The 72,089-nt window shown below is 36.2% G+C and overlaps 1 pseudogene; it reads right to left on the reverse strand.

Moving 5' to 3' along the window:
* Positions 1–14,972: 14,972 nt before the first annotated feature.
* Positions 14,973–35,508, reverse strand: LOC115511277 (annotated as a pseudogene).
* Positions 35,509–72,089: the final 36,581 nt, after the last annotated feature.

Genomic DNA, 72,089 nt, shown 5'->3' on the forward strand with positions numbered 1-72,089 from the left:
GAGAGAGAGAATCTGAAGCAGGCTCATGCTGTCAGCACGGAGCCTGGTGTGGAGCTCTATCTCATGAACTGCGAGCTCATGACCTGAGCTGAAATCAAGAGTCAGATAGATGCTTCACCGACTGAGCCACCCAGGCACACCATAGCATCTTTCTAAGATTTCCAAAGGCTTATTAATATAATAATAAAATTGGGAATATATATGGGAATTTCTCAAGAAAACTGAAAAGAATTTTGGTAGAACAGTTATAATGACAAATAAATGGCTAACACATTCTTCAGAATATTCAGTATACTCAAAATAATATTTATTCCAAACTTGAGACACAGTTTGGTTTGTCTTGGCAAATGTGACAGTCAGGCAAGTTGCAAGAATACTGTGGAAAATAAAGATAAAAATGAAAAAAGTACAAATTTTATGTTATTTAAAATTTTTGTAACGTACAACATTACTTTTTCATTAAAAACAAAAGTCTTATTTATGATTCAATACTATTGGCAAAGTTTAATTTTTACTTGAAGTTTAAATGTCAAAATGAACTTTCCTTTAAATTGTTCTGTTTTTCAATCTGCAGGTTCTTTTTCTCCTGAATGAATAGTTGTGATTGCAAATTCAATTCATATAAAAAAAATCTAGTACTTAAAAAAATAGGAAACAACCAGGACATTTGATAACAAATTATTTGCTGTATTGTGTTTAAAAAGAACAACTACTCAGTACCTTGACGGAAAAGTACTTAATGGACAATGTGCCCCAACAGGGACTAAAAACACAAACTATAAAGCCGGAAGAAAATTTGTAATTTTAGATAATGTGACAGAAATAGCATCACTTGAAAGAAATTCTTTTTACCTAATCAGAGTTAACCTTCTACAAACTGTTTTTTTTTTTTTTTTTACTTCTTCAGAGAAAATCTAATTTCAACATAGGCTCTGACTTTAATTTGACTTATAAATTATTTATCTAGATCAGTTAATGAAAAAGTTTAAGCATCTTTAAAGAAAAGACAGTAATTTTGAAGTAAGATTATGTTATTTTAAAACATAATGTTTAAAGAAAATAATCTTATGCAAGCTATTTAATGCTTCTGTGAACAATATCAGAAACTAATTGCTCTGCATTTATTACCACCCCTTGATGACACCCCACATCATTTTTAGTAATGTTAATCAGAAAATTTAACAATGATTGATGGTTATATAAACTCATATATTTAAAATATTTCACAATAAATGCATCTTTTGATAGATCAGACTCCTAGGGAGCTATCTTACTCTTTATAATGCCTTATCAATATAAAAATTTTGAAACTTCAAATCACATGTTTAATACTTAAAAACAGTAGTAGATTGGTACCCAGGGAGAGTGTATGCCTTAGTTATAGGTATAATCATATAATAAGTAATGTATAAAAAATAACTTCAAGAACAGGGATTAGGGACGCCTGGGTGGCTCCGTCCCTTAAGCGTCCGACTTCAGCTCAGGTCACCATCTCACGGTCCGTGAGTTCGATCCCCACATCGGGCTCTGGGCTGATGGCTCAGAGCCTGGAGCCTGCTTCCGATTCTGTGTCTCCCTCTCTCTCTGCCCCTCCCCCGTTCATGCTCTGTCTCTCTCTGTCTCAAAGATAAATAAACGTTAAAAAAATTAAAAAAAAAAAAAAGACAAGGATTAAACTAATGAAACCAGATGAATTAGAAGTTGTATGATACAGATAGAGCTTTGGTATAGACAATTAATTGGGTTGATGGCTGGAAGAAGGAAATAAAATAAATGTGCACACATTGTGTCTACTTGTTTCAGGCATTTTATTAGGCACCTTCTATTTTCAAAAATAGTAACAGTGATAAAGTAGATATTCATTTTATAGCTGAGCAAACAAACCGGGGTTAAGTGACATTCCTTACCTAAGGTCACACATTTTCTAAGTTTTAGATCCAAAGGTACTCGTAGTATCTTGGTTGAAATACTCCTATGAACTTTATTTGGGAATTCAGAGAAACTTATCATTTATACAAACTCACTTGTGTGATTTCAAAACTTAGTATAACTGACAGCATCATGTGAGCAAAGCAGCAATGAGATGTGAACTATCATAATGTTTCTGGGTAATGGGGATGGTGGCGGAAGGTTGGGTTATGAGGTAGAAATGGAGTTAACCTAAAATGTAGCCCGTAATTAACTTAAAAACCTTAAATACCAATGTAAGAAACTTGGACTTGATGCTACACTCAGTGGGGAACCATCAGAGATTTTGATCAGATGGTAACCAAATCAAAATTATGGTCTAGGTGTGTGCATTTCTTTAACTTGTTCTAGAAAGAACATAACATAGCATCGTTTCTAAAAACCGTTCAGCTGAAATGCGTTATGCTGAAGTTATTTTTCCCCAAATTTATTGAGTTATAATTGACAAAATTTGTATATATTTAAAGTATAGAGATTGATGAATTTGATATGTGCACACGCTGTGAAATGATTACCACAATCAAGTCAATTACAACATCCATTACCATCACCTCACATAGTATTTTTTTAGTGAGAAAGCTTAAGATCTACTCTCTTAGCACATTTAAAATATGCCATACAGTATTATTAACTATATTCATCATGATATAAATTAGATCATCAGAATTTGTTCACCTTAAAACTAAAGTTTTTACCCTTTGACCAGTGTCTCCCCATTTCCTCCATCCACCAACCCTTGGCAACCACCACACTTCTTTCTATTTCAATGAATTTGACACATACTGCAGTTATTCTAATTCAGAAGTAGTTTAATTTAATTTAAAATTAAAATATTCAATTTAAAATTAAAGTATAAGATAGCTTCATAACATTTGTAATCCTATCAAATATTTCTGTACTTTATTTTCTTTTGAAACTGAATTCCAACATTTCTTTTTAATGATTAAACTTAAAATCTTCCCTACAAGGAACAGTTATCAGTCCCAAGGGGAGAAATTAGAAGAATGTAGGTGGATAATTTTGGTTGTTTGTTGGTTTAATGTTTATTATTTATTTTGAGAGAGAGTGTGCAGGGAAGGGGCAGAGAGAGGGAGAGAGAGAATCCCAAGCAGTCTGCATGCTGCCAACACAGAGGCCAATGAGGGGCTCAGACTCACAAATGGTGAGATCATGACCTGAGCCAAAATCAAGAGTTGGATGCTTAACCACCTGAGCCACCCAGATACCCCTATAGGTGGACAATTGTATGGAGAAGTCAGAGTTTATGGTAAAATGTATTAGAAAACATATCATGGGTTGAGTTTTGAGGTGGAAAAAAAACATGGAGGTTTTCTTCAAGAGATTTACAGAATGCCTTCCGCATGTCAGAAACTCTTAGAGGTTCTGGGTTACATACAACATCAGGTAAGGCAGCCTGGCCCTCAGTGACCTTTTATTTTAGCAAGAGGAGACATTCAATAAACAGGTAAGGAAATAACAAAACTCTGACAAATACAATAAAATGGGTGAAAGAGAATAGGAAGTTTGGGGGGCTGTGTATGAGGGGTGTACTACATGTAGAGCATTTGAGCAGAGACCTTCAAGGTGTGAGAAAGTGAACTGAAAGCTTATCTAAAGCCCAGAGTTTCAGGCAAAGGAAAGACCTAGTGGAAATGACTGAGCCAAAAACATGCTTGGATTGTTTCACACATCCAAGTATAGTTGGTGTGTATGACAGAGTAGAGTTTGGGACAAGAGAGAGGGACAGCAGATGAGTTAACAAGAAGGTAGGTGGGGGAGACCAGAACATGTAGGGTCTTATAAGACATTGTTTGCATTTTGGTATTTATTCTGAGAAAGGAATTAATTAAAGGAATTTTATATGAGTGACAAGATTTTATTTACATTGGTGAAAGGACCATTAGGGGAGCAGCGTAGGGAGCAAGGGCAAAAACAAGGATGCCAGTTATAAATTATTGCAGTAATCCAGATAAGAGGCAGTGATGGCTTGGAGTAAGCTTGTAGCAGTAGAAATTCTGAGGGTAAAATTCCAGATCTGTTTTGAAGCTCAGGCCAATAGAATTTACTAATAGATTGGGTATGATGTATGAAAGAAATACTCCAAATGAGGTAGAGTGGATGAGCGAGAGCTGTTGGAAGAGGTAAGGAATCAAAAGCTTAGTTTTATTTATGTTAAGTTTGAGATGAATATTAGATATTGAGCTATAGATGTTGACTAAATAATTATATATGAAAAGTCTAGAATTCAGAGGAGTAGTCAGCTTCAGAGATATACACTGGAGAATCATAAGTGTATAAATAATACTACGTGATTAAATAGGGTCTCCTATGGAATAAGTGTAGGTGAAGGAGAAGTCTGAGGCCTAAATCCTGGGGCTTTCCAACATTTACAGGTTATTGGGAAAGGAAAATAGCAGTAATGGAGGGAGGAGGAGAATTGAAGAGATTGATATCTTGAAAATCAAGTGAGGAAAGATGTTAGGATGGAATAAATAATCAACTCTTGAGAAGTTAAACCACTGAATTTTAGCAGGGTTGACCTTGACAATACCTGTTTCTTGGAGTGGTATGGGAGAAGGTTTAATTATACTGGCCTAAAGAGTAAATGAAGGATAACAAGTAGAGATGATATTTTCAATGAGTCTTATTACATAAGGATGCAAAGAAACGGGGCTTTTAATGGAGCAGAATGTGTGCACCAATACATATTTTAATATGGCATATGTCTTACTGGGTTTTTACTCTAATTAAAATGATCCAACAAGGATGAAAAATTGATAACACAGCAGAGGAGGGTAAACTGACTAGACAAGAGAAGGTTAAATAATGTATAGGAATATTAATATTTTGTCCATAATAACAGAGATAGAGGTAGGTTGGTAGATGTGATCCTAGGGGTGTATGTGGAAGTCCTCTTTGAATACTTCGATTGAGGTTCATACTGTATCCTGATTGTCCTTAAAAATATTGAAAAATATTATCCTTAAAAGATACTGAAACCCATCGCTCTAATTGTTCTTTGTGAAAAATGGCATGGTTTTTAGTTTACTGAAGAACTTTCAGGTCCTTTTACTTTCAAGCCATCACTTTTTTAAAAGACATGATTTTAAATAATTAATATTTGTCAGCTTAATAGAAGGGTTGATAAATATAGACATTATTTTAATGAATCCCTCTTTTCTGACTTGTTTTCAGTTTTTGTGAATGATATCGTTAATTTTCTCATGTTCTCTTTCTATTTTCTAACTGGAGCGTACTAACTTTCCTATAAATATAACTATTATTAGGAAAATAAAATGGGAAATGTAATTTCTTGGCTGACATCACTTTATGACACTTACTTGAGACTTCAGACAGACTTTGTTCTTGTACAAATCACCTCTTCAAAACTGTGCTCAACTTTAGGAAATGCATTTTACTGCTCATAAAAAAAATGAGAAGAGCCAACTTTATTCTGGAATAGTAGTCCACCTAAAAACATATTCTCAGGAAGACATTCACAACCATATGTCCAATACTAAAGGGCTTTATTTTAATTTTCAAGAGAGGTCATCTAAAGGAGCCGGCAGGATCTCCAATGACTGGTTTACTTCTTGGTAAAATTGAGTAATTTCAAATCCTGTTTATAATGCACTGTTTGGCTGTAATTATTCTCCCAACTCTAAATCTACTGGGTTTTGGGGAAAACAACCAACAAAACACTTGACATTTGCATTTGTGTGGGAAAATTGAGAGCACAAAAGAAAATACTTTAGTCAAATAAGACCTAGTATTCCAGTTACAACTCTATCCTTTGGCATGGGGTCAACTAACTCTGAGATGCTATTCAAGCGATAGGACAAAACTTCCTCCACAGAGAAGAGTGAGGACCAACACCAGAAAGGATTATATCACTGAGCATCTTTAAATCATTTCATTTTTATACATTTTATGATGGTTTTGAAAGAGCAGAGTTATACTTTAATGATTTTTTTGAACCACTTGGTGTTTAGGTATTTGGTAATGTTCCCTACCTTCTGCAGATCCACTGTTATCTTAGGAAAATGACATGAAACCACCATCTAAAATAAGATGTATTCAGAACCACTGAATCTTGAAAAGAAAATCAAATTTGTAAGAAATGGCAAGAATTTTAACATCTCAATATTGATTTTATTACATATATACATACATATATATGTACACACACACACACACACACATATATATATATATGTATGTATGTATATATTTTTTTGAGAGAGAGAGTGCAAACAGAGGAGAGGAGCAGAGGGAGAAGGAGAGAGAATCTCAAGCGTGGAGCCCAATGAGGGGCTCTATCCCACAACCTGAGCCAAAATCAAGATTCGGATGCTTAACTGACTGAGCCACCCAGGCTCCCCGAAATATTGATTTCAGATAGATAAGTATTATTATTTACACGTCTATAATTTATTAGACAACAAGGCAATGTGATTTCACAAATTTACTGAATCATTATTCAGACAATTTAAAAAAAAGCTTTTCGGAGCAGGGAGCAGAGAATAGATGTAATACATCTATTACATTATTATAGCCACTTTTTAAAAGTATACTATTGATTGAGAAGAGAATACAAGGAAAACAGTGACAAGGATTGCAGTAAGAGTGAGCATATTTTATGCAATTCATTTTTAAAAATTTTCAGATTAATGTAGAAAATTTGCCTGTGTAACACTGGAAGAACTTCTGTTCTTTATATTAATACTTACAAGTGAACCTTTGCTTTCATTTATCTGAAATGATTCCTGGAAAATATAGTTATGGATATAGACATAGATATTTTTCCATTTGTAAAAAATGTTGTAATTTAAAAATCCTTTGGATATTTGTATACTTATAAATTAAACATCCATGGAAACAAGAAGGAAAACTTTATTCAGTTGACCATAGCATTGATAAATTCATTTATGCTCAACATTTTACATTTTGATCTTCTAAATTTTAGATCCTAGGTATATGTCTTCTCTAATCATAAAACAATCGGTAGAAAACCAATAGTGAATTCCTATAAAAGCCTACTCAAAGACCATCCTAAAGAGTTGGTAGTCTTCTAAAATCACTCAAACTGGTTTATTATTATCATTGCTATTTTCTTTGAGATTCATAATCTATGAGTGGAAGACAACAGAAATACAAAAGGAAGTTATCTCTTGTTCTGAGCTCCCACCGAGTGTATGTATTATTTTCTTCTGGGGAAAAAAATTTTGGTGTGTGTTTTTTTTTAAATGATGAGAAAAATAAAGGTGAGCCTTCAAATAAGATCATCCCAGAAATAATGAGTTTAGGTTTTAACATATGGAGAATTTTTGTATCTCTTTCAGTATAATGCGCCGAAGTATTACCGATTAAAATAAGACCATGCAAGGAAAAATTTCATGAAAATATTTTGTTTAGTCAGATTCTTGGCTATACCTATATATATATATATATATATATATATATACACACATATATATATGTATATATATATATACTTATGTAGAAAGGGCTGTTACATAGGTATTAATATTTCCATGTGTATTTTCTTTTAGACAAGAAAGGGGAGAAATAATTAAAATTGTTAAAAATAAAAGAGAATCAGCTGTCAGAAGAGGATATGGGGTAACTGGCTATGGGGAGAAACTAGTAAATTCCTTTAGAGCAGAATTTGAAAGCAAATACAGAAGGAAGACCACTGTCTGAAGGATATCAGGATTTACCAAATGCCTTCTTTTCTAGTTGGATTTCCTATCCATGTTGAGTTGGAAATAGAGATGTTTTCTTCAGTCTTCTAATATTCATGTGAAGCGAGGTAAGTGAATTAAAGCCTAATTTTTGTTTATATTTATTTGAATTACTCTGTTCAACATAATTTTAAAATGATATAATGTTTAAATTATATGTACTTGTGTAGTATGAATACTGAAAATTATGACAAAGAAAAAGACAAAAGTCTGGAAACATAGTATAGAATTATACTAATTAATTTTCATCATTTTCCAATGAAACTACATTTAGTTTTAGTTTTTTGGCCATATTTACCACAGAATACTTCCTGTGTAGTATTTTCACTGAGGGAATAATTAGGCCTTAGCAAACGAATAAGGTTTTTTGAATGTCAAAATGTGAGTTTCCCTGAGCCTTTTTTATTTCCATACAACCGAATTATTTTCTTCCTTTTTCAAATTTTCTTCCTTAATTTTCTTTAAAAAATTTTTTTTCCAACGTTTATTTTTAAGAGAGAGGGAGAGAGAGCGCGTGTGCGCGAGTGAGCAGGGGAGGGGCAGAGAGAGAGGAAGACACAGTCCAAAACAGGCTCCAGGCTGTCAGCACAGAGCCCAACATGGGGCTCAGACCCATGAACCCTGAGATCATGCTCTGAGCTGAAGTCAGATGTTTAACCGACTGAGCCACCCAGACGCCCCTAAATTTTCTTTTCTTAAAAAAATCATCTGAATGAAAGGTCTGAATTTGAATAACCTGTGATTCTATTAAAGAGCATAAATTACCTCTGAGACTATTTATAATATATATTGTTTGTTATGTTATTTATATAGCATAAACAACAATATAGAAATATTCAAATAACTGTTTGAAAAATGTCTTCTCTGATCCTTCCATATGCTCTATGTCACTCGTCCAACCTTTAGCATGACCTTGGTTGCTGGGTTAATTATTTTATCCTTAACCAAGCGTAATTTTTATTATGTCATATATTTATAATATATATCATATTTATTGATATCTCTCCATAAAACACTTCTGGAAAATAAAGGGAATGAAAGGCTTTGTGGTGAGTGTAATCAAGGAGATGTAAAAATATTGAGGTCATGAAGAGAAATGTGAAATGCTACATTGATCCATTTTTGAGCATGTCTGGGCCAACCAAAGAACAGTCTACTCCCAAGATGACCATACAATGATGCCTCTGCCAGGAGTCAGACAGGTGAAACTAATTATAGTAGGTGATATCATTAGGAAACACAATTACAACTATAAAATTAACCTCAATAGTGCATCTTAAAGTTTCTGGTTTTGTAATACAAGTACACGTGCAGAAAGATTGAGCTCCCTGAAAGGGAATTGCATGTTTCACTTAGTTTTTAATTTCTTGAAGCCTGATAAGTTGCGTCAGATGTTGACTAAATATTTATGGTACAATAGGTTGATGTTTTATCAGAAGAACTATAGGAGTCCATTATGAAATATTCCACAACCAAGAGGGAAATCAACCAAATTGACTTTAAATATTTGGCTGAAAGTTACATCTGAAATATTGTTTTGGAAAATTACATACTGAGACAAATATAGGCACAGTGACTGGTTCTCATTATTCTGTACTAACTGTCCTCTCTCTACATATCAAATGTTGGATGATTTCAATTTTTAATTCACACCAAAAAAATATAATCCAACCAAAATAACATTGTCTCTTCCTTTAAAATGCTGTGTTTTATCTTTAAGCTTCTGACACGGTTTCTCTTCCCATTTAATATGAATTTGAAAAGAAAAAGGGCAGCTTTTATATGTTCAGTGTAAGAGATGGAAAACTAAAATACAAGACTTCAAGACTGTAGTGTATGGAAAGGAAAAAATGATTATTACTCTAAGTGGCTGTTCCTTCCTCCTCTGATTTTTTTGTAAATGATGCAAAGCATTATCTTTTAGTTCTACTTTATAATAACAAAAGAATATTGGGTTAAATGGGGTGAATGTTGCTTCTCAATGGAAAAAAAAACACGTTTCACTGCAGTCAGTACACAATGCATTTTTTTAAGTGTTCGTGTTATGTTCCTAAGGGGATTTAGAATGACCAATATGAAGTAATTATTTGAAACGGAGCACGCTTGCCTGAGAATCCATCTCACAGAAATAAGAAGATATTTTTAACATAACTTCTACTATTTTTAACAGATTGTCACATTCGGGTCACAAAAATAATTATAGCATATGGTGCTTTATAGAAAGCTAAAGTCTCTTCAAGTATTGGAAGAGGCTTTCTAATACTTCTTCAGTTGTTTCTAACCATCTCTATTTTTATAGGAAAAGCCTAGAACTCTGAGGGTAGCCATATTTCTTATGTTTTAAGAGTGAATGTTTCATAAGTGATCAGAGTAATAAAACTTCAAATTATGGATTCTTGGGGAGATTTTACGTGAAACAGAAATGTAAAATGTTTTATAATAATCATAATATCTAGTATAAATTGAATGTCATGTGTGAGGAACACTTTCATATCACTTAAGTTCCATGGGCTAGACACACCTACATTTTACAGATGAAAAGATTAGGGCATTGACAGGTAAGTAGCTGTCCGTGGTCTCACAGATACTAAATGGTGAAGTTAGAATTTAGATTTATTGTTTGGGGTTGCATGCAGAGTTCACATGCTTACTGATTATACTGTATCACCTCACCCAACTCAATGTTTGAAACACAGAAGGATACTTTAGAGCCCACCCCCAACCTGTCCTCCAGAGATTTTTAAGCTTTGTTACTGTGGAAGCATAAAAGATTTCCTGAGAGCAAGAAAAGGAAACTTGGATTTATAGTGAAGACTTCCAAAATTACAAATACCAGCCTGAAGTCAAGGTACATCTTTAAAGGTTAAAAGTAGCGAAAGTTTGGGGCACCTGGGTGGCTCAGTTGGTCGAGAGTCCGACTTCAGCCCAGGTCATGATCCCGCGCTTCATGGGTTCGGGCTCTGTGCTGACAGCTCAGAGCCTGGAGCCTGCTCCGTATTCTGTGTCTCCCTCTCTCTACCCCTCCCCTGCTTGCACTCTGTCTCTCTATCTCCCCAAAATAAATAAACATCAATTTAAAAAAAAAAAAAAGTAGCTAAAGGTTAAGAAGAATAGGAGCCAAATAGGCTCTGTGGCATTTGAAAATAGAATATAAAGCAAAAGACGTTGGTACAACTGGGACTGTCCTGATTAAGGGCAGTTTTCTTCTGGTCACTTTATGTACCACTTTAAGTCAAGGATTGCTAAGATAAAAAATGTGCATATATGAAAAGTAGAAATGGTTGGAATCTGGTTTTAAATACATTTAAATGAAATAATACTGAGGGTTTTATCTTCTGTCTTCGTTATATTTTCCATTTTAAGCACAATTAAATGAAGAGAAGGGGCTGTTTCTCATAGGCAGAAATTGGCACATACATTCTATTATTTAAAAAAGAATTCTGTATTCTGAGGGCTAGAATTTAAATACCAGCATGTAGAGAATTGGAAGTCAATTTCATAAAGACTTTTGCAACCTCATATGCAGTGAAGTTAGAACTGATTATAATTTTAAAAGGTAAGGCTTGGGGTACAGGGGTGGCTCAGTGGGTTGAGCATCTGACTTTGGTTCAGGTCATGATCTTGTGGTTCATGAGTTCAAGCCCCACATCGGGCTTGCTGTTGTCACCCTGTCAGTGCATAGCCCCCTTCTGATCCTCTGTCTCCCTCTCTCTCAAAAATAAATTAAACATTTTTTTAAAAAAGGTAAGGTTTAATGTTTGTTGCCTTCTAATTACAGAAGTAGAATTTTTCATTCAAAACATTTCATCATGGATTTTTGCTCCCTAGAGGGTCCGAAATTGGTAGAATATATAATTTCTAAATTTTGGAAAGAGATTTGTCATGGTTTTTAGTGAGTTCCTCCATTTTTCTGCCCTTGAGGACCATCAAGTATAAACTCTCATAATAAAGTGGTATAAACCTGGCATGAAGATGAGACCTCCAGATAGACTCAGATATAGAATTAAAAGTAGAAACTTTCATATGAACACTCAGTCAGAAGTATGAGTTCCTGTTTTGCCCTGGGGTTTTCTGCTTTACCCATTCATCACCCTCAAGTTTTACAGAGTTCTGTGTTTTGAAGGAAGGAAGGAAGGAAGGAAGGAAGGAAGGAAGGAAGGAAGGAAGGAAGAAAGGAAGGAAGGAAGAAGGGAGGAGAGGAGAAGAGAAGGTAGGGGTGTGGAGAAGAAGGAAGGAGAGAAGGGGAGAGGGAAGGAGAGGAGAGGAGAGGAGAGGAGAGGAGAGGAGAGGAGAGGAGAGGAGAGGAGAAAATCAATGCTTTCTTAAAACTGTCTACCCAAAGAGGGCATTTTTATTTGTAGGGAATTTAGAGATTATTTCCACTCAAGATGGAAGTTTTGGATATTTATTAACCTCTTTGTTAGTCTTGTCAAATGAAGAATTGTGGGATTAAATTAAATTAGTATGACTTCCATGTTCCCATCTGATACAGTAAGAAACAAAGTGAGGGATTATTTTGGAAAATTCTTTCATCTATATAAATGTTAAAAAAAACCCAAATTAGTGGAAATTGCTTATTAGATCATTTCATGTCTATGTTTCCATACCTGGTAAATAATAAAAAATACGATGATTTAAATTACTCTTTTTGCAAAAATTAGGAGAAAAATAGATTTATACTTAACTGAAAATTTGAATTCAACCAATATTTTTTAAAGCAAATGTGGTTGTTTTTTGACCACTCTCTACATGCCAGCACTCACCTCTTCACTGATTTCACGGAACCTAAGGCGTCACAATTTTTCTGTGACTATTCCCAGGTGGGGAAACAAAAACTGCACTGCAGAAGCATGGCTACAAGCCTGGCTGTGAATTAAATTAATTGCAAAGTAAGTGTTCTGTTCTGTGTTCCAATATGTTGCTGATTTTATTAAACTGCAGTTAAGGAGTGTTTACTTAAATCTATATAGGACAACCTCAATTTTATATTCTCTCAAATACCATATATACCGAGAATATATTGAAGAGCACTTATTTGATCTTGAAGTAGAAAAATGCAAGTTAACTCAACTTGATCAACATTTATTTACCTTGATATAGAGTGGATATATATTTTAAATGAGAAAAGTGTCCAAAACTGAATTGTTTACCAAACGCAGAGAGAATCCAAGTCCTAGTTTTGGCTATAATTATAGGAAAATTTTAATGCACAGATTCACACACAGACACACACACAGGCTGTTTTGAACAGTTCCAGCGTGCATGAGTTTCAGTTATGGCGACTTAGTTAAATAACAGCACCCCCCAGAAACACAGTTCAAATTTTAATTACAGTTTATTAACTGTGAATAATTGCATAAAGTACCAGTGATACTACTAGTTCATTGGCCCACAAATCACTGCATAAATAACAGAAGTGCATCATGATCGACGACCAGTCCTCTCATTTGTTTCAAAGTCTGCCCATGAGTAGTCACTGCTCACCTGTTAGTTCATAACCCGGTAGCAGGTCCCAGAGTAAAGGATGCCAGTAAAATATTCCACGTTAAAGGAACTCTCAAAGATATTTCAGACATTGAAAGCACAAAACTAAAATGTTGGAAGGTAATCTAAATTTAGAAAGAAGTATGATAGTTTGCTAAGGCATAGAAAAGGTCTCTGCTTCATATAAATTATACAACAAGAACAGTAAGGTAAGCACCGTTCAAATGTCCCTTGGTAAGTTTTTTACAAAAGAAATAAAATATTTTAATTTCTCAGTGGTTCTAGTATTACAAATTGCAGTGTACTAAATAAATATTAATTTTACTGTTTTTCATCCTTTGGTACATTTATAATAGACAGTAAGAGGGCTTTGAATGCCTTGACAAAAACTTTAAAGATCATGGAACAATCAACATTTTTCTTATCAATTATTAATATTACACAGGTTCAGGCTTCACAGTCATTTATACATAACTGCACTACCATACAACGTAAGAACTACATATATGATGAGATTAAAGGGTTTTGTTTTTTTTTTTACATTTTTATTTATTTTTGAGAGACAGAGAGAGCACAAGTGGGAGAAGGGCAGAGAGAGAATGAGACACAGAGTCCGAAGCAGGCACCAGGCTCTGAGCTGTCAGCACAGAGCCCGACGCGGGGCTCGAACTCATGAACTGTGAGATCATGACCGGAGTGGAAGTTGGTCGCTCAACTGACTGAGCCACTCAGGTGCCCCGATGAGATTAAAGTTTTAACCTCCAATTTGAAATAGATGTGTATGTCTTCCTCTGGGAGTAATTTCGTTATTAGAGGCCTTAACTGATCAGTAATAAAGAGAAAAATATTTCTGGTGAGAGCTTATGTTTTCTTCCTCAATTGATCCTGTCTGAATTCTGAGTAAGAAAGCTGTCAGTAACAGGAGGAAAGTGCTTTCTCAAGGACAGTATTGAGAAAGGAATAATCTTCCCTGCTAGCTAATGACTCAGCAAGATTAAAATGACAGGTTTCTGTAGACCCTCTCTGTTAACACAGCAGGTACTGGTCCTTTTGTTTTTCTTCTTGACAATTGTTTAAACCTTCATTAATAGGTGCTTGGCGTGTGTGTTGACTTTTTTTGAAAAAATCAAGTTGTAAACTTTGATTACAAATTAAAAATGATCTTCTTAAAAATCTCAACTTGACCAAATGTGAAACAATTTAAAAACCTTAAAAAAAATTTTTTTTTACATTTATTTATTTTTGAGAGACAGAGAGAGACAGAGCACAAGTGGGGGAGGGGCAGAGAGAGAAGGAGACACAGAAACAGAAGCAGGCTCCTGTTGACTCTGAGCTGACAGCACAGAGCCCGACACGGGGCTCGAACTCACAAGCCGTGAGATCGTGACCTGAGCCAAAGTCGGACGCTTAACCGACTGAGCCACCCAGGTGCCCCTAAAAACCTTGAAAAGGCCTATTGAGAAAAACCAGGCTTAAAGAAGCAAAACAAGACAAAAACAAACAAACATGTTTGTTATTACCAAAAAGGGGCGTCTTTAGGTAAAAGTTATAAAAGCCCCTTGCTACATAGATAATGCAGATAATCCTGTTTATCTGGTCCATGAGCAAAAGGCAAGCACTTAAGATCATCTGCTCCAATCTTTTGTTTATTTCTTCTTGCTGGAATTTCATATTAATTTCTTCATGTTGGGTGACTAAATCAGACGATGGTAGAGTTGGTAAGCTGGCATTTACTCAGCCCCACCCTGCTCAGCCTGGGAGCTGACTGATGAATTCTCAGCTGGTCTCTTCCTCAGCTTGTGCCTTAGGGTTTTCCCGGCATCTGTGTAGGGGATTGAAGTAGCCACAGTACCTATGTTTAGGTGGCTGCTTGACATTGGGTCTCATCTCCTTGATTTTCCATATCTTCTGCATTGATTCTCCCTAGCCTGTGGTTGGCTCCGAGAATCCCTCCGAAACTGTGCTCTGTACCCCCAATATACTGTCTCACTGGCCTACCTTGTTCTCCTGCACTCTGGTTGTCCTCTCCCTCCATTACCTCTCCCTGTGCTGGAGGGTCAGAAGGCTGTGGCTGACTCCCAGTGGGTCTCTGCAAGCAGGTAGGTGGGAACGGTGGCCTACCAGAGGGCGGCGCTGTGGGGCCTGGCCTTCTGGAACATGCTCTGATCCCTCCTTCTTTGCCCTACTCTCGCTATTTGGGTAATTTTGCTGGGAATTGCATGGAGGACCCCTGTCACGTCGAGGGCATCTCTCAAGGTCACGGTCGGCTGCATATTTACTGCTTTGCCCTGGAGCTCCGCCAGGGCCTGCCACATTTGCTGCCTCCACACCCTTTTCTCCCTCAACATCAAACTCCACCAGCCCTGGTCACCTACCCTGCCATGATCCTTCCGGGGTTGTAATGTACAACACGATCCTTCCGGGGTTATTCTTCTTTATGACAGTGTGATGTACAATTACATCTTCCTTGGTGTCATTCCTGTTGATGAAACCATATCTGTTTCTTACACTGAACCACTTTTGTGTTCTTAAAACCTTCCTTGTGTTGACCTCTTTGTTCCCTGGGGACAAACACTACCGATGTGAGGCCACCGGGCTGCAGCTCCCTGCACTCCTGCCTGTCGAGGTGCCGCCCTTGATGTCCGAAACACTGAGGGTGCGGGCGGTGGGCAGCTGCTGGTCTTGGCCTTGCCGCTCTCCTGGCGGGGAGAGGACAGAGGCAGGCTGCTGGTTGCGGCACCTCCTGCGTGGGTGTGACGGTGGGGCCCGGAATCCGCTACCGGTTGAACTCCTTATTGTTCCTTTTTCACAACTTCAGAAACACGTGTCTCTAGGTCATCTGCCAGTGAACCACTCGCCAAACGTAGAGATTCGCAAGCTCTACTGTTATTAGATCTACAGCAAAGGGTTAAACGGGTCCAACTTTGGCTCAGGTCATGACCTCCAGGTTTGTGAGTTCAGCCCACATCAGGCTCTGCGCTGACAGCTCAGAGCCTCATGTTACAGCAAATACTCGGCTCCCTGGAAGGGACAGGCAACACGCACTCAGGCAAACCGAAAAGACTGTTTATTTCGCACTGGTGCCTGTCCAGCGGAGTCATCTCCAAAGGCTGAGCACCTAGCTTAGGTTTTACTGGCCTTTTATACATATGTGCTTCCTGCCTGGGCGGGGCTAGTACAGTCAAGATTCTGGTTCCTGGCTGCAGGCTTGTACAAGCGGCAAGCAAGACTTCAGAAGCCAAAAGCTTGCAAGGGGGAGTATCTGGCCTCTGACATCAGGCTGCCCCTCTTTGTCTGCTTTTTACAACCTTTCTTTCCCCTGGAACCTGCTTCAGATTCTGTGTCTCCTTCTCACTGTCCCTCCCCCGCTCACACTTTGTCTCTCCCAAAAATAAATAAACATTTAAAGAAATTTTTAGTGGCGCCTGGGTGGCTCAGTCGGTTGGGTGCCTGACTTCAGCTCAGGTCATGATCTCACGGGTTTGTGGGTTTGAGCCCTGTGTAGGGCTCTGTGCTGACAGCTCGGAGCCTGGAGCCTGCTTCAGATTCTGGGTCTCCCTCTCTGTCTACCTTTTCCCCACTCATACTCTACCTCTCTGTCTCTCTCAAAAATAAACATTAAATAAACAATAATTTAAAAATGTTTAAGGATATACAGCAGAGATAAAATCACAGAGATTCAAACTCTACAGCAAAGAGAAAGGAACAAACTGATAAAGCCCACAAGATAGATAAAACTCAAAGTCATTATTCTTAGTGAAGGAAATCAGACACAAAATAGTACATATCCAATAAAAACTCTGAAATGCAAACCGATGCGTAGTGATAGAATATCACAGTAGCTAGCCAGCACACGGACTGCAGAGGGACAGAAGCACACTTCTGTAGTTGATAGAAACAGCATTTGTATCTTGTGGTGGTGGGTTCTCAGCATATACATCTCTCAAAACTGATGGACGTGTGCTCCTCGAATGGAGGAGTCGTATATACATTTTATCACACTAAAGTTATTTAAAAATCATAGACATTCAAGATTCCAGCAAGGTTAGGCTAGAGTGTGGTAAACCCGAGAGGCACCAAAATGTATTCTTTCTACAATAGAAATCTTCCACAAAGATTTCTACACTAATTTTTTAATTCTGTGTTCTCCATCACAAAACTTGAAAAGACAAACGTCACAGGTGACAGCTTCTTTACTCTGAACTGATAGGTGTTATTCAAATAGGTGTTCATTTGTGTGTATACTGGCATACCTCATTTTATTGTTCTTTGCTTCATTGCGCTTCCCAGATCCTGCATTTTTTACAAATTGAAGGTTTGTGGCAACCCTGCCTAGAGCAAGTCTGTTGGTTCCATTTTTTCCAACAGCATTTGCTTACTTCCTGTCTCCGTGTTTGGTAATTCTCATAGTATTTAGAACTTTTTAAGTATTATTATATTTGTTATGGTGATCTGTGATCAGTGACTACGACTCACTGAAAGCTCAGATGATGGTTATTAGCATTTTATAGCAATAAAGTATTTTTTAATTAAGTATGTACAATGGTTTTTTTGACATAATGCTGTTGCACACTTAATAGACTATAGTGTAGTGTGCATATAACTTCTGTATGCCCTGGAAAACCAAAAATCCCTTTGACTTGCTTTATTTCAACATTTGCTTTATTGCAGTGGTCTGGAACTAAATCCACAATATCTCTGAGGTATGCCAATGATTCTTTGGTGCTACATAGCAGTGCCATGGTATTCTAATCATTATTGCTATGATCAGAAAAGAAGTGGTATAGATTTTCTATATGAATTATTCCTTCCCATTAAGTGAATATTAATTTGTGCTGATCAAGCAAAGATTTGCTGAGCTCAGGAAAGGGAAACATGTATCATTAAATCTCTGCAAAGTGGGTATGTTGTTAACATCTCAACTCAAAAGTACTTGCCATGTTTAAATAGTGAGAGGAAAAAAATCCCTTCTAATGCTTTAATTTTACTTGTATTATAGTTTTTTTAAAATAGATGTATAAGATGTATAAGAACTTTGTCGTGTATACATTATTTATACCCATACAGGTTAAATGTTATTATAAGAATAGCTCAAAGTCATTTTTCTTTAAAAGGAATTTTAAAATTATTGAAATCTGAGAAATGGCTAACAAGATCACTTCGAAAATGTTGCTAATTTTGTTGTAACTTCGTATCTGGTAATCTACGACTATCAAAAGTAGTATGTCATTAAAATTCAATATGGAAGCATTATTTGTTTAAAGTCATAATATTCGCTCTGGTAGTTCATTGTATATATACAATATTTTAGTGATATTATCAATTAAACAAGGGTTATTAGCTCGCCTTGATAAGTGACTATGATTTTATTCAGGCACTATGAAAACTCATTTCTGTTTATAAATTGCAATTATCAAATGTGTTAGAACATAAGCAGTTCACACTTGGATCACTGATATGTATGGCATGATTTTTAATGAACTGGCTGCATTAAAATACATTTTTTGAAAGCTGCATTTTTAAAAGATATTTCTGATAATTTCTCTGTTGGATATGTTAAAAACAAACATGTTTTCCTTAGCAACCAGGATACGTAATGAGAAAACTGGAGACAGAAAATTCTGTGAGTCCATTTGTTCCAGCTAATGCTAAACTAGTATAAAGGCATTTCCTGATGATTTTTTTTCATGTTCTCCATTTCAACAAACCTGAAAATCATAGCTCAAGCCTCCAGTGGAAGCAAGGAAGCCAGCTGGAATTTGCTCAACCTTGAGAAGCAGGAAAAACAACAACAAAACAAGAATACCAATTAGAGAAAGCCAAAAATTGTAATGGAAAAAAATTCATAACAATTAGAATCTCTCCCTGCCCTCGCTTCCCTTTTGTTCCTATCCAGCAACAGACTGGACAGTGGGCCTTGGACATTGGAATCGCTCTGTTTCATAGTCAACACAAAGATAGCATTCCTTTGTTTTTAAAAGAGAAGGTTTTCCAAAATGAATCCATACAATGATGGGTTTAGGGAAGAGTAGATTATTTTTATGAGAAAGCTAATCAAAGCTATGAGGACTTAAACTGGAAATATTCAATGATACCTTTAGTCTGGCCAGTTATTTTTACACATTGAAATCCACCTAACAATTAATTTTTAGCAATTTTGCAGAAAGAGGACAGGGACAAAGGGCTCATATGTCACATATCACTTGAGCTTCATTCTGTGACTTAACTGCTTTAATAGTGTGCAAGACAACACTATTCAAGATGAGGCAGCTAAGTGATTCAGTAGATCAAACTCACATCTTATATCCACTGGCCCGTGTGTTGACTTCTGCAAGTTACTTCCCCTTTACAAATCCATTTTATAGCTTTAAATGAAGTGAATAGACTAGCTCTGACATTTTCAATCAAAGCTTCCATGAGTATACCTTCCATGAGTATACCTCAGAGGCACCTAGGGATCAGAATAGAGAGTGACCGAGCAAATGTCCACCTGTCCCTCACCCCCATCCTTACCCCCATTCAACAGAAAACACCACTATTATGTATTTATAGAATGCACTTGGGTGGACTTTTTTTTTTTTTTTTTTTTTTTTTTAGAGAAAAGGGACCTACAAATATATTTTTAAGTGCTTATAACTATTAGAATAAATTATCTCTATGGTGCCTTCTAAGATCTGGAATTAAACCTAGCAATGGAAAGTGACATTTAGAACTTGTTAATGCTGTAAATGATGACACCAGCATGTCACTAAAAGATAGGCATGTTTAATATAATAATTTCCCCCACTTAAAACCAGGTTGTGAGGCATATATTTGTTCATAAGTTTGCTGTTTGGGAGATGGAAAGCATTTTTCCATTGAAACAGTTTTTAAGGTGAAGTGGGGGAAAAAAAGAAAAAAAAAACACTAATTTAACTGCCAAAGTAAAAATGGTCCATTTTCAATAAAGAAGAGTGGGAGCTATGCTCTCACAAAAGCAGCAATTAAAATTCAGGTAGGAAAACAGTAGCATAGATGGACTTTTAAACCTCTTTGTTTGTAATATTTGAAGACAAATGACTTTAGAGTTATTTAATCTATTTCACTATGTTCTTTGATTTTGAAAGTTACCCAGAGACATGAGTTGAGAGATAGCTCTTTTCTGGTGTTTGCATGGTGACTGGGAAATAAAACAATTAAAAAATTTAAAAAGCCAATGGTCATTGAACTTTATTCAGAATGAGAGATATGTTCAACTCCATACCCCTCAAACATTAAAAATGTGTGTTAAAAGTGGGGGCGGGAGGTGGGAAGTAGCAACAATAGCTTTTACTGTGTAAGTATCCCTACCTTAGTTCAAATATATTGATTTCTAATCAGAAGAATTCAGGTTCTTCTGAGTTCTGCCGATAACTCAGGTAGTGGCTCTATTAAGACTGCTGGAATGCTCATATGCTTTGAAAATCTTCCCTGAGGCAAGAAAGTTTGTTTAAAAGATTAATAACTGAAGGGGCGCCTGGGTGGCTCAGTCGGTTGGGCAGCCGGCTCTTGATTTCAGCTCTGGTCATGATCTCATGGTTTGTGGGCTCAAGCCCCACATTGGGCTCTGGACTAATGGTGCCGAGCCTACTTGGGACTCTCTGTCTTCTGTCTCTGTGCCCACTCTCTCTCTCTCAAAATAAATAAATAAACTTAAAATAAAATAAATTCTAAAAAAAGATTAATAAGTGAAGATCTATGAGGAGCAAACATAAGCAAATCTGTCTATGCAATTTAGTCAATAGAAATACCAATAATCTACTTTTTTTTACATACTATTAATTCCACTTAATTAAAAATATCATATTTGGAAATGTTTCCAATAACTTATAGGAAAGTCTGTTTCATTTATGCTGGAATATTTTCAGCCTACGTAGTGTAACGGGAGAAGATGATTTAGAATCCATAGCTTATGAATACATTGCTCAACATTCTGAATAAATGGGACAAACTTCAAAAGGTATTATAATAATTTCTATAAAATTCTACACTGGTGAACATAGAATTTTATAATTCTTGGTTGTTTATATATTTTGGAAGCATCAGTGCCCTCTTGACCTTCCAGCAGTGGAATAATTGGGCATCCCACAAAAATTCTAGTTTCCATGAGCCTGATTGTGGGAAATAGAAATCCCATATTATTATATCCCACGATTATACTTATCATGAAGAGAATTCAATGGTCATTCATTCTAAAAGCTAATACACCTTGGGCACTTTCCATATATTCCGACACCCTGCAATAATGAAGGAAAATTGCTAATAATTCACCTATAACTACTGTACTGAGGTTCATCTTTATTGTTTCATCATTAAAATAAGAATTCTTCCATATTTTTATTTTTTAAGCACCATGACAGGACCTCTTTCTTTGCCCAGTCATAAGTACACAGAATTCCTCTCCTGACTTTGATGATAGGCATGCATTAGTGTATTCTCTCACACAACACACACATACACACACACACACACACACACACACACACACACAATTATCTTTTCAATTCCCCACTTCCCTTATTATAGCACAAATCTCCCTGTGCAAGAAATCTGAAGGTTGAGTATATTCCTACAAGGTTTTAAACATCAGAAGGAATGTGCTTCTTAAGTAATTATTTTTAGGAAGATAGTATGTACTTTTCCAGGCAGAGGTTTCATTTAAATATGAGCATGAGTGATACATCACACATACTAGTTCTGTGACATTTGGGGGAGAAAGGTATCACCGAAAACACACACATGCATCATGTGGTATTAGGAAAATTATGGCTTCATTAGATTTCTGTTTAATTCCAGGAATCACTATTGTTTCTTGGAAACATACATTTCAGAAAGAGAAAAATGTATTTCCCTTTTCTGAGAAAGCAAAACCCAGGGGCCAAGTATGACTTTTCTTTATGAAATATTTGCATGGTCTTCCAACAACGTCAACATATTGGTGGATGTTGTTTTTCTTCTATATTTTCTTTCTCCTACTATGGGAGATAAAAATGACTGGATGGGAGAGAAAGATGTTCTCTAGATTATAGAGTTCTTTGGCAACATTTTGAATTTCTTTGCTATCCTGACTCATTAATCTGCATCCCACACGATTGAAGAATTACATATGCCTAACCAAAAATTTTATTTACTATAAAATAAACATTTAAATACAATATTCTACAAATTCTACTTCTGTAACAAAAATGTTTCTATTAATTTCTTGCCAAATGTTATTACGTAAGATATACTATGCAATGTTTCTTAATTTGAAATCAGGATATTTTCCCAATCATGAAAAAAGACAGTGGTTTTTAGAAACTCTAAGGTAACAGTTTTTGTATCCTATCATAATTAATCTTGTGTGTAAATAAAGGGCTTTATAAGATTCTGCTTCTAAACCCGGTTTCTGAAGTCTTAACCCAGAATCTTCATAAAATTTATTACAAGTACACTAATTTAGAATCTATTTAAATGCAAATTAATATATACCTCCTTAAGAAAAGTTATTTAAATTGAGTTAAAAATAGTTAAAGGTGGCTTAAATTAAAAGTGAAATAAAAATTAGATACAATAGTTGGGATATAAGAGAGGCACCATAAATAAGATTTAAAATGTTTTAGGTGGGGGCACCTGAGTGGCTCAGTCAATTAAGCGTCTGATCCTTGATCTCACCTGGAATGGAACCTTGTATCAGCAGGGAGCCCACTTGGGATTCTTTTTCTGCCCTCCCCCTCCTCCTAGTCTCTCTCTCTCTCTCTCTCTCTCTCTCTCTCTCTCTCTCTCTGTCTCTGTCTCTCTGTCTCTCTGAAATAAATAAATAAATAAATAAATAAATAAATAAATAAATAAATAAATAAATAAATATTTAAAAAAATAAAATGTCTTAGGTGGTAGGTTAGCTGAGTTGTTAGAATAGCTTAAAAAAACAAAAGAAAAACATGCAATTAATGCAGATTTATATTTAATTGCCTGTGTTAATAATGTTGCCTTTTAAATGGTTTAAGTATAATGTGGTAAACTGCAGTTCTAGGAGCTTCTACATGTATATATGCACTCAGGTAACCAGCGGCCAGATTAAGATACATGATGTTTCAGAAGTGCTCATCATGCCCCTTTTCAGTGAATACCCTGCACACTCAGGGTAACCAGCATTCTCTGTAACCTATCACAATAGGTTAATTTTGCCACTTCGTGGAATTCATATAGAAAAAAAAATCATACACTGTGTATTCTGTGTGACCATCTCCTTTTTCTCATCTTTACATCTGTGATATTTATCTATACCGTTGAGTGTAACAGTAGTTCATCTCTTATTTCTAAGTAGTGTGCCACAGAATTTACACCACAAATTATTTGTACACACGTGCTACTAGTAAGGAGCAGGCCAAGCCTCTGTGCTCAGTACACAGTTTATTCAAACATGCCCATCATAGTCTCTTTCGCCACCTCTCATCTCCGAAGGGGAAGGACCAGTGATGGAACCCAAAGCGGAAGATCCCCATCTTTTATGCAGTAGGATGATATGTTATTTATTTTTGTTGCTGTTCTCTGCATTTCCATTATCATGGAGAAAGAAACCTCTAAACTCAGAATTCAAAACCCAAAGAGAGCCACTCCCTTCCATTCTTAAGAGAATGGCAGGACTCAATGACTGATAATTTTATGAATCTTCCCTGAAGGCTGTAGGCAGAGTGTAGGAAGAGGACAGGGATTTGATGTTAACAGAAATAGTCATTCTGCAGGTGGACAGGACACACGTGCTTGAAAGCAGGCAGGCGGTAACGTATTGATGGATATGATGTAAGAAGGATGTTAGTATCATTTGAGCGGATGCGTGCAAGAACTCAACAATTTCAGGTTCGAAAGTTCCTTTGGCTCAATAGATCTTTACATATCACTTGATCTAAAAACATGCCCTCAGCTTTCTCATACTTTCAAATCATTTTTCCAGTTTTTCAGATAACTTCTCCAGCTATAAATACGTGAGGTAAATTGCATGTAATTAAATTATCATGATTTAGGGGCGCCTGGGTGGCTCAGTTGCTTAAGTGTCACTTCTGCTCAGGTCATGCTTTCGCGGTTCATGAGTTCGAGCCCCATGTGGGGCTCTGTGCTGACAGGTCAGAGCCTGGAGCCTGCTTCGGATTCTGTGTCTCCCTCTCTCTCTGCCCCTCCCCCACTCATGCTCTCTCTCCGTCTCTCAAAAAATAAATAAATGTTAAAAAAGAAAATGTAAAAAAAATTATCATGATTTATTTCCTGTTACCTTAGCACCTCTAGCCCTCACCTTTTTTAGGAACCTGGATGACAGCCCTTTTATTCTGAAGTATGGTTTGTATCTCAACAAATAAAATTAGATATTATATAGGACCAAGGTTATTCTTGAAGTAGTTCCTGTTTTTTTTCTGCAACAATTAAATGTGTTTTAATTATAAACATGTTTTATAAAGTTTAAAAACTGATAGAAAACATATTAAAATTTATTTTATTTTATTCTTAAAATTTTTGTGTGTGTGCGTTTATATTTCTGAAATGTGGAAAAAAATTTCGGTGCAACATATTGATTTTTAAGTAAACAACAGGCATTTGCAATTATATGTTTCATGCTTCATATTTTTTCTTATTAATTATTTATTTACTCTTATTTCACTTGCACCCCAGCCCAACATTCAAACTGTACTCTTAACTTATTTTTAGTTCTAGAGAATTATTGACATTTGTAGATAAATCCATTGTTCACAGAATAAATCAATGTCACATTTTATGTACTATTAAAATTAATAAGGCATCTGATTTATATATAACTCTTGAAGTTTTAGAAATATTATTTTTCACCACCTGTGATATAAAATACATTAAAATATTTGATATGGTCAGCAATTCATAAATATTTATTTTTTCTACATCATTATTTCTTCCAGTCATGCACCATTCAATAAAGGAAAAAATGTTCATTTTTAAGAAAATCTCACAAAACCCATGGTGTTCAGTTTTGCATAAATAATTCAACATCATGTGTTGCACTATTTTTGTCTTATTTTGCTTTGTTTTGTTTTATTGAAATATAGCTGACATACAATGTTATATTCGTTTCAGGTGCACACCATAGTGTTTTGACAATTCCATATATTATGCTGTAGTCACCGTGATATGTGTGGCAGTGTTTATTGTAAAGAATCATCACTTTGCCATCGGAAGAATGACAGTAAGCTCATTACACCAAGGTGGGTCAGTTTTATGATTGTTCTTAAAATGCTTGTTTCTATATCATAGAGAAAATTGGTTGCTTTAAAAACCAATTTCTGAAGGTAATCCATTTTAAAAGGTAAAAGTAAACAGACTACTCTAAAATGCTCACTTTTATGCAAACAGTTATTATGGATTAATGTATTGTTAGACATGATGATCTTTCAGTGATTATTTCAAATTGATGATGTTCTGGAATTACCAACTAAAAATTTGAAAACGAAAAGTCAGTAACTGGATGTCAACTGATGATACCACGTTCAGTAAGGTTTTGTCCGAACTAACCTGATTTTCTGTGGTGACAGGATTAGCAAATTGCATGTTGTGGATAGAATAAGCCCTTAATTTTATTTAGACATTATTAAAATCTTTCATAGTGTATTTTCTAAAACACTGGGAAAATATTTATTGACAGCAATATACTCCACTGATAAACTCCCAAAGAGTGTGGCTCTTAATGGATTCATAGCAGTGTCTTTTATGGACTGATACAGAGCTGTCAACAGTTTTATCAACAACTTGGAAGATGAGAGAGAAGACATGGTTATCAAATTTATAAATGACTAGAAACCAGAAAGGTTAATTAATGTAAGAAATAAGATGCAACAAAGTGTCTATGACTATGAACAGCCAAGTCAACATGATGAATTTTAAATGTAGAATATGCATTTCACATTAAAAGATATATTAAAATAGAAAGGGAAATCAACTTGAAAATGATTATATATAGTTTTGGGTGTGCAAGTGTGTGTGTGTGTGTGTGTGTGTGTGTGTCCATGTGTATGCTGGTAAGAGAGTTAGTAGTTTTATTTACAAATAAAACTAATGTTAACTAAGAATATCAAATGACACTTAGAGGTGACTGGAAGCTTGAGTTACATTAATAGAAAAATAGCAATTTGACAAGAGAAATACCAACTCTTCTGTGCTCTCTCTGGTTGTACTGCAGCATTATACACAAGTTTGGGAACCACATTTTAAGATCAACAATGACAAACTGAATAACTTGTCCATAAGTGATTCCTTATCTTTGGGAGATCACAGATAATATTTCATTAGGAATCTAAAAGAAGTTATAGATATCTCCCCAGAAAAAAAATATGCATACACAGAATTTTATATATAATTTCGGAAGGTTTACAGTATTCCTTGAAACCCATTTATGAATTTCCTAGGTGTTCATGGACTTTTAAGAATCTCTGATCTAAGACCAAGTGGTGACGCAGTAAGGATTGTGAATTCCCTAAAATATGAAAACACTGAAAGGAATTGAAAGTGTTTAGTTTGGTCTAAAGAACACAAAAGGGTAGGAACAAATTAGCTGCCATCAAACATTTTAAGAATTTTCATGTTCAAGAGTTATTATATTTATTTTATGTATCTCCAATGAGAAGGATAGAAACACCAGAGAGACATATTTTGTGTAAGTAGAAATAGAATGAATGGGAGGCATTTAATTCAATTTAACATTCAATCAGTGCTTTCCACATGGTATGCTAGACTAGGAGGGCGAATGTAAATATCAAATGAATAAAACATAGTCTTTCCTTGGGATGTTTGGAGAAGAAAGTTCTAGCTCAAAAAACAAAGTCCCTTTAAAGAGGAATTTAAAAAATATGCCAGCCCTTTTATAACTATATAGTATAGATTTATCAACCTGGAGTAGATTTTTATTGCTAGGAAAATAATGAGTTGAATGGTTACACTTAGTAATGCAAATGGATAGTATTTTAATAGGGCTCATTGCCCTGTGAAAAAGAACAGGACTTTTGAGGCTACCCACAGCTCTTATTCTGAAATTTCCCTGGTATACAGAGGTGATAGCTGGATCGTAGGTAAAAATATATGCGGGGCCAAGGAGAGTCTTGAGAAAAAGGAATACAGATTTCTTCCTCTTTTAGGATCCACCTTATTAGAGCTTCGGTCATAGATTGAGATGTTCCAGATGGATATTTCCTTGCAGGAAAAGAACTTCAAACTAAAATTTATCCTGAAAGGCAACCGCAGGCCCTATAAGTTCTTGAATGAGAGCTCATTCTAGCAGAGTATGCTCTCTGGGCTTGGAAGCCCTACCTGACCCAACCACATGGACAGAGAAGTTCCATTTTAAGTGAAATGTTTGATCATGTCAATGTAATCCAGAAGAATTGCAATCTTCAGAGTACAGAGTACTGTGCCATTCTTCTGTACTCTTTACTGGTACCTGGGCTAGCAAAGTCATCTGTGAGGCACAAGCATACAAATGCGTTGGACAGGGTTGCTTCAGTTTTCAATAGTGACAATTTTTGTGTTGCAGCAAAAAACAAACAAACAAACAAACAAACATGGCATCCGGAAAGTGGTCACAGTAGCTCTCCAACCCTTGTCCTTCCTGGTGAATGGATAAAATACTACTCATTTAATGTGAATAAATTCGGGGTACCTGGGTGGCTCAGTTGGTTAAGTGTCCGACTTCAGCTCAGGTCACGATCTCACAGTTCGTGAGTTCAAGCCATGCATACAGCTTGGAGCCTGGAGCCTGCTTCACATTCAGTGTTTCCCTCTCTCTCTGCCCCTCCCCCACTCACACTCTATCTTTTGAAAATAAATAAGCATTAAAAAAAGTGAATGAATTTAAGTGAATAAATTCTGAGGAACGTTAAAAACTGTGGGCTAAGGGTATAGAAAATCAGGAGGGAGATGCTGGTCTTCCTGGAATTATGAATTGCATTTATTAATAAAATGGAAAGAAAAGAACATTTGCTCAATAGGTCATTGACTTGAAGGGAATACACCTGGATTTGTAGGTTTGAATTTTCCTTTCTAGTCTTGTGTATTATAAGTTAGAGTAGTGATGGGAACTGAAAAGAAGAAGATAATGCCCTACTTTATTTCCTCAAATTAAAGTTCAAAAATTATGGTAGAAGGAATATCTCCTCCTCAAAGTCTAAAAATTGTGGTAGAAGGAAACAAGATCAATTGACCAGTGTAATGTACTGTTCACTGCAAAGGGTCTATTCATCTTGAATAGTATTTCTGTGATCAACACATTGAATATGAAAACTCTAACTCTGGATAGTACTAGAATAGTGATGCTTCAGTGGATGGACTTATTATCAAATTGACTATACTTTACCCTATGCTAATTAAATATAAATCTGTAGGTTTAGTGCCTAGTCATCAATACATATATTTTTAATTAATAGAAATTTAGATGACTTTAATGTGCAGCCAGGATTGAGAACCCTTAGCATGGAGAAGTGGTTCTCAGAGCGAGGTATAGCAGCATTTGTATGACCTGGGAACGTGTTGGAAATGCAGATTCTCTGGTCCAATTTTGACCTACTAAATCGGAGACTGACAGATGGAGCCCAGTATTCCCTGTTTTAATGTGCCCTCCAGATGATTCTAATACACACTCAATTTGTGAATAATGTCATAAAGCCTTATGAAAAGTCGCAATTTTTCTTTTTTTTTTTTTTTTTTTTAAATTTTTTTTTTTCAACGTTTTTATTTATTTTTGGGACAGAGAGAGACAGAGCATGAACGGGGGAGGGGCAGAGAGAGAGGGAGACACAGAATCGGAAACAGGCTCCAGGCTCCGAGCCATCAGCCCAGAGCCTGACGCGGGGCTCAAACTCACGGACCGCGAGATCGTGACCTGGCTGAAGTCGGACGCTTAACCGACTGCGCCACCCAGGCGCCCCAAGTCGCAATTTTTCTAATTAAATAATACAAAATGAATTTGTTCATTAACCAGTTACAACCAAGATGTTATGTTGGAGGTAAGAATAGCATCTGTTTCTTTTGTATACACCCACCATCGAGATTAATGTAAAGCATGCACTGAGTTCTCAATAGTATGTGCTGATTAACTTGCCCTTGTGTATTTAAAGGTGATTTGTATGCCTAAAATGATAGAATACCAGTCATGTTCATCCATACAAAGTCCCTTGCCACTTAATGTGTTTTGTTTTCTTCTGTAGTAGAGGTGAATAGGGATAGATAAATCCCTCGCCATTCACTTCCTCAGCAAATATCCATTGAGTGTGTATTAGGGGCCGAGTATTATTCTAGATTGTGAGAATACCCAGTGAGCAAAATAGACAAAGCTCTTTGCCCTGGAAAAGGTAACCTTCTGATGGAGGAGTCAGAAAATAAGCAAAAAACATTAAAGTATAAATTGTATGTTATATTTGTTATAAGTTATATAGAAATTAAAGAGCAGGTAGGGTAAAGAGATTCAGAATTGTGCAGGATGATGGGGTAAGGGAGGCCATTTTGCAAAGCCGAATAGAGTAGATAGTAAAACCCCCAGAGAGAAAATGAGATTTGAGCAGTGACTAGTGCTGGAAGAGTAAGCCAAGCAGGTTTCTGTGTGAAGGGCTGTCTATGGAGAGGGAACATAGAGAACAAAGCCGGTAAAGTAGGAGCACGCCTGGGGTTTTTGAAGACCGTAATGATAGGCCAGCACTGCTGTATCAGTGTGCACAAGGCTGGCAGAGAGGAGGTAAGGGAGATCGCGGAGGAGGATCTTGCAGGCCGTGTAGAAGGGTATGGGCTTTTATTCTGAGTCTAATAGAAAGACATTGGGGTGACATGATCTGGCTTACCTTTTTAATGGATCACTGGTCGCCGAGTGAGAACAGACTGGTGTGCAGCAAGGGTAATAGCAGTGGAATAAATCAGAAGGCTCTTGCAATAGTCTAGGAAAGAAAATGATTACTCAGATTAGGGGGACAGCAGAATATCTGGTGTTCCGGTTCCAGGTATGTTTTGAAATTGGATCCCATAGATTTTATAAATTTACGAATCAGGTGTAGGTAGGGAAAAAAGAGGAATCACAGATTATTCTAAGGTTTTTGGTCTCAGGCAACTGGAAGAAGGACTATACACACTATTATCTCCCCCCTTAAGCCTTAAAGTGTTCATTTTTGATGCCGGAAGAAAGAACACTGGCACTTTACCCACCCTGTGCTCTATGCCAATTGATGGCTGAGTTTAAGAATCATGGTATTTGTGTCCTTTGAACTGCTCACAGTACTTTCTCTGAAGGACACATACCTAATAGATTTGTGTTCATTTATTTATTTATTTAACCAGCACTGATCCAGCCCTAGGAGTTGGGGAGGCACTGGTGATGAATTACTAACGAGACAGACAGGGTACTGCTAATGTGGAGCTCATAGCAAATGAAATAACCTGATCATGCAGGACCCTGCGCTTCAGTTTGACAACTCATTGTATTCTTCTGCCTTTCCTGTACTCCCTGACTGACACCTTAAAAAAAGTCAACTTCCCTAATTTGGTACCAGACCATGACTGATTTTGGGGAAAAAAAATACCTGTAGAATTAATATACGTGTAGGCAATGTTGTATTTCATATTATAAGACAGGTAGAGAAAGGTAACCAACATTCTGTGAAGCCATCAAGGAGAATGAATAGCACGAACCCTTCTGAAACGACTCGGGCAAATTGCTTTATTCTTTCTGGACAAGTTCTGTGCATATGAGAAACATAAATATGTCTTACATGGCTATAGTAGTGTAGAAAGTTAATGACGAGACTGGATCTCCAAAATCTTAAAAAATAAAAACTAATTTCTTAGCCCCCAAAAGGAACACCTTAAGTTACATGTAGGAAAATATTAATACTCCCTAGACGCTTTGTGCTAAGACTATTTGTGCTTACAAATCAGCTTTCGGTAGGTACAGATATTAGCAAAATGATTTTCATGAAAAAAAAAAGCTTTTATTGAAATATTTAAGTTTCCTAGATGATTGAGAATGTTGTATGTTTTAAAAGACCAATACCCAGAACAGGTATCATTAAAAACGGTTATTTTCTGTAGCTACAGATCCATTTTTTTCCAGTATTTAAGACTTTCATTGTGATTTCCCTACCCCAAAGTGGGTTATGAAATAATTTGATGAATTAGATGCAATTTGTAAATCATTTGACAAGATTTTTCTCTTTGTTAGTTCAGAGGACCTTTTTGATACAGAAAGATAAAATAAAAATACTACATTTTGAACTATCCTTTGGGGAAAAATTATGTGCCCAAGGGCTGTACCCATAGAGAAATAATGGGTTCCCCGAATATTGTCACAAGACATATTCTTCCATCTTCTTTCCCTCTCCACCCCCAGCAATAACACAAAGAAAAAAATAAAGATTGCAGAAAAAACACTTTCAAAGGCACAGTTTAGCCAATTCAAGTGCAATGTGTATCATCCTACAGTACTACAGGCATCCTTAGAAAAATGATTTTATAGTTTCAGACTCCTAGCCATGCTTCCCTTCTGTGCAACACTGCCTGGGAAGAGCTAGCTTGGAGTGCTAGCCTGTCAGTCAAAACCCCGATGATGTGCCAAACCCTTGCAGGCCACCATGCTTTTCACTATGGGACCTCAAGGGAAATGTGTGTTTTTGTATGAATGTGTTTCCAGAGAATACAGAAAATCCAGGTATTTTCTAATGGATAGGAGAGAAACTATGTGGAAGAAGAGACACATTTTCTAGGAGAGATTATTATATGAAGGCTAACCTAGGTTAATCTTTGGAATGGAAGAATACAAAACTGAGTCTAACTATCTTAGGAGATATCTATGTGTTCTATAAGAGTAACTACAATAACATGTGCATTATCAGCAATGCATATAGGTTTCAATTGGTTTTTTGAAAAGATCCAAGCCATTGTTTTAGAGCATGATGCGTTTATGTATGTTTGTATGTACCTATGCACGTAGTCCATACAAACCAGTACAGACCTGCAGGGGTCAACTGATATGAGCATCCGGAAACTTCTCAGTTGGACAGATAAAATTGGGTCTATTCTGAAAAGGAAAACACAGGCTATTTTTCATGGTTTCCATCCTTGTGAGGCTGAAAATCTTCTCTGGATGCCTAAACTCAGTTTCCAAGGACAATCTCTGCTTTGCTCTGGCACATTATGCTTATCACAGAATTATGTTTTCTTCAAAGTTATTACTTGAGAGAAGAACAGATGCCAAATATATATAAAAAAATAACTTCCGAATATCTAATTTTTCTTCACATATCAAGTAAATTAAAAAAAATTTTTTTGAATTGGTATTTTGGATGGCATTCAATGTTCTTCTCTTTAAATTTTAAGAGTCCTGAGTATCTTGCCAAGCATATAAACCAAATTGTATTGGAACTGCAAGGCTTTAATAAGCAGTCTCAGATATTGCCTCCCCACCCCCACATGGCAGGTCTCTCTTTTATTGGAGCCATCTTTTACCAAGCTGCCAACTTCCCCTTTTGCTAAATGCTCATAAACCTCCATCTTCTCATTGACTCTCTTTTTGAGTTCACGTTTTGTTCCTCAAGATTCCAGTCATTGAATTTGATCATCTTTTTTTCTTTTTGCAACTCACACATCCCACACCCTCTACCTAATGTCACTCGAGAATCATCTTTACCTTTTGGAGACATTGCCATTTACATTACTAGGACCAGGGCTCTCGATGTAAAGGCTTTTTCCTTAATTCAAATAGCAAAAGCAGTCTTATTAAATTGGAGTTACAGCCAGCCACAGTGAACTTCTCTTCAGACCAAACACCTCTTTTATCCTGTCTGCTCTTTCTCTCTGAAAAGAATGTTAGCGTCTGTAAGTAGTGGTGACAGTTCCAGAGAAGATGAATTTCATAATATTGTGGAAAAGAACAATAATAAAAGAAACATTTCACTCCACTTTTACTGACTCTCCAGAGAATACATGAAATTAAATGAGTTATTTAAATAAAGCACACTAGGTCAATGGTTCCAGCTCAAAAAAAAATTTCCAGTTAAAAAAAAAAAATAAAAAACAGCTAACTTGGTAAAGCAGAAAAAGTTTTTTTTTTTCAAGGCAGAAGTTCTGTTTCTTCAAAAGAAATCTTAAGTAGAGGAGGACTAATGTAAAGTATGTCAGCTTTTCTAGTCAAAAAATACACAGGTGATGTGGCACTTGGATGGCCCAGTTGGTTGAGCATCTGACTCTTGATTTTGGATCAGGTCATGATCTCAGGGTTTGTAAGTTCGAGCCTGGCATTGGGTTCTGCACTGATTTTCTCTTTTTCTCTGCCCCTTTCTCTCTCTCTCTTTCTCAAAAATATAAATAAAACATTTAAAAATATACACAGGTGATATTTGGAGGCTTCCCTTCCCACTCACCAGTCCTCAGTCTCCCTCAAAATCAGCAGTGAAGAATCTCAGAGCATATTTTGAAAACAACAATACTAAGAGATACCAAGCTCTGAAGGGCAATGTTTATGATCTGGAAAAATCTCCTAATGATGTATCTTATCTGGTAATCGCTTAAAATTATTACCTGAATATCTATGCTTCAAAAGAAGAAATATTTAGGGGGGAAATGGCATTATAAACAAGTTTGCCTATCAGATTGTATGTTAATATTTCCAAGAATGGGTTCAAAACTGATGAAGGTAACTATATCTCATTGCCACCTTGAACTATATTCTGTTTAAATTGCATGGTAGAATATAGTCAGATTCCAAAAGTATCATTTCAGCTGTGGTTCTCAAAGGACAAATGTATAAGGAGACCTAATACCAATCAACAGACCCTCCTGTGAAGAGAAGTCGTGCAACTAGTTTTATTATGGCACGAATGGCAATTATAGTACTTTTCATCACTCTTACTAACGTCATTTTCCTGGAGATCCCTGGGGGGCCATGAAAGATGGTAATACCTCTATGCTTCAAATAGCATTATTAAGGATTTTTCCCCTTTTCCTTAGACAAGAGTTGATTTGAAGTAAAAATTTCATACATTTAAGGTAGCCTCTTTTTCTCTTATAGGAAAATGTGGTTTTCTTGTTAGGGTTTAAAAAAAAAACTAACAAATATATATATTTCCCACCATTTGCTTTTGTTTGTTCTTCCCTAAGACCTATTCTTCTACATGACAGGTTCAGTGGTTCAGTGCTGATTTCAGGATAAAATCAAGGGTCATCAACTTATTTCATAAAGCTTTTGAACAAAAAAAATCTGTATTATACTCAGATTCTATCATTTTTGTAGTACTGGATGCTTTTGGTGATACAGTTTTGATGGTATACACGTGAGCCCATTATAACAGAGTTACATTGCCGCTCCTTATAGAGGTACTAAATCAAATGCCCGCCCATATTTTAGCCATTTCAAAATCTTGTTCTAATTAAACTTGTTCAGTCCGTGGCATTCACCATGTTTTGAAACCATATAATATTTAATCAGTAGCTCTCATACAATGCATGCCATACTAGGAAAAAGAAGCCTACCCTTGCTTAAACATGTTAAAAGATATTGATTAAGAGGACTTAATGAAACAACTTTTCCATTTGAAGAACCAATTCAATGTCTAGGTAGAAAATTCTGACTGAGAATGTCAGAGAAAATGATAAATAATTTTTTTTGAGCGACAGACAGAGAGCGTGCATGAGTGGGTGAGAGAGGCAGAGGGTGAGAGAGAGATTCCCAAGCATGCACCACACTTAGTGTGGAGCTGGACATGGGGTTGAATCCGGGACCCTGGGATGATCACCGGAGCCAAAATCAAGAGTCAGTCGCTCAACCAGCTGAGCCACCCAGGCGTCCTAAGAAACAACTTTTTTATTTTACTTTTGCATAAGAGTCAACAAATAATCAGTTTAGCAACCTTTGGACAGGGGAACATAAATTCCAAAGAATAGCATCTATCCTTTGAGATAACATTAAAATAGCTGTGTGGATGGAGTAACTTAGGCAGTGCTCATTCTCATCATTTTTTTTTATGAGTTTGGTTTACTCAATGTTAATTTTCATAGTTGATAGTATGAGTGAGAAGCAAAAATCTCTTAAATGCTGGAGAGGTATTGGATTACCATCATTTGCCTTTCTTTGGTCTCCATGGGCAACAAGGAAATGAAGGTCAAATAGGGAATTTCAACATAACTTCAATCTAAGTTCAGTATTAAATTCAATGAAACAGCATTTAAAAAACTGAGACATACTGGGAGTTACCTCAGTCACCTCATTCTTATCTTTCTGTGTCTGGCTTTTTCCACTTAGCATGGTGTCCTTAAGATCCACACATGCCATCACAAATAGAATTTTCCTGTTTCACCTAATTGTGACATTTTTCAGTCATTTGTTTGTTTTAATGCTTTTTCTGCTGCATTTACATCCTTCTTCAGGGCCTGCATTTACAAATATATTTAACATTTTGATATCCCACAGGTCCTTAAGTTTCTACACATTAAAAAAAATGTTTTTCGGGGCGCCTGGGTGGCGCAGTCGGTTAAGCGTCCGACTTCAGCCAGGTCACGATCTCGCGGTCCGTGAGTTCGAGCCACGCGTCAGGCTCTGGGCTGACAGCTCAGAGCCTGGAGCCTGTTTCCGATTCTGTGTCTCCCTCTCTCTCGGCCCCTCCCCCGTTCATGCTCTGTCTCTCTCTGTCCCAAAAATAAATAAAAACGTTGAAAAAAAAATTTAAAAAAAAAAAAATGTTTTTCGGGGCGCCTGGGTGGCGCAGTCGGTTAAGCGTCTGACTTCAGCCAGGTCACGATCTCGCGGTCCGTGAGTTCGAGCCCCGCGTCAGGCTCTGGGCTGATGGCTCAGAGCCTGGAGCCTGTTTCTGATTCTGTGTCTCCCTCTCTCTCTGCCCCTCCCCCGTTCATGCTCTGTCTCTCTCTGTCCCAAAAATAAATAAACGTTGAAAAAAAAAATGTTTTTCTTTAACTGTTCTTAAGATTGGAAATTTTTATTGGTCCAATTTATTGACTAACATCTTTATTTTTCTGGTAAGCCCATCCAGTGAATTTTTAATTTCAGATATTGCATTTTTTTAGTTCTTGATTTTGTATTTAATTTTTAAAATAGATTGTAGTTCTTTCCTGAGATTTCTTATCTTTTTATTTACTGTGAGCATATTACCCTTTATCACATTCAGAATGTTTATAATAGCTCTTTAAAGTCTAATGTCTTTTTGTGTTAATTCCAACATCTGGGTCATCTCAGAGTTGGCCTCTGGAAAGTATATTTTCTCTTGAAAATGTGTTGCCTTCTCTTTGTTTTAAGTCAAGTTTATTTTTTGTATCCTTCACTTTGTGAATGCGGTATCATGGAAACTCGGGATTCATTTCTGTTATTACAGAACGCTGATATTTTTGTTTTAGTATGCAATAATTTTATTGGACTCTAATTTGCAGTCTTTGTCTTTTGGGTTGCAACTTAAATCTCATTTTCCCCCTTCAGCATGGCTGTTTGCTCCCTGCTCCACACAAGCATGGTCAGGGCTCAGTCAGATACTTAGGGCAGAATATAAACACAGAATTGAGGGCTCCCCTTGTTTATTCCATTTCAGAGATTCCCTCTTTACTCTCCAACAGCTGTGGTTACCCTTATCCTCGACTTCTGGTTCATGATGTCAGAAATATCCTGGGTACCAGTGTTTCAGATGCTGTGTGTGGCATCTTGACTGCAGCTAGACTCATATTAAAAGCTAAAAATATAGAAAACTTCACGCCTTTCTAGTCTCTTCTTTTAACTTGTGACTGTCATCCAGAATTTCTCTGCTTTTGTTTACTCTTCTGAGACTTCAGGAAGGTGTGTGTGTGTGCGCGCGTGCACGTATGCATGCATATGCACGTGCATTTCCCAGAGCTTATAGATAGTTGTCTACAGGAAAGTCAATCTGTTAGTAGTTTACCGAACCACAGTGGCAAACTTGCAAAACTTCCATTACTAATATGGCAAATTTTTGTATTGGCGAAGGAAGATCAATATTTTGCATGTATGTGGTTGCAAAAATTCTACAGTTATGTATTTATTCTGGTAGATATTTAAATAAATTGGTATCATTTCTATGTAGAATTTTTTCAGGTATTTAAGGAAAATCTATAATTTAGAAATGTACTAATATAATTATTCAATTAACTTAAAAGAAAATTTAATAAATATCTGATATTTATTAAATTACATAGATATAATGTATATATGTAAATTTATATAAATTATATCTAATATAACCCCCAAATATTTAATCAAATCACAATCCCTAATGAGAGATCAGAAAAATTGCTTAATATTATTTCAGTGGTGAAACATTAGAAGTATTATTAAATTCAGGAACATAAAGATTATACACACCTTCTTACTGAACTAATTCAGCTAGAAAAGACAAACTTTATAATATCTACCTATTGAAAAAAGAGGAGGCACAACTTTCAAATTTTGTCTGAATATTTTTAAACAACCCTCCAAATGAATTGGATAAGAAAGTATTCGGAAAAAATATAATTTGATAATTTAGCCAATTACTGAATGAATCTACAGAGTGCATGAGTTTTGATTTATAATAATAATCAAGGAGAAAATCATAAAATAATCTCTCAAAATAGTAATATAAGAAATACGGTTCCTGGGTGGCTCAGTTGGTTAACATTAAGCATCTGATGCTTGATTTCAGTTCAGATCATGATCTCACAGTCTTGAGATCGAGCCCTGAGTCAGGCTCTGAGCTGAGTTCGGAGCCTGCTTAAGATTCTCTGTCTGTCTCTCTCTCTCTCTTTCTTTCTCTCCCTCTTTATCTTTCTCTCTCTCTCTCTCTCTCTCTCTGTCCCTGTCCCCCACTCTAGCACTCTCTCTATATAAAATAAATAAATAAAGTAAGTAATAAGGTAAAATAAGAAATAGAAATTTACATCTTCCCAAGAAATGTATAGCATTTATAAAAACTCCATAAAACTTTACTAGGAGGCATCTAAACTAATTTAAGGAAGGCAAAAATTGTAAACATATTATCCATAAAGGAATCTATAAATTTGATGATATCTCAGTTAATATTATTTCAAGGAATGTTCATTTATTTTATTAATTTGCAAAATAATTTTAAATATAAATATATTAGAAGAGCTAGGAATATTCTGGAAAGAGGATAATGAGGGAGAAACTGTCTTGTTAAGTAAAATATAGTAATTAAAACAATTGAGTATTGTAGAGGGAACATACTAAATGATAACTGGAAGAAATGATCAGTTATCAAAATAGATCTAAATAGGGACACCTGTATGGCTCATTTGGCTAAGCATCTGCCTCTTGATTTCAGCTAAGGTCATGATCTCACAGTTAGTGAGTTCGAGCCCTATGTTGGGATCTGCGTGGACAGCCAGTGAGCCTGCTTGGGATTCTCTCTGTCCCTCTCCCATTTGTGCACAAGCATATGCCTGTGCATTCTCTCTCTCTCTCTCTCTCTCTCTCTCTCTCTCTCTCTCTCTCACTCAAAATAAATAAATAAACATTTAAAAGAATATACCTAAATACATATGAGCATTCAATGCTTAGTAAAATTGGCTTTTTAACACACTAGGGAAATGGATTTGTTTTCTAAAAGTTAATGAAACAAATGGCTTGCTTATTTTGAGGGGGTGGAGAGGGAAACAGTAGATTTATAATTCACTAATTAATCTGAAAAACAAAATCCAGATAGATCAGACATTTAACCATACTTGCAGTGTGTGTTCAGAGTGATTGACCTTTACCTGTGTTACGTAGATTTGTAGGAATTCTGAAAGGATATCACTGACATGAAAAGAATGAGGTATGGGGACTGGAAATGCTGCCCATCATTTATCCTACAAATTAGGGAGCCCCATGATTATATCTCCACATTTTAAATTATATTCCAGGAGTTGGAGGATTTGTTGATCAATACTGGAGTAAGATTCTGGTCATCTATTGCTGGAAAGGTGCCAGCATGAAAAAAAAAAATGTTACTAAAGACTACAGGAAGTCTGAAATACCGGGAGAAGGATTGGGAGGAAGAAGTGATAGCAGGGGCACAGTGCTTAAGATTCAAACTGAAAACTCAGTTGTCAGAGGACCTCATTTACACTTTAGGACCATAGAACCTAGATTTCTTACAATTCATTGAGATTTACTAGCTCAAAATACAATTTTGTCATGGTATTTGTATACATTTGAATAAAGCAAACGATTGCATTTCCATTTTGAAAAACAAAGTCCATTCACTCTTCGTATTTCACATTCATTTTTAATTCATCTTACAACCTTAAGAGTTGAGTTGATCTCCTCCCTTTTTTATACTATTGCACATAGCACTTATATTTTCCATTGTCACTATCCCCTACCTCAACACATATTTGTCTCTATTCTTTGCTCTTGTCTTTTTTTCTTTTAGTTTTAGAAGAGTGAGTTCACACTTAAGTGATCTCAGCCAGCTATTGCCATTTTCTTTCTACTGGCTTTGTCCTTAAGTCCCTACAATCTGACTTTCCTCCCCAGCAATTTTCTACTCAAAAGACCTAATTATTAAGGCCAAAAATATGTTGAAAAACAATGCTTCAACCCTTCCACTATGCCTTATGGTCACATTGTTCACAGCTATTTACAGTTCATGAATCATCTTATCCTTCTTACCCAACCCAACTCCCTCTACAACTCTCCCTTCAGTGATAATAGCACCCAATCAGTTAAACCTTTCTCTCAAATGCCAGTGTTCATGTCTGAAATATTCTGCCAAATTTCATATTTACAAGAGGGAAGTAAGATTTTTTAAGGAAAAGAAATGGCCAAAAAAGGACTAAGTATGAGTTAGGAAAAAAGGCAAATAAAGAAATACTTGCTAATTGAATCCTGACCTATGTCAACTTCCACTGCCTTGCATGGGCATAGGGATCTTGCCAGCGTTTTCAAGGCTATGGTCTATAGGTCAAGATGACTTTTGTAGAGCTTTGTATTCTTGTAGGCTGTGTTAAAAAAGCTTTTTTTAATCTTTCAAAATATTAAAGTGAGTAGGAATAAATATTGACAAAAATGCCAAATTATAATGTCCAGCGTCACACACTTTGGGAGATTTTAATACTTCCCCATCCCCATGGCAAAGTGAGCATGTGAGTCCCGGAAAGTGAAAGGCCAGTTTACAAGTAACATACCAAAGCTGAAATCCACAAAATTTATAGAAATGTGGAATGGACCAAAGCCCAGTGAAGACATGAGACAGAGAGCTCAATTTCAGAATCGCTAATCAGCTCATGTTAATATATGCATAATTAGGTGAAGTTCTGAAAAACCCAATGTATATGACCAGTTTATACGTTAGATCTCATGGACTTCATTCCCAAAAAGACATCACCAACCTGCTGGACTTGAATCAATTAGAGAAATAAGGGATACACCTAGACTGAATCTGAGCAAAGAGACAGACAAAATATAGGCCGGAACCCAGGACTATCACCATGAAGAGAGATCCAGGGTAGTAAAACCTCTTGTGTGCTATCAAGATTCCCTCTTTGATATGGAGACTTCCATTCTCCCCACCCACTAAGTTGTGACTCCTGTTGATGGCTTACTGCTGGGTTCCTCCCCAGGCATTGCCTCAGGATAAAGGGATTTGCCTTGTTAAATTTCTGCCTCTTCCCAGGTAGCCTATATCTAATGACTTCTGATGTGAGAATACAAAGACCCAGCTTCTGCCTCACATTGGGAAAACTGAAAGGCCAGGCAAGCTCCAAGACTTCACTGTTTAAGGGCCTGAGACTTTTGCTGCTGCATCATAGTTGTTGTTCTCCCTGAAACTAATCCTTGCTTTCTTCACTTCCTTGTTATCATGAAGTACACTGTTATGGACTGAATGTTTGTGTCTCACCAAAATTCCTGTGTTGAAATCCTAACTCCCAATGTGCTGATAATAGAGGTGGGGACTTTGGGAGGGTGAGATTTGATCATGAGGGTAGAGCCTTCAGGAATGGGATTAGTGCCCCCATAAATGAGACTCCAGAGAACAATCTGGCCCTTCCCCCATGTGAGAATACAAGTGGGAAAGGATGACTACCTATGAACCAAATCTGCTGACACTGGTGATCTTGGACTTTCTAGCCTATCTTTTGTTCATAAGCCACCCAGTCTATGGTACCCTACTAATAACAGCTTGAACCAAGACAAACGCTCCCCAGTAAACTTCCTGAATCATAATCTGTCTCAGAGTTTGTTTCCTGGGGAACCCAAGCTAAGATATCAGGGCTGGGTTTCAGTGTTGTGGTGGCTCAGAGGAACATTAGAGATCATCTAATCAGTCTGCTTTTGCAGAATCCAGGCAGAAGTCCAATCCTTGGACAAGAGTTGCTACCTAGAAATCCGGAACTGGTTTCCAGAGCACCCCATCTCACAGGGGCTGGAAAAGGGTTGTATGAAGAGAATCAACAGGAAAAAGGAGAGCCAGTTAACCTTGTTCACTTCTTGGAGGAATATGTATCTTGTAGTTTAAAAAAAGAAAGGAAGGAAGGAAGGAAGGAAGGAAGGAAGGAAGGAAGGAAGGAAGGAAGGAAGGAAGGAAGGAAAGAAAAAAAGAAAGAAAGAAAGAAAGAAAGAAAGAAAGAAAGAAAGAAAGAAAGAAAGAAAGAAGGAAGGAAGGAAGGAAAGAGAAAAGAGATGAGTTCTAAACATGACCTTGCCTCTTGCTAACTATGAGATCAGAAGTGATTGCTGATATTCTCCTCCGCAATACAGGGATACAGAAGCTGGTTTTGAGTGCTATACAAGGTAATATTTGTGAAGTACTTACCAGTACAGAAAATAAATAAGGAGCATCTCCTAATATGCTTTACAACTATTACTTCATTTAATTCTCCACACAGTATTTAAGGTAGCATCTTTTGTCTACAGCAATGAGTAATTAAGTAGAATAAGAATGATGGAAAGAAAACAAAAAAACAAAAAAACGAAAGGTATGCAATAGTCAGTAGGTCACAGTTTGGGAGGAAGAAGAGATCATAGGCCCAAGTAGGTCAAGTAGCTTTAAGGGACAGAGAGGAATTGGGCACAGAGGTCTCCTGGGGCTCTTACTCTATCCATTCTCTAGTATTCAACAAATACTTGATTCTCTTAAAAATCCAACATATGAGGCAAGAAAGAAAAATTCTTATGGGCAAAAGTTTGATAGGAAGTGGTTTAACATAAATAAAATAAAATCCCTTAAAAATCATTTGAATAATGGGGACCAGGAGCTTCTAGAACTATGTTAAGTTTTCTCCCTCCATAATTCTATACTTAAAAAACCTATTAGTCACCATATCCATACTTTGAAAAGAAAATGTGATACTGTGTGGGAGGTGTTTGTTTGTTTGTTTGTTTTTCCTAATGGAATACTCTCTTTGCATGAGTGATCATTAACAGAAAGAGACATGGGAGCTCTTATCAATGTTTATTTGCACAGTAATTGAGGAGGGAATTCAGTTTTTTCAGTTTTTTTATGAAAGGTGCCCTACCTGGTAATTAATTGATGGTGCATTTCATGATTGTTCTATATTAATGAAATAAGAGATAATCTTTTATCTTTTTTCACTTACACCATGGTGTCTGTTATCCTGGGAAACAAAAAACTTCTCCCACATTTTCATCCTAATAACATTAAAAACAACTGGGACATACTGGGAGTTAATTCGGTCACCTCATTCTTCCTATCCTGTGTTCCTTTGGTTTTATCATTGTAGTAGGAGAAGTATAATACTAGAAGGTGATATCAGTAATGTCACTGGCTGGTCTTTCAGACAATGCCTTCTGGCAGCACCTTTGTGATATGACATCAGTTCTGCACCTAGCCTTCAGTTCCATAGGCTTCGTAGCATTTGTTGGTATCCCTAAGATAATCTAAGACAAGGAGACAGATTTACATTCACCGAAATATCGAAGAGAACAAAATGCACATGTATTGATTTCCACCGAAAAAAATAGAATGAAATGTTCACATGAGGCTTATCTTTTTATTTACTCTCTGAAAGCTGCATCTGATAATAATTAGAAGATTGTTTTTAATTAAAGTAAGGCAGTGAAGTGGGATACTTTCAATGGATTTTGACATCAGATTTTAATAGTCTGTTGCATCCATGTCCATAACAGTAAATATCCTAAGCAGACCATAAGCTAGTGGCCATTGTCCAGGGGCCCTCGCCCATGAGACGCTGAGGAATAAACTGCCAGCTTCTCTTTCTGACTCTGGCATTTCTGTTTCTAGTCAACCTGGCGATCCTTCCCTTTGAATTTATTAATAGCATTGTCTTAGTCACAATTTAAACATGCTAATGTAGTCATATTTTGATAGAAACTACACCCTCATCTTTTGATTAGGACTGCTTATTTCTAAGAAATAATTACTTAGGTGGGTGTTTTTCCATATGGCTGAGTTCATCCATTTACATATTGATTTTCTGCAGTCTATTCTGAAAAGTTTAACAAATGTTTAAGTTCTGAAGAAAACTGGTGCTCGTATATTACTCTTCAGACTGTGACTGAAAAGTCAGTCCTTTTATCTATTCTTTTGTGGTTTATAGTCTAGACTATCTTGTATTAATTTTAAAATCAGTTTATATATTCAGTGTTTTAAATATATCACCTTTAACATGGTTCAAAACTCCAAAAAAAAAAAAAAAATCAAAATGTGAAGAGTAATGTCTCTTTTTCACTTTTGTTCTCCACTTTCCTTTTCCTACTACTTCTATTCTACAAATAGCAGTTAATTTCTTCTGCGTCTTTCCATAGTTGATAGGTAAAAAAAATATGTAAATATGTATTTGCTTAGTTTCCCTTACTACAGGAATGTTAGATTACTCTACACACTGCTCTCTCCTTTAAAGTTTAGCAAGATACTTTGGAAAGCCTTTCAAATCCATGCACAGAGAACTACTATTTTTTCCAGCCATATAGTATTCTAGTGTATTAACGTATCATAATTTGTTCAACCAGTCCTTTATCAATTAATATTTAGTTTTGTTTCTGTTTTTTTTTTTTAATTTTAACAGCAACATGAAAGTGAATAACCTGAACATATGTCATTTTGTCCTTGTGTAACTGGTATTTAACTTGCTATGCCAAAGGACATGTACCAGTATATTTTTAGAGATATTGCCAAATTTCCCTCCATATGGTTTGTACCATTTCATACTCCCACCAGTAATTTATGAGAGTATGCTTCCACAGCATCTTACCAACTTCAGATTTTTGCCAATTCATTATGTGAAATGGCATCTCGTTGGAATTTTAATTTACCTTTCTCTGTAAGACTAGGAGTATCATTAAATTTATTTGTTGAACAGATATGTACCGAGTCTCTACTATGTATCAGCCTGATTCTAGGCAATGGGAATATAAAAGTGCACTGAACAGAAAAAAATCATCTATGCATGTGACTATATGTATATTCATATATGCAAATCATATCGCATATTGGATGGTGATAATTATGAAGAAATAAAAATAGAATGAGGTGAAGGGGGAATGAGAGTCAATATAAGATTTTGTTGACAGAATTACATATGTGCAAAAACTTGAAGATGAGGGAGTGGCCTAATCAGATATCTGGAGAAAGTGAGTTCCAGGGAGAAGGAATAACCAGCCCCAAATCCTCAAGAAGCGAGAATATCTGGCATTGTGGAAGAATATCCAGGAGTTCAGTGTGACTGAAGCAGCATCAGAGAGGGGAAGAGTGGAAGAGGTTGTCAGGGAGAGAATGGAAAGCCACAGTGCACAGGGCTTTGTAAACAACTTAAGGGATCTTGTCTTTCATTCTGGAAGAAATGGAAAGCCATTGAGGAATTTGAGCAAACGAGGGGCATGACACGTATTTTACAAGGATTCTTCTAGTTGCTATGAAAATGGACCACACAGAGCAAGGGTGGATGTGGAAAGGCCAGTTAGACTAAGGCAGCAGTCCTGTTGAGATGGTGGCTACTTGGCTCAGGGTGGTTATGGAGGACCTGGGTTGTCAGGTTCTGGATACGTTTTGAAGATACAGCAAACAAAACTTTCTGAAGTTTTGGATATGTGATGCAAGGGACCGAAAGGGGTAAATTATTCCTCCAGGTTTTCTGGCCTCAGCAACTGGAAGGATGGAATTGCCATTACCTGGGTTAGTTTTTAGACCTATTTGTGTTTCCTTTTTACTGAAGTCTCTAACTAACTACCTTTGCTTATTTTTCTGTTGTGAGCCTGATCTTTTTCTTAAAGCTTTTGAGATTACCCATCTATCAGAAATTACCCCTTCATAGGTAGTATCAATTCAAAATATACCAATGTCTATTTTTCTTTGCTCCTGTTATTTTTGATGTGTTTTGCTTTTCTTTTGTTTGTTTAAGGCATGCAGAGGTCCTTTTTAAAATTACTTGAATGTACACATTTTAAAGGCCCCTGAATTTTTGGTCAAAATGACAAATATTATTCTTGCTCCGTCGTTAAGAATGCATTATTTTATGGTCTTGCTTTATGGTTTTATTTTTTACATTTGCAACTTTAATCCATTAGATGAATCTGCCTATGTCCAGATGACTGTCCAGTTTTCCTTAGATCATTTATTGAATTAACTATTGAATTAACTTCACTGATATATATGGTGCCTTTCATAAGTCAGATTCCTAAATGCACTTGGATCAAATTCTGGAATTTCTATTTTATTCCTTTTGTTTTCATGTCTGTTCATGAGACATGGCCATAATCTTATTTATTTAGACTTTATAATTATTTTATTATTTTTAAAGCTTATTTCTATATTTTGAGAGAGAGGAGAGAATGAAAGAGGGGCAGAGAAAGGGAGAGAGAGAATCCCAAGGTGGCTCTGAACAGCCAGCACAGAGCCCAATGCGGGGCTTGAACTTACAAACTGTGAGATCAAGAGTTGGACGGTTAACTAACTGAGCCACTCAGCCACCTCTACTTTATAATTATGTTAATAAATGGTACAACTAAGCCTATTTCTCTGATCTTCATTTTCATAGTTTCCTCACTATTATTATTATTTTCCTACTGATCTTTCGAATCACCTTGATTATTTGCAAAAAAGAAAAGAAAGTGCTGTTCTCTTATTTGAATCATGTTAGAACTATAAATTAACTCAGAGAAAACTGGCATCTTTATATTTTAAGACTTTCTATCAGAACATAATCTGTATCTGCATTTGTTTCTGCTTTTCTTTTTTTATGGGGGTATGTTAAACATTTTCTCCATATGGGTCTTGTGCTTTTCTTGTTAAGCATATTACCATTTTTTTTTAATCAGGATGTTGCTATCATAAATGAGGACGTTTTTCTTTTACCTTACACCATCGAAGCGGTTTCTGTTTTATATAATGAATTGTATTGATTCTTTTGATGTTATATCCTACTTACTGCATTTTCATGTTGTTTGTGTGGTTTTCCAATGGGTTCTATGGTAGGCTTTCAGTATTAGAATAATTTCAAGTGCAGAGAGACAGTTTGATCTCCTCCTTTCCTAATTTCTGGCTAATTTATTAGCTAATATTTTCAGTAAAGTTTAAAAAATACAGTAGTGACAGCAGACCGTGTGATCTCACCCCCATGTTCCCATGTTATAGAAACCTACAGATGAGATGGGGCACCATGCACCTTCTATATCATAGAGGAATATTCTCTCAGAAAGTCCATCACAATAATGTTATCTGTTCACCCCATATTTTTCCTTCTAATGCCGTGTGTGTTTTTAAAGCTGTATTTTGTCTATGTGTTATTATTATATACCCAGGTACATCATATTGTACTCCCAATAAATATATGTTAAATGAACGATTAGACAGCTTAACAAAGATAGTATATCTCTGCTTAAAGAACTTATGTAGCAATACCTAAACATCTTTTTGTCTGTACACATACATTGCTTCTTAGTTTGAGATAGTGTGCTACAGTAGATGGGGTAGCATCTCACTCACACCTCACTGAGTGAGCCCAGCACACCTCACTGTTTCCCCTTCTGGCTCTGTGATTTGGGGAACAATTCTTCATCTTTCCAGTATTCAGTGGGTGAAATGCAAATAATGTATCATCTAAGAGTTACTCTGCAAAAACAAACGAAGCTATGGCATGCCAACTGATGATCAAATTCTAATGTCTCCCTCTCTTCAAACATGGTTTCTTCAGGGAAATATTGATTTTATTCTGTTCTATTTCCCCACGAGTATTAATAATTGGCATTTTCTCAGGTGGATGTAGACTCAACCCCTGTATCTCACCCTTTTCTGTGGAAACAGCTTTCCTTCCTTGGATATGGGTATGAAGTTTGGAGTTCTCCCCTGATAAATGACTTAGTACCTGTCCAACTCAAATTTCTATACATTCTCCACACCTTTTATTTATTGAGGGCAGTGTGAATAATAAATCCCCCCCCCTCAAAAACAAACAGGGGCACCTGGGTGGCTCAGTCAGTTAAGCATCTGACCTTCACTCAGGTCATGATCTTGCCATTGGTGGGTTCGAGCCCCGCGTTGGACTCTGTGCTGACAGCTCAGAGCCTGGAGCCTGTTTCAGATTCTGTCTCCCTCTCTCTCTGCCCCTCCCCAGCTTGTGCTCTGTCTCTGTCAAAAAAGAATAAATATTTAAAAAAATTAAAAAACAGCAACAACAAAAACCAAACAAAGAAAAAAGAAACAATTTCACTGTGATTCCTGAACACTGCCCTTTGCAGTTCAAAAGGAATCTCAGGACAAAGAAGCCCCCACCAACTCCCCTTCCCCACCTCCAAACCCCCGTCCCCCACTCCCCACACCTACCCTTCCGTTGGGGAAAAGACAGTTGGTTAACATGAAAAAAATAGTGGCTTGACTTACAAGCAATACTGTCAGTGACCAGATATTTCCACTTTTGAGGCAATACTTTTTCATTTAAATAAAGACTAAACCAGAAATAAGGGAAGGCCATGCTCACGAAATCATATTACAACAGGCTGACTGCAGGGTGATGACATCTCATCTTGCATTGACACTTCCTCACCCAGTTTCTCGTCCAGCTCTGATCCACAGGTTAGCAGACCTGATAATTAATTCTTCATAGGAGGCATTTCTACCTATTGCTACCGATTGCTCTCTGAAAATTGGAAATAGCATCCCCACGACCATCCTTCAGGACTGAAAAGAAAGGTGAATGGATTTCAAAGAAGGCTGACTACATGAAAGTCTGAGAAATATAACATGGTGGTCCTTCCTCTCAGCAAATTGCTGATTGCTGAGTAAAGCTTGCGGGGGGTGGGAGGTGATGCTTCCAGGCTACAGTAATTAGGGTAGAATGGTTTCAAGAAACTACTGGAAAGCTATGATAAAAGGCCAGGAGCATTGTGGCTTTATTAGGAAAATGCCAAACAGTGCTAACAGTGTCTGGAAAATTGGATTACCATTTTTATTCTGGGCTCCAGAGGGAGAAAATAGCCAATTAAAGCATTCAGTACTAGGAGTACTGTGCTGGGCATTTCTTTAAAAGATGTGTTCAGAGATTATTTTGTCATTCAGCACATTGCCCCTCCATCAGCCTAATGCCCTAACAATTGTAGGGTAGGGAGGAAGGGGAGGAGGTACCACTGTTTATTCTGGAAAAGGGACCCAGCCTTAGTTTGACTCTGAGTCCAGAATTTATACTTTAGTATTTTTATATTTTAGGTATATTTTGTACTGAAGTAAAATCAGCAGGGAGGAAATCATGAAGATTAATAAAAGGATGGAAAGGAGGAGACATGGAAGGAGGGAAGGAGAGAGGAAGGAAGGTTTCAGGTAGATGCCATTCCAGAAGCACGTGTGGTGACCTCTCATCACCTTAACTTTTAACCAAAGCTAAGTGGATTCTTCTTTGAGTGTCTCCAGTATAATCATTTGCAGAAATGTCAGAATGCTCTCTGTCATTATTTGACCTTTAGGGAAGCTTAATGAAGAGCTTAACACAGTTTTCTTTCCACATATTTCTTTCTGTTTTCCTGTGTCCTCCATTAGGCAGGCTGAAAAGATAGACCAGAGGAGATAATAAAGGAAATTAAGAGAGTGGTTTCTGTCTCTGGCAAGCGAATGGCCTTCCTGTTTCTCTGTTTCTTCAGAAGAAAATTTCATTGATAGTATTAGTCATGTGCATTGATTGGGGCGACTCCGTTGACCCCGCCTTCCCAGGGTCCCGGCGCATGCGCACTCATTGTACCTAATCCACGGGAGGATTTTGGTTTTGCTCTTATTTGCCTCACCCCCTGCTACCCTAGTTACCTAATTCCTCCTACCTTCCCATGTCCCACATGTAAGTAACTAATGTGCACGTAGTTAACCCCACATAAACTTTATTAGTTCCCCCGAGTAATGATATATCTTGCAAATTTATATACCAGGGTCATGAAGTCAGTCAGTAGGACCTACACTATTTCAGGTGAATCAGTACACTTTCTCAGGGATTCCACTTCCACTATCAGATTGAAATTCCAGCTCCTGCATTTATCCAAATCTCTTAGAAAAATTATACAACTCTGTACTGTTCACATATAACTTGGGAAAACAATTGCTGGGATATAGCCTACAGCATGTTTTGCTTAATAATAATTTGTTTAAAGCATTTTGACTTGTGTTGAGAGAAAATTAAGAACACTCACAAGCAACAATCAAAGTGATTAAAAGAGCATGGGATGACTTAGATGTTTTGGAATGTGCTGAGAACCCAACATACAGGTCAACCGCAGAGGTTATTTGAGTTGTGAGCTCCCGAGATATTTTAGGCTCCAGAAATGTCAGCCTTCCCCACCCCCCTCCTCATTACCATTAGCCTCTTGGTTTTGCACTTCTACTTTCCTTTCCCTGTCTTGTCTGTGCTAAGAAGTATGTTAATGGCAACCAATAGAAATTACATAAACACTGGTTCCCAATTACTCACTTAATACTTTCATTCCATGGCCAATGAAATTTACATTTTCATTAGAAAATTCTCAGTTCATATTCCCATAATTCAGTTTTCATGAAACAATGAAAGTTCCAAGTGCTGTGGCACAAAATTAAATAGTATCTTAGAAATAAAAGATTTATTAGTCCGACCTTCAGCGGCCTGTCCAATCCCAGTCCCTCTGTGTGTGGCCCAAAAGATAGCCTCTCACCCTCTGTTAGGATTCCTTTAGTAAACTTCCTCACACGGCCACCTACTCACTGCTTAGTCAGTTTTCATATTAAGTAGTTTTCTATAACATTAAACATTGCCTCTCTCTACCTCTTATTCATTGGTCTATTTTCTTGACATATGACATTTTTAAAAAATATTTAAAGATAGCTACCATTAATCTTCTAAGATTTCTGTTCTTCAGGCAAAAGATCCTAGATCTTCCCTTATTCATGCGTAACGTGTCATTATGTCCTTTATTCTGCATTGTACAGTGTTAATTCTAAAAATATGGTCACTACACATCAACACAAACCCTTACTGTTGTGTCACTGCTTAGTGTGGTTGAACTTTTGCTTCTCATTTTCTGTACACTAGAACCCTGCCTAAGATTAGGTAATAAAATTAGCAGATGAAATTACATATGATACAGGTTTACATTAAAATTGTATTCACTTAAAATGCAGACAAGGTGCCTGAGTGGCTCAGTTGGTTGAATGTCTGACTCTTGATTTCAGCTTAGATAGTGATCCCAGGGTCATGGGATCAAGCCCCAAGTTGGGCTCAGTGTTGAGCATGGGGACTATTTGAAATTCCTCTCTCTCTCCCTCTGCTCCTCTCCCCTGCTCATACTCTTTCTCCAAAATAAAATAAAATAAAATAAAATAAAATAAAATTAAATTAAATTAAATTAAATTAAATTAAATTAAATTAAAATGCAGAATATTATATACATTTCATAAATTCAAAATTATAAAACATGTCTTCAGATAAATGATATTTTCCTTTTGATATTTTATTATCTGATAAATAAAGCAGGCTTCCATTGAAAAATTTTCTTTTATGTAAGAATATTCTCCCCATAAAATTTTGGCTCTTAACTTGAAGAAATAAAATGTGTTAGTTTCTTCTCACAAATTCACAAACATAAATTGCTGATATGGCAAATATCTAAATGTAAAAATTATATGAAATATTAGCAGAAAGTATAGGAAAACTTACTTATGATTTAAGGTAGGAAAAGGAGGACCACTTACTATAAAGCAAAAGGCCATTAGAAAGAAATGAATAATTACAGCTACACCACATTTTTAAAACTTATGTAACACAAAAGACAGTTAAAATTTTAAAGTGAAAAAGTATATAATATGTAACATACACATATGTAGCGGATATATTCAATATATAAGAGAATGAATTAATGTCAACCATATATAAAGAACTCACACAAATCAATAAGATAAATGGGCAAATGAACAAGAATTCACAAAGTAGTAAATACAGCCAATAAACATCATAAATCAATTAACATATATGATAAATAAATAATGTAAATGAATGCAATTACTAGGTATCATGTTCTATCCTTAGCACAGGGTGAAAGAAAAATTTGCCAGCAGGTGTGATCCAGGATAAAGGGACACAACCTTTTCTGTGGTTTGTGGTTTGTGTAATCAGAATTGTGATAGTCATTTTTTTAGTATATGTGCTGCCGAAGCGAGCACATGTGATAGTCATTTTTAACAATAGGTATTAAATTTAAAAATTGTAGTAGCTCAATTTAAAATTGTCATATCAATTGTCATAGAAGAACTCATTCATATGTACTAAGAGATTGTACATTACACTACTTTCGTGACAGGAAAATAAAGAGAGAAAGAAAGAAGGGTTGAATTGGGAGACAGGCAAAGACAATCCACCATAAGTATAAGTGTATGGCCTGAAGATGGAAAACAAACTAATGAAACAGAAAAAATATTTAAAACTATATAATCAATGAGAAGTTTGCATAAATAAAAGAAGACCTAAATCTGCATGTTGAGACGGTCAGGTAAATACCACAGAAAGTTAACTCCAAACCAAGACGTAGCCTAGCATGATCAGAATATTTAATTCAGAATAAGTGATGCAGAAAGGTCACACCAGAATCAAGTTAGTATGGATCACATTTATCCACATCTCTGACAAAGGAGTATTTAATTCTGAGTGAAAGTGTGGATACAATAGGCCAAGTATACAAACACTTAAAATGCACACACCACTACTGACTCATCAAAGAAAAGGTTCATCTGCTAAAAAGAAGATGGTTCAAGAGGATCAGTTTCTTTCTGCTCCTATTTCTGTTCCTCTTTGGAGATGTTCTGTCTCTAGCTGGGAAGAAATAAAATATATATGCAAGTGATCTGTTCTTTATTTTTTCTTGACGTGCAATGCAGATGGTTTATCCTCAGATAGTTTCAATTGCCTTATAAAAATATGTTTTAGAGAGTGGTCAAGCGTATTGAAAATGCATATCAGTGATTGAAATTCAATAGAAGATGTGCTCTTCTTACATAGTGTATGTACACACTTATACATAATAATGTGGCTTCATCAATATTCTAGCCAGCATATGTTTGTGTATATGTGCATGTGTCTGTATGACTAAAAAATGCTGCGTAACATGTGTATTCCCTCTGTCGTTCTTCATCCCATTCCTCAGACATATTTTATAGTTCTTGGTTAGCAAATTATGTATATTTAAGGTGTACAATGTGATGTTTACTCACCATGCTATACATTAGATATCTAGAATTTATTCATCCTACAGCTTCAACTTGGTACCCTTTGACCAACATCTCTCCATTTGCCCCACCTCCCTTCCACTGGTAATCACTGTTCTTCTCTCTGCTTCTATGAATTTGACTCATATATTTCATACATAAGTGAGATCATAGAGTATTTTTCTTTCTGTGTCTGGCTTATATCACTTAGCATATTATGTTCTGCAGGTCCATTCACGGAGTCTGTTTTATCTAAGGCATGTGCATTTTTTTAAGTAATCTCTATACCCAACATGGGGCTCAAACTCAAAACCCCAAGATCAAGAGTCACATGCTCTACTGACTGAGCCATGCAGGTGCCCTGTTATGTTCATTTTGGATGCTACTTTTTGAACCTGCTTACACAGATACTCCAAAACATATCCTTGTTCTTTGGGGAAATGTCCTTTATAGGAATGAAGTGGACAGTGAATTTTGCCATTATTTTGGGTACTTGACACCTTAGTAAGACAAGATCAAAAATGACAATGCAAAACTCAGCACACATACTGTCATAACAGAGAAATTGGCAAGTAGTGTAATTTCAAAATTGTGTCCTTTATTTTCCTTTCTCTATACATATTCAATATCACTATAATTTAAAATGTTTTAGGGGTGTCTCAGTGGCTCTGTGGGTTAAGCATCCAACTCTGGATTTTGCCTCAGGTGATGATCTCATGGTCATGAGATTGAGCCCCTCTTCAGGTTCCACACTGGGCATGGAGTCTGCTTGGGATTCTCTCTCTCTTTCCCTGTACCCCTCCCCTGGCTTGCTCGCTCTCTCTGTCTTTGTCTTTCTCTCTCTCTCTCTCAAAAACAAAATGTTTTAGTTTGTTCTTAAATGATTCAGAAAATGATATTTTGAAGAAAATCAGTCACAGGAGTGTTCACAAAAAGTTTAGACTCAAAACCAAGAAATGGAAAGTTTAAATGTTATACATATTCTCCATTATTTATTAATAATTACAAAAGAAATACAGATGGTCAATAGACCCATAAAAAGATGTTCAACATCACTCATCATCAGGGAAATACAAATCAAAAGCACAATGATATATCACCTCACACCTGTCAGAATGGCTAAAATCAAAAACACAAGAAACAAGTGTTGGCAAGGATGTGAAGAAAAAGAAACCCTCATTCACTGTTGGTGGGAATGCAAACTGGTACAGCTACTATGAAAAACAGTATGGAGGTTTCTCAGAAAGTTAAAAACAGAATTACCCTCGATCCAGTAATCATACCACTAGGTATTTACCCCCAAAATACAAAAATACTAATTCGGAGAGATACATGCAACCCTACATTTATTGCAGTATTATTTACAATAGCCAAACTATGGAAGCAGCCCAAGTGTCCATCAATAGATGAATGGACAAAGAAGAGGTGATATATATTTATCACCTCTTATAATTATATAACGCATATATATGGTATATATATATATATATATATGTGTGTGTGTGTATATATATACACACACATATACATACATATATACACATATTATATACATACATATGTATGTATACATATTATATACACATATACATATATATAATATATATATAATGGAATATTACTCAGCAATAAAAAGGAATGAAATCTTGCCATTTGCAGTGACATAGATAGAGCTAGAGAGTGTAAGATTTAGGGAAAAGTCAGTCAAAGAAAGACAAATACCATATGATTTCACTTATATGTAAAATTTAAGAAACAAAACAAGTGAGCAAAGGAAAAAGGAGAGAGAGAGAGACAAATCAAGAAACGGACTCTTTACTATAGAGAACAAACTGGTGTTACCAGAGGTGAGGGGGGTGGGGGATGGGTGAAATGGGTGGGGAGGATTAAGAGTACCTTTATCATGATGAACACTGAGTTATGTATAGAATTGTTGAATCTCTATATTGTACACCTGAAACTAATAAAACACTGTATGTTAATACTGGAATTAAAATTAAAGTTAAAAAATAATAATTACCAAACATAAGAAAGGAATTCTTCTACTAATGAATTGAGAGAGTGTGTAAGTCATGAAGAAGTGAAGTTAAAGAACTAGTTCTATTTCATTTTTATGTTTAAGATAATTACATCCATAAAAAGGATTTATACATTTAAAATTAATTTTAGGATTCAAAACACTAACATTAACATCTAAGACTAAAATTGTTTTTGTTCCACCAAAGACATTAATTTTAAATAGTCTAAGAAAAAAAAATCATACATATTCTGCAAAATACAAACCAGGTAGGAATACTGAATAAAATATGTATGATTCTCAGCATAGCTAGGATTTTAAAAACATAAAGGAAATCCCATGGAGATCGAATAAGCTAAAAATCAGAGAGGGAATTTGAAGGTTGTAGCAGTCCTGAGGGAGTTAGCCATCCCAGAAACTAGGAGTATCTTTTAAAGCCATCACTTTGACCACAGAGTGGGCTTTAACCTCAAGTTGGGGAATTCAGGATTGAGTAGCATAAATGAGACTGGGACCACTTTAGTGAAAGTGAAAAAAAGAAAAAAAATATGTCTTACTGGGAAAAGATGATTATAAAATAAACATGTTTGTCTTGGCCTGAGCTTGGGTGGGAAATAAAGTCTCCTAAAAGCATTGTAACATCAGCCTTGTCTAATGTGGTTTTGAGGTTCAAATTTATTTCACCTGCATTGTACAGGAAATGGCAAATCAAACAAAAATTCAAAATGTTCCTGTGGGTCCCTGGGCCAATTCAAATAATTTTTGAAAGGACTTTCCTTAACCAAGACCCCATAAATTTCCCACAAAACATAAGCTGAATCTAAACTCTAAATTCACAAGGAAGCAAGGCATGATGAGAGAGAGTAAACCATCAAACAAAACCCGCAAACAACAGAATTAGACTTTTAATAATTACAGTAATGAAAAAATAAGACACAGGTTGTAAAATGAGTATGTTTAAGTGAATAAGTAAATGAAAGGTGAAAATAAATAAATGAAAAAGGAAAAAAATATAATATAAATATAAATATAAATATAAATATAAATATAAATATAAATATAAATATATATGTATTTAGGTCAAGACAAGTTTCAGAAAAGCACTTGTATTAGTCCAACTTCTCCAGAGGAATAGAACCAATAGAATGAGTGTTCTAGAGATTTATTTTAAAGAATTCAGGAGTCAGAATGCTTGAGTTGAATCTTACCTCCAGGATTTATTAGCTGTGTGACCTTGACCTAGCCATTTTACCTCTCTTTGTTTTCTGCGAAGAAAAGGAAGAAAGTAATATTACTTACTTAAAGGTGTTGGTATGAGGAGTAAATAGGCTACAATATGTAAAATTTTATCACAGATCTTTAAAAATAGTTAAGTGCTCAGTAACTATTAGCCATAATTAAAATATTATTTAAAAGATCACAATATATAACTGAACTTAAATATTTATATTGGAGAAAAAGCCCTCAAATGCAGAGTATTTAATTAGAAAAAAGAACACAAGTGTAAAATCAAAGAAAGGAAAAGGAAAAAACTAATAAATATAAAAGCAGAAATTAATGAAACAGGATATATAAAAAGGTAAACTAGGTCCAAAAGAACCTGAAATTGACAAAATAATAGAAACATGTCAGGGAAGATTTTCAGGTAAAAATGAAATAAGACACCAATGAACACTGTTAGAAATAAAGTGGCCATTGTGTGGATCATATAACCTCAGTGGGAGCTGTGACACCCTTAGAGGAGCAAAAATTGGTTCTTTGGAGTCCCCTCAAATGTACTTTTTTTAGATGTAAAACCCAGGTATACATATATTACATAAACAGATACACACTATATCTGTGGTATTAAAATTTCATTTTTTGGGGTGCCTGGGTGGCTCAGTCGGTTAAGCGTCCGACTTCGGCTCAGGTTATGATCTCATGGTTCATGAGTTCAAGCCCCGTGTCAGGCTCTGTGCTGACAGCTCGGAGCCTGGAGCCTGCTTCCGATTCTGTGTCTCCCTCTCTCTCTGCCCCTCCCCTGCTCATGCTCTGTCTCTCTCTGTCTCAAAAATAAATAAACATTAAAACAAACAAACAAATAAATAAATAAATAAATAAAATTTCATTTTTTAACATTTGAGCATTTTCACAATGTATATTAAAATAAAAGTTTTGAATCCCACAGCCTCTTTAAGTATTTGGAAAAGCAGATAATTGGTGGAAAGTTTAAATGAGATTGGCAGGGTGATTTTGGTTTGACATTCAGTGACTGTACATTCTGACATTTTTTCCTCCATTCCCCACATCCATGGTAGCAAAAACTATGTTGTCTGAAAATTATCACTGGGCTTAAAAGAATTATTTTTAAAATCCAGACAAACTGAAGATTCTAGAGGCCAAAGGGAGCTATGGGAAATAATCATCCACTCCAGAGAAATTTCCAAGAGTGATTAGTAAGGTCATAATTTGTTTTTAAAGTTATATTATTTATTTTGAGAGAGAGAGACAGAGAGAGAGAGAGAGAGAGAGAGTGAGTGCAGGAGGGGCAGAGAGAGAGCAAGTAGGCTCCACACTACTGGAGCCAAACATGGGGCTCAAACTCACAAACCATGAGATCACTGAAACCAAGAGTTGGGACACTTAACCGAATGAGCCACCCAGGCACCCCAGTCAGGTCATAATTTTTAAAGAGAACCCAATTCAGAATCTACTGCTTATTCCCAGTGTTGACTTAGGAAAATGACTTAGTCTTTCATTGTGTCTGTCTAGAAAATGGGTAGTATAATATCACAGTACTATGAATTTTGCTTATTATGATGAAAATATCCCTACATTTATTGGTCAGTTTCTTTCATTTTTTTTTTAACTAAAATTGATTTGACCAACAACACCAACAACAAAAAGCCCTCCTCCTCCACGTTTTTCAGTTTCTTCTAATAGATTCCTATTTCTAAATGCTGCTTTAGCCTGGGTTACTTGATTGCACATAATGTAGAAAGGTTGCATATCTTTCCTTTTTGTTCTTTGTGTACAGATTTGAACCTGTCCTTTATTTTTGCCTATATAAACAGATTGGTTACTTTTTAAAATTTTGCCACAACCTCATATTACCTTGGCTCAGGTAAACAAGCAAAAAAAAAAAAAATGAGCAAATAATTTCAAAATTATCGGAGAGTTAAAATGATTTTGTTGTCAGATTGAACTGTTCATAGTCATTTCCAGATTCTATTATTATAAATACCTTAATAAATGATCCATTTGGACTATCACTGAAAAATGCATAAAACATTTACACTTTTAAAATACGACTGGTTTGATAGTCTTTAAGATCATTTATCCTAAAGCAAAAAGCTGAAATCAGTAGTATAGTATTTCTAGCAAATCATCATCTATGCAGTAAGTTAAGAGGGAGAAAAAATATATATAAACTGTGTATTCTGTTGTTTCTTACCAGGAAATATGAATTGGCTGATTTGTTCTTAGTACTGAACGTTACAAAGTAAATCTCTTGAACTATAGGAAGCTCTAGTCATCTGAGTAATTACTTCTATTCTAAAAGGTAAAAAGAACCTCTCAATAAGTAATGCATGATCCACAGAATAAAAAGAGTGAACAATACTCAAAGCTTAGAGAGTGTCATCATTGCTACTGGGCAAACATTTTGAATTCTCTTACTACGACCCCCTCTCTTTCTGAATAAGAGCAAAAACACACACAATCACGCAAGAAACTGTGGGAGCAGAAGGCAACGTATAGGGCATGGCAGAGCATACTAGAATGGACAGGTTTCCCATTTCCTGACAATAACAACCAATCCAGGCCAGATTTCCTCTTGTTCTGTGCCGGGAATCCTGGACTTTCCCTGTCTCCTAACACTTCCATCCTCAGCCCAGTCTTCGTCAACTTGAGATTCTGATTTGAGGACTTTATTTCACCATAATGTTTCAATTACCTAAGCAAGAAATAAGATATCCAGAAATATATTTCACCAAAAACTGATCTCACAAACATATTTGATCACCACTGTTCAATATCTTGCATGAGGTGGATAACTAGAAGTGACGGTCTGGATTTAAGGCATAAGGAGATGTCAACTCTGGTTTTGACAAAAATTTTCCCATTTACTATCTACAAAGTGACAAGCCAACTTTTCAGCTTCTTGGTGATTTAAGAAAGGTGGATAGAATTAGAAATCGGAATAAAGCAAAATCTATAGAAAGCACACGTTTTTATACGATTCGGTGGAAAAATTAACATGTTGAGAAAAACAGGTTATTTAGCAATAAGTTTAAGTGCAGGTGATCCTATTGACTTTAAAATTATTTCAAATCTTAATCTTTATATATATGCACATATATGCATACATGTGTATGCATAGCCTTACTAGATACAACACTTAAACACAAACAATAAAGGAAAAAACAGGTAAATTGGACTTAATTACAATTAAAACATTTTGAGCTTAAAAGACATCATCAAAAAAGTGAAAACAACCGCTGAATAGGAAGGAATATTTACAGATCACAAAACTGTTAAGGGATTTGTATTTACTTTCTTTGTTTCTTTTGAGAAGTCAGCTGTTAGTCTATTTGTTGCCTATTTTTCGTTTCTATTTTTGTTTAAAGATGATCACTTTGTGTATTTTTATGTTTTTTTTTTTTTCTCTTTGTATTTGCTTTTCAGCACTTTTACTGTGATTGGCCTGGTGTGGACTTAATTTCATTTATCCTGCTTAGGTTCTTAACGTTTGTCACATCTACAGATTAGTGTATTTTTTTTTTAAGTTTATGTGTTTATTTTGAGAGAGAGAGAGAGAGAGAGAGAGAGAGAGCAGGAGGGGTAGAGAGAGAGGGAGAGAATCCCAAGCAGGCTCCACACTGTCAGCTCAGAGCACAATGTAGGGCTCAAACTAACGAACCATGAGATCATGAGCCAAAACCAACAATCAGATGCTTAACCAACTGAGCCACCCAGGCACCCCAACAGATTGGTGTATTTCAATAGCGTTGTAAAATTGTAAATCATTATTTCTTTAAATATTACTTCTGCCTCTCTGGTATACCAATTAAACTGTGTTAGATCGTTTTATTCTGTCTCATCATCTTTGTTTCTTTAACTTCTCTTCTGATTTTAATTCTTTTGCTTCTCTGTGCTAAATTCTGCTGTTTTTTTTTTTCTGACCAATCTTACAGTGCTAATTCTCTCCTCATCAGTTAAAAACTAATTACTTCTGAACCCATCAGTTGTATTTTCAGATGTGATTATTGTATTTGTCAGTTCTAGAATTTCCAATGCATTATTTTTTATATTTTTCAGTTATCTGTTAAAGTTTTTAATCATGTATTTTATCTTCTGGAACATAGTAAATACAGCAATTTTATGGCCTATTTCAAGTAAACTCAGATGCTCTGTGGTTCTGGATCAGTCACCTGCAATTTATGCTGGTTGGTCTCTGTTATATTGTCCCTTTGTATTTCATTGTTTTTTATAGTGTTCTCATTATTAAATGTGCAGAATAATTTGTAAAAATAATTTGAGGTCTAAAATGATATTATCTTCCTCCATAGAGAATTACGATTGCTTTTGGAAGGCAGTTTTAGACACAATCACGTGTTTGTGTGTGTGTGTGTGTGTGAGAGAGAGAGAGAGAGAGAGAGAGAGAGAGAGGGAGCATGAAGCCTCTTTATTTAAGTACCTCCCCCTACTGGTGTAAGAACAAAAGATACAGATTAACCATGCCATTGTTTTATTATCACAATGTTTTTTCCCCCTCAAACTCCTTTGAAATTAAACAGATTTATCTGTAAAGGTACCTTACTACATAAAAACTTCTCAACCCACAAAGGCCCCATTAATTTCTATGGACACATTTTTATTTAGTCATTTATCCTGTATACAAAAATCCCACCTTTTTGCCAGCAGTTAGACAACAACAACAGCAGCAACAACAACACAAAGAACCTAAAGATTTTCAAATGACTTTCTACTAAGTCACCAAAAGGAAATCCCCAATATCCAAAACCTTTTAAACTGATAAAAATTCTATTTTCCTAAAGCGCACTTACTCTACATTGGCATCAATATAATTTTACAAGAGCATACAAAGCATGAGGAAAGAGAAAATAATTACATAATATTTGTGATCAAGAAAATATTACCTGCCTTTAAATAAAGGGAAAGTGGCAGAAAAATAAATGGGTTTAGAGATGTCCATTTTCACAAGTAACAAAGAAGTACACAAGTAAGGAATGAAGCTAAAATATGTATGAGCTACAAGATGAACCTAGCAGAGCTTGCATATGTGTTATAAAGTGAGGTTGTTTCGAATCCTCTCTCTCAGTATTTATGTAAAAAAAAGTACAAAAAGAGCCTCACCAGAGGAGGATTTCACTGAGCTGAAATCCATCATGTGAAAAGCCAGTAGACGGATATGGTAGCTGTAACCTTGGCCTGTTGTTGCTAGCAAAACCAATCCACCAAATAACCCAAGTCCCTGTCCCCGCCCTCTTAGCCCATCCCTGTTGACAAGATAAAATCACTTTCAGGGTTTGAGTTGACATCCGCGTGAGCCGCCTATGAGGACCTCCATCCAATTCACCATTTTTTGCAGCACGCAACCTTTCAAAGGTCCAAGCCCAAAGTGAAAGATTTACTTGTGTGCTTCTACTTCTTGCTATAATCTGGATGGTATTGCTTTTCTTCTTAACCCTTGAGCGTTAACAAGACACTGTTCAGCTTTACCGCCTCTTAGCATCTCTCCCTGACTTTGGCCTCCTCCACAATGGAAAAACAATGACCCAAATGCCATACTTAGCACCTTAGGTAGAGTTTCATCCTTTTCAACATCTTCCTAAGTTTATCAATCTATTTGACCACTTGAGTGTCTTCAAGCATTAAAAAAAAAAAAAAAAATAGTTTTGAGCTTTTCTAATTGTCTTAATGGGATATTATTGTCTTAGTCCTTTAGGGCCACTATAACTGAATACCATAGACCAGGTGGGTAGTTAACAACATGAATGTATTTCTCATAATTCTGGAGGCTGGGAATTCCAAGTTCAGGGTGCCAGTAGATTAGGTGTGCAGTGAAAGCCTGCTTCTCGGGTCATGCACAGACAGCTGTCTTCTCACTGTGTCTCCAAATGGTAGAAGGAGCAAGGGAGCGCTTTGTAGACTCTGGAAAAAGAACACTAATCCCACTCATAAGGGCTCTACCTCATCACTTAAGCACCCCACCCCCAAGGTCTTACCTGCTATATACCTTCACATTGGGGGTTAGAATTTTAACATGTGAATTTGGGGGGGAGGGTGGGATAAAAACATTCAGTCTATAGTAATTATCCAAAGTGGACATCAAATAGATTTTAGATGCATTAATAAAAATGTAAAGTATGCATTTTTAGTGAGGTATACTGTAAACATGGAGACCATAGAGAGCAAATTGGAGTCCAGGGCATTCAAAATTGTGATGGTTAATTTTGTGTGACAATCTAGCTGGGTCACAGTGTTCAGATATTTCTTCAAACGTTGTTCTGCATATGTCATCAAAGTTGTTTCCTAGATGAGATTCACATTGAAATAAGTGGACTTTGATAAAGCAGATTACTCTCTGTAAGGTAGCAGAACCTCCTGTAACCAACTAAAGGTCCTAACTGAACCAAGGGTGACCTTCCCCAAGCAAGAAGGACTCCTGCCAGCCAATTGTAACTCTTCCTTGAGTCTCTAGTCAGCCTGCCTAATCCATCAGATTTTGGGTTTGCCACACTTCCACATTCACCTGAAGTAATATCTTAAAATAATTCTCTCTCTCATATGTATATACACCCACACATATCCTTTTGGTTCTCTTTCTCTGGAAAGCCCTGACTTGTATGAATATGTAATGAGATCTTGAAAAGGAAAATGGAGATGGAAGACAGATTTTAGACAATTTCATGAGAAAAAAAAAGTTTTATTAATTAATTTTATCAAGCAGTAGATTGGTGGGGGGGGGTTACGAAAAAGCATAAGTCTAGAATTCTTCTTATTTAGAGGCTAAATATTTAGGAATATATAAGCAGCACTTATCTTGATAAGCTAGTGATTAAGGGCATTCAATACATGAAGTTGCACATTAAGTTTTTAAATTGTTTCCAGCTCCCTAAAATACTCAATCACTTAATTCTATTCCCTAGAAAACTAGCTTTTTATTTTATTTTATTTTATTGATTTTATTGATTGATTGATTGATTTTTTAATGTTTATTCATTTTTGAGAGAGAGAGAGAGAGAGAGAGACAGAGTATGAGCTGGGGAAGAGCAGAGAGAGAGGGAGACACAGAATCTGAAGCAGGTTCCAGGCTCTGAGTGGTCAGCACAGAGCCCAACACAGGGCTCAAACCCATGAGCAGTGAGACCATGACCTGAGCTGAAGTTGGAAGCTCAACCAACTGAGCCACCCAGGTGCCCCATAACTAGCTTAAAAAAAAAAAAAAAAAAAGGATAACAGCAATGCAATGCTGCTCTTGCTGTTCAATATTGTTTAGGATCTCACATTATTTTGTGACTGTAAGCAAATTTCAATCTTTGTAGATTTCACTTGGTTATACAAAATGAGACACTACTCTTACTGAGTGTTCTCTTACTTCTCTTACTTAAGTGTTCTAAGAACACTTAAAAACCGCATAATTGATGGGGCGCCTGGGTGTCTCAGTCGGTTAAGCATCCGACTTTGGCTCAGGTCATGATCTCATGGTTCGTGGGTTTGAGCCCCAAGTCGGGCTCTGTGCTGACAGCTCAGAGACTAGAGCTGCTTCAGATTCTGGGTCTCCCTCTGTCTCTGCTACTCCCCCACTCATGCTTTGTCTCTCTCTCAAAAATAAATAAACATTAAAAAAATTAAAAAAAATAAAAAAACAATATAATTGATAATGTCAACAATTAGAAAGTTGTTGCTCTTTAAAAATATACTAAATAAAAGAGAATGCTTTGGTTAAATGTGTTCAAGACATTTAGAAACTGAATTACAGTGTATATTATGATATAAAGAATAATGAATGGAAGCTAAATGATTTACTCACTAATCTTGGATGTTGCTAGCACTGTGACCTTCACTTTTTGTGAAATCATATGAATATTTCCTCACCGTTTCATGAGGGTGTTATGAGGATAAAAATGAAATCACAAACGTGGAATAGCTTTGAAAAACTAAAGTGCATACCAGATGTTGTTATTAAATGATGGTAGTGAATGCTCAAAAAAAAAAAAAAAAAAAAAGGAAAGATTTGTTTCTTTGGAAAACCATTGTAAAGGGTTATAAGCAATCTAAGAATTTTCCCTAGGGTAGTTGGGGTCTAAAGTGAATAGATAAAAATCTGTTAGCTTTGTTTTTAAAGCAGTTATGTTTTGAGCCCCATGGCATTCCTCCAAGGCAAATGAAAAATATGCATTACATTTTTCAGAAAAAAAATCTTACAAGCACAGAGAAATGGTAAAGTTTGCCTAGGTTACATTCAGCCTCAGTGGCAGAGAAACAAAGAGAACTGAGTATTTCCGTATTTATACCAGATGGGATACATGGTAAAAAATGTTGTTATTTGATGGCTTTCTTGTAAGGAATGGCATTATGATATTTTCCTTGATCTTTTAAAAACATGTATTGATAGAAAAATGTATATAAAATAGTAAATAATTTGTATGTACATATATGTATGTGTGTGCATATATAACATATATGTGCAAGATAAAGAATTATTTATAAACATCATTGTACCCAACATCTAGCTTACAAAAACTAGCATAATTAGTACCCTTAAAGACTTGAACCTTTACTTGTCTATACATCTGTCTTACATTTATGAATCTCCCAAGCATATAATATCCATTTTTGCTTGGTGTTGAGTTACTACAAATGGAAAAAATACACGTTGTTTTATGAATTTTATTTTTTTACACTATGTTTTTGACATTCATCTAGATTGATAAGTGAAACTGGAATTCATTCAGTGTAATTGTTTCATATTGTGACATTACATGAATGTCTAACAACTCATTTGTACATTTTACTATTAAAAATATTTGGTTTGATTCACTTTTTTGCTGTTCAGAACTGCACTGCTTTTAACATTGTATGTATTGTCACAGTGCACATATGTAAGGGTTTCTCCAGGATACGTAAGAAATAAGAATGAAATTTCTGGGCCATAAAAGATATTTACCTTCGGCTTTATAAGACAATTCTAAATTGTTTTCTAACATGATTTCCCAAGTAGAGCATAATTATATATTCCCATTAATAATGTATAAGTAGTGCTAAAGCTTTCAACAGCCTAATCAGTGCTTGAGTTAGATATTTTAATTTTTGCCAAGCAGGAGGGCATGATTTTTTTCCTCCATAATTTCTATGTCCCCAGTTATTAATGAGATTCATATGATGATTTACATAATAGTTTTTCTGTTCTGGGGAGTTTTTGTTCTGAATTTTTCTTTCTCTTGACTGTTTTTATTTTCTCATTGGTTGCTGTAAGTTTTGTGGATTCTAGATACTAATCCTTGGCCAGTTATTTGTGTGAGAAGTAAGGGAGATGACTCATTTTCAGAAGTACCAAATAAAAGCTGTGCTGTCTAATTAACAATAGGTTTGCAGGGGCACCTGGGTGGCTCAGTCGGTTAAGCATCGTACTCTTGGTTTTGGTTCAGGTCATGATGTCTATGTTTGTGGGTTCAAACCCACATTGGGCTCTGCACTGATAGTTGGAAGCCTGCTTGGGATTCTCTGTCTCCCCATGTCTCTGCCCCTCCCCTGCTCTCACACTCTCTCTCAAAAACAAATAAATACACATAAAAAAATAGGTTTACAACCTATGGGAAAATGTACGACCACTCCCCCACCCCCACAGTGGAGCCCCAAATCCTTAGACACTTCACTTCCTGGTTCTTCCCCTCTCCATTTCCTGGGCTTATTTTCATGGGCTTTGCAATGAGCATTCTTCCAAGAACTGAAGTCCCTGCATCACCTCAAGGAAGGTACATCCACTCAGACTACTTTTTTGCCTTACATGGGCATAGGCATTGACCGGGTAAGCCAGCCAATGAGGAATCAGGGGAGGGACTTGCATGCTAGGAGATAAATTATCTGTTGTAACTGCCCCCAGTGTGCCTATCCATCAGACACCCGCTCTTACAAGAACGGGGCTTAAAGCCTCCCTTCACTGTGCGGAGTCTCTATGTCCATAGAACCAGGCACAAGCACATTCTTGAAAAGCTTGTCTATTATGCACATGGTTCTGTATATCAAAGGTAATCAATAAAGTATTTGACAAATTGGGGAAAAAATGTTTACATGTAGAAAAAAAGTACAGTTTGATTGGGTCACTGGACTTATTTCTCACATTTGTGGTGCAAACATCTTCTAATTAACACTTGTATATCTCAACTTAGACTTTTTCCAATTTTTAAATCTTTTTTTAGTAAAACATTTTTTCTATTCTTTAGAAATCTATACCCGTTCTGTGATCATAAAGATCTTTTCTTATGTTGCTTTTTTTTTTTTTTTTTTTTTTTTTTTTTTTTTTTTTTATAAATTGGATGTCACCATACAGGGTTGACCAGCTCTAGGAAAGCATAAGCACAGAGAAGAGGCATCTAACTTAGCATTGCTGGCACAAAGAGGCAAAGGGCTATATGTTTTATGTTTTTTTTTTTCAACGTTTTTTTTATTTTTTTTATTTTCGGGACAGAGAGAGACAGAGCATGAACGGGGGAGGGGCAGAGAGAGAGGGAGACACAGAATCGGAAACAGGCTCCAGGCTCCGAGCCATCAGCCCAGAGCCCGACGCGGGGCTCGAACTCACGGACCGCGAGATCGTGACCTGGCTGAAGTCGGACGCTTAACCGACTGCGCCACCCAGGCGCCCCTCTTATGTTGCTTTTTAATGGCTTTGTATTTCTACCTTTCAAATTAACACTGTAATCTCTCAGGAGGTAGTTTTTTCATGGCACAAAGAATGAAACCAACTACTGTACTTTTTTTTTCTATATGTAAACATTTTTTCCCACCACAATTTATCAAATAGTTTATTGATTACCTTTGATATACAGAACCGTCTGCATAACAGACTAGCTTTTCAAGAATATACTTGTGTCTGGTTCTATGCTACCCTTTTTTTTCCTCCCATTTCTCTATTAATCTACCCACGAACCAATATTGCCTTGATTATTCTAATTTTATAAAGATGGCTATTGTTTGGACAAATCTGCCCATGTTTTTTTGTTTTTTTTTTTTTTAATTTTTGTTTAATGAAAATTTCAATAAATTTTGGATTTAAAATGTGAAGCATGCTATTTTTATATCAACATGTGATATGCCCCGATTCGAGAGTCCCCCCAAAAACAAACCACCAGAGTCCAGAGTCAAAGCCAAGCGGCAAGGGTCGTTTATTGCGGGTTCGAACCCGGTCCTCCACGCACTCCTTGCCAGTGACGCTAAGAGGCCCCGAGCAAGGATCTTACAGCTTCCTTTAAAGACAGGCACAAACAAGTTAGGGTTTTTTTGAGGTTACAGAGCTGTTATTGGTTGACATTTAAATTTGAACACTCAGCAGAACTTGATTGGTTCCCGCCTTTAGGACAGACTACAACTGGGTGCGCCCTGGCTGGTTTCGGGAATGGGGGGGTTGGGGGGGTAGGGGAAAGATCTTTTCTTTGCAGTTTTGAGTACACCTGGTAATTTTTCTCTTAGCCTCTCACATGTGCTAATGCAGTATCTATAGGCTTTGTTAGTCTGGCTGTTTGTTTTCTGCTCACTCTCACTCAAGGTGATTTGTTTGCTCATAAATTTTGAAATTTTGAAATTGGAATGTTTTCTGACTTTTATCCTGGGAACACTTGAGGTCTGACTTGAGGTCTAGGTGTGTTTTTACAAAGAGCATATGCTTTTGCTTCTCCCAGGCATCATGCCAGACCCATTTTAAACTGAAAGTTTGCTAAGGATTTTCAAGGCTAAGAAAAGAGTAGAATTCTGTTCACAATGGAGCAAAGATTGAGAATGAAACACATTGCCAGTATATCTGAGACCCGGTTTTGTGTGTTTTCCAAGTAAATTCACCATGGAGGTTACTTATTAGATTCCCTTCTTCCGCCCCTGACTATACATGTGGCTTTCTTGTCCAGGCTCCCAACCTTCTCAGGCCCTAGTGATGAGGGAGCATAAGGCAAGCTGATACCCCACAAACACCGTCTGCCTCCAGGTGGGATGTAGTTTACGTTCCTCAGGCACTCCTGGCTGCCCAAGAACAAAGGAAAGGAAAGGAAACCAAATGGTTAACTGATAGAGATCACAGTCCACCAGTTTACAAATATCTTAGTAAATTACAAGAAAAAAGCAATCTTATCGATAGCCCAATCTCCAGAAACCTGCAGACTCAGTTTCCTGGAGACCTAACATCATCCTCCCCTCCACAGTGATGTGGAGAACAAAGGCAAGAAGGAAATGGGCAGTAAAATTATATTTCCTTAAAACCTGCACCCATTGACAAATACTTGAGGCAAATACAGAATATAACAGTCTTCCTGGAACTCCCTGCAGTCTTAATGTTAATGCCTACTAGAGGGAAAACAACCTTCGCTAGACAATAGCAAGTCCCCTGGAATCTTAGGAGTCCTCTTTAGCATATGAAAGTCTTTCTGGAGGCCTTCCTTTTGTCTTTACCCCTCCCCCCCCAACCCTGGCCTTCACAACTCCATAGTATACAGTCACTTTTACCGGTATGCAGTCAGTCACAATACCAGTGCAGCTCTTTCTGCCCGCAGATCCTGTCCCTGTGCTTTAGTAAAATTACCTTTCTTGCACCAAAGACATCTCAAGAATTCTTTCTTGGCCATCGGCTCCAGATCCCCACCACTCCAAAACCCCATCTCTACGTTATCTCTTTCCCCTTCATAAATATATAGAAAGTCAAAACCAAATTCAAGACCAGCAGTCTAGTCTGTGAAGATTCAACTTTCTTTCTGCTGATGCACCCGTAGATTAAAATGTAAACACAAATCAGAAATATAGAATTTTGCAGACAGCTAGTTCACCAGGTAAGTGGAAATATAAAAGTACTTGAATTTTAATAAGCAATTATGTCCTGAAGTCAATTTTATACCTAGAAATTCTAGGATTGAGCCTCAGTAACTTGCAAATATTATGAATTTTCCACTTCTGACACAAAATGTAATACTATGATAATTTTATGTTGAACTTTTTTGGTTATGGTGAATGATTTCATCTACCTTGTTTATCTAGTAATCTTGTTGGCAACAGCATAGGATTTTAAAATATCAAATTTATTGAGATATAATTTAAAAATAAAGTATATATTTAGATGTATTTAGACAAAGTGTGCATCTACATAAGTGCTACTACAACCAAAATTAAGAACATTTCCATCACCACAGTCAGATGCTAGGATGCCAAGTTAAATTTAAATTTCAAAAAATAAATATGTCTCATTAAATATTTGAGACATAGTAAAAAATCTTTTTTTAAAAAATGTTTGTTTATATTTGAGAGAAACAGAGAGAGAGAGAGAGAGAGAGAGTGTGGGTGGGTGGGTGGGGAGGGGCAGAGAGAGGAGGAGACAGAATCCAAATCAGGCTCCAGGCTCTGAGCTGTCAGCACAGAGCCAGACATGGGGCTGAAACTCTAGAACTGGGAGATCATGACCTGAGCCAAAGTCAGACTTTTTTTTTTTTTTTTTTTTTAATTTTTTTTTTCAACGTTTATTTATTTTTGGGACAGAGAGAGACAGAGCATGAACGGGGGAGGGGCAGAGAGAGAGGGAGACACAGAATCGGAAACAGGCTCCAGGCTCCGAGCCATCAGCCCAGAGCCCGACGCGGGGCTCGAACTCACGGACCGCGAGATCGTGACCTGGCTGAAGTCGGACGCTTAACCGACTGCGCCACCCAGGCGCCCCCAAAGTCAGACTTTTAACCAACTGAGCCACCCAGGTGCCTCCCCTCCAAAAATCTTTTTTTTAATCTGAATTCAAATTTAACTGAGAATCCTGTATTTTAATTAATTGATTGATTGGTTGCTAAATTTGGTGACCCTACCGTGTCCTTCCTAAATAATTCCTTCCCCGGCGCTGCAAATCCAGGTTAACCCTAACTTATTCTGTCAGTATAAATTAGATCTGTCTTTTAGAGAGTCATTTGCATGGAATCTTACAGCATGCAGTCCTTTGTGTTTGGCTTCTTTCACTCAGCGTGATGTTTTGGGGATTCATGCATGTTCTCCTGTGTATTAGTAGTTTTTATGTATTTATGGCTGAATTGTATTTTATTGTGTGAATATACCCTAATTGATCTATTCAGCTGTTGATGAATACTTGGACTATTTCCAAGTTTTAGCTGTAATGAATAAAGCTGAAGTGAAAATTCATGTAGCAACTCTGGGTGGACACATAATTTTTCTTTTTTTAAAAAAAATTTTTTTTAACGTTTTATTTATTCTTGAGACAGGGAGAGACAGAGCATGAACAATGGGAGGGTCAGAGAGAGGGAGACACAGAATCTGAAACAGGCTCCAGGCTCTGAGCTGTCAGCACAGAGCCCGACGTGGGGCTCGAACTCACGGACCGAGAGATCATGACCTGAGCCGAAGTCGGCCACTTAACCGACTGAGCCACCCAGGCGCCCCTATAATTTCATTTTTCTAAGCTAAATTTATGTTTATATTTATAAGAAGCTTCAAAACTGTTTTCCAAAGTGGATATCTTACTTTACATTCCTACTAGCAATGTATGAGAGTCCCAGTTGATCTACGTTATTGCCAACAATTGGTGTGTGTGTGTGTGTGTGTGTGTCTTAACATTCTAATAGTTGCATGAGCTATCATATCTCATTATGGTTTCAATTTGCAATTTCCAGGCAACCATTGTTGTCACACATCTTTCTATGTGCTTAATAGTCGTTTGTGTATCTTCTTTGCTGAAGTGTCTATTCAGATATTTTCCTTATTTTATATTAGGTTATTTGGGTTTTTTACTATTGGTTTTAAGAGTTCTTAGTCGATATAGAATTATATTGTGGGATGGGCTCGAAGTGTGATGGGTATTAAGGAGGGCACTTGTCATATGAACACTGGGTAAGGGATGAATCACTGAATTCTACTTCTGAAACCAATATTGAACTATATGTTAACTAACTAGAATTAAATAAAAATTTAAAAAGAAAAAAATTATATTGAATATAATCAACATATATGCATTGATATGTGATATATCTACATGTCACATATATGTATGTCCATATATGATATGGTGTGTGTGTGTATGTATGTCTCCCAATGTTGCTATATTTTCCTTTTTTTAATGCTATCTTTTGAAGAACATTATATGTTGTGTTATGTTATATTATATTGTGTACATATAATACTGGGAGGATTTATATGTCTCCCAACGTTTCTTTCATTTCATTTTTTTAAGAGCAGTTCATTTTAATTTTGAAAATGTCCAATTTATCAATTTTAAATGGCTTTGCTTTTTGAGTCTTATTGAAAAATTTTTCACTTACCTCTAGGTTGTGAAGATTTTTCTTTTATGTTTTCTTCTAAAAGTCTTACTGTTTTAACTTGACATTTGTATCTATGATCCATGTCAAGTTAATCTTAGTGTACTGTGTGAAGTAAGAGTCAAAGCTCGTCTTTTTACATGAATATCCAATCATTAACAAATTTTTGAGAGATAGCTACCTTAGATAGGATACAGATTGTGCAAATGGTATTGACTAAGTTTATTGAGTACAGGAGGCAGGGAAACAATGACCTTATCTTCATTGATAGTAACTGAGCTTATTGGCCATAGGAATGCCAAAGCATAATAAAGGCAAGATAAGGTATGTTTTACATTATATCATTTGCAATTATTTTTAATCATCTTATCACTACTGTGTAAATTAAAATGATTCTTGAGTTTTATTTTCATTTTATCACTCTCCAAATCATTAACCCTTAATCTCTGCCCTCTGGAACTTCCATGTCTCATCAGTCTAACTTTTGGTTTAACTGGTATCCCAGCTTCCTTTCTTACCTCTCTACAATCTGTATTCAATGCAGAAGATAAAATTTACTTTAAAAATGGAACACAAATTATTTTACTCCTTCACTCACAGCCTTCTAGTAATTCCTCATCTCACTTCAGAGAAAAAGTAAACAAACAATAAAAAAAAGAAAAGGAAAGGAAAATGTACAATACCTTTCAGATCCTTAAAGAAT

Source organism: Lynx canadensis, chromosome A3 (genome assembly GCF_007474595.2).
Source record: "Lynx canadensis isolate LIC74 chromosome A3, mLynCan4.pri.v2, whole genome shotgun sequence".
In the NCBI taxonomy this organism is placed as follows: domain Eukaryota; kingdom Metazoa; phylum Chordata; class Mammalia; order Carnivora; family Felidae; genus Lynx; species Lynx canadensis.